Source organism: Sturnira hondurensis, unplaced genomic scaffold (assembly GCF_014824575.4).
Source record: "Sturnira hondurensis isolate 20B ecotype Veracruz unplaced genomic scaffold, ASM1482457v3 Scaffold0000880, whole genome shotgun sequence".
Classification (NCBI taxonomy): domain Eukaryota; kingdom Metazoa; phylum Chordata; class Mammalia; order Chiroptera; family Phyllostomidae; genus Sturnira; species Sturnira hondurensis.
In genome coordinates this window covers 9320096-9392184 of record NW_028073511.1, presented here as the reverse complement: position 1 = coordinate 9392184, position 72089 = coordinate 9320096, and the positions used below count along the sequence as shown (strand labels likewise).

General features: G+C 39.3%; 1 protein-coding gene across 1 annotated transcript; it reads right to left on the bottom strand.

Annotated features, from left to right (window-relative positions):
* Positions 1-13853: 13853 nt before the first annotated feature.
* On the bottom strand, positions 13854-70123 carry LOC118993994 (patched domain-containing protein 4-like). The gene is made up of 3 exons (XM_037056501.1): positions 69922-70123; positions 69186-69600; positions 13854-14357 (listed from the first exon to the last, which is right to left on the bottom strand). Exons 2-3 carry the CDS (start codon positions 69561-69563, stop codon positions 13854-13856), a joined length of 882 nt encoding a protein of 293 aa, XP_036912396.1. The 5' UTR covers positions 69564-69600; positions 69922-70123.
* Between the last annotated feature and the right edge of the window lie 1966 nt (positions 70124-72089).

Here is a 72089-nt window from a genome sequence, read left to right as displayed (position 1 = left end):
ACAGGTCACTTGCCAAGATATATTCTTATTCCCATTTAAGTCTAGCCAGTGTAGAGAATCAGAAGGAAAAAAATAGCATGATTTTTTTAATATTAAGATCAAATTCAGAGTTATAATTTCTCTAAGGGCACATAATACCTGTAAGTCAAGGTTTGAGTAATAGAGTTTCGCCACAGTCTGGACACACAACTATGACAGACAGTTATTTGATGCATATGGTACTTAAACCACAGTGTTGCAGGAAGGCAGATGGGAATCACTGCACAGGGATTCCTCAGTGTTTGAAAGCTGAAGGCTGGCCTCTCTGATCCTCAGATCAACATCGGGTTTATCTCATCTTTCTCTTCTAATTTTCTTCTTTGTTAAGTATCTGGGTATGAAAATGCCAGCTTGAAAAAAGAATTGAATCTAAGAAGTCTCCAGTTTTTTAATTATTTTTTATCAAGATGAGACTTTGCTTTTCCTCAAAAAAGCAATAGTGTAAGTCTCGATGCTTTGTTGCCCTTCAAGTTTCAAGAGTTTATTGAAATTGCAGCATTTACCTCAATGGAGTACTGCAGAAAATCTCATTCTGGATGGCAACTGCAGCTCTCCTACATCAGTAATATTTTTTCTTGGAATGTTCTGACATGATAGTCAAGTCAATATCAATTAATGGGGATAGTTAATGTTGCCTGTAATAGACATGTATTTGAGGAAGGCTTAGATGTCCATGCTGGAGAGGTGGAAGTGTCTGTCACAGTTCTACCATGTGCTGGATAAATTGATGTCTCTCATCTCCCTATCTGCTGAAATACTCAAGCCTGATTCACAGTCTGACTTAAGAGATAAAAAGTAAGGGCAGCACATATTAGGCAGCATATGGCTTTTTTATAAATCTTTCCATTTAAAAAATCTAAACTAGCATATCAGCTACTCCTGAGATAAAAAAATCACCAAAATGGGTCCATATGCTTCTCACCCTGATTACAACTGTATTATGTAACTGTTCTTTTCCTCATTCCTAAACTCCAACTACCACTAGAAGAAGCCTGTTCATAGTAAAAAAGTATAAAAACGAGAGTGGATTCCAAAGAAAATACAGAATCTTAAGAAGTCAATATATAATTATTATTAGCCCTGGCTGGTGTAGCTCAGTGGATTGAGCGCGGGCCTGCGAACCACACGATTGCGGTTCGATTCCCAGTCAGGGCACATGCCTGGGTTGCAGGCTAGTCCCCGGTGGGGGACACACCAGAGGCAATGATACATTGATATTTCTCTCTCTCTCCTTCCTTTCCCCTCTAAAAATAAATAAATAAATAAATATATATATAATTATTATTAATGGTGAACAGTGTAATATAATAAAAAGTACATACTATTTAATTCTACCTCAAATGCTTGGCATAAAACTCAACTTCTTATTTGTTAAGCCAAGATCAGTATTTTTCCTTTCTCCCTCAAAGTCTATAGAAACCTATTAGTGAGACAATGTCTTGACTAATTAAAAATGTCCTAGGAGGTCCTTTTCACATTTACAATACAAGAACAGATCAATACCAGGAAATTAAAACTAAAGAATAAGTGGAGACTTCCGCCAAGATGGAGGTATAGGTAGATACACTTTGCCTCCTCACACAACCTAAAGAACAACAACAAATTTAAAAATAAAAAATAACCAGAACTGCCAGAAATTCAAACTGTAGGGAAGTCTGAAAACCAACAAGTTAAAGAAGAAAGTTCATCCAGACCAGTAGGAGGAGCAGAGATGGGCAGCCAAGGTGGAGAGCACTTCTGGCAAGGTGGTGACTAGAGGGCAGGAGAGGCAGTGGCTGGCAGAGCTGGTGGTCCTACATTTGCATGGGGATAAACCAGGAGGAACAACTGAGGAGCAAGACAGGCCATGCAACCCAGGATTCCAGCTGGGGGAAATAAAGCCTCAAAACCCCTTACTGAAAAAAACCTGTGGAGGTTGAGGAGGCAGGAGAAATTCCCAGCCTCACAGGAAAGTTCTTTGGAGCAGCCCACAGGGTCCTAGAATGTACACAGAACCAGCCACTGGGAATCAGCACCAGACGGGCCTAATTTGCTTATGAGTGGGAAGTGACTGAAAGCTGCCAAGAGCAAACATTATTGTACCCTCTCCAACCCCTCTCCCACATGCAGTGCCACAGTGGGTTGCCCCACCCTGGTGAATTCCCAAGGCTCCATCCCTTACTATATAAAAGGTATGCCAAAACAAAAAAAAAATATGGCCCAAATGAAAGATCACATCAAAGCTCCAGAAAAAATACAAGTAAGTGATGAAGAGATAGCCAACCTATCAGATACATAGTTCAAAACACTAGTTATCAGAATGCTCACAAAAATGGTTGAGTATGGTCACAAAATAGAGGAAAAAGTGAAGGCTATGAAAAGGAAAATATACAGGGAACAAACAGTGATGGAAAGGAAACTGGGACTCAAATCAGTGGTTTGGACCAGAAGAAAGAAATAAACATTCAACCAGAACAGAATGAAGAAAAAAGAATAAAAAAATGAGGAAAGACTTAGGAACCTACAAGACAACTTTAAATGTTCCAACATCCAAATCATAGGGCTCATAAAAGAAAAAGAGGAAGACCAAGAAATGGAAAACTTACTTGAAAAAAATAATGAAGGAGAACTTCACTAATCTGGTGAAGAAAATAGACTATAAGGAAGCACAGGAAGTTCAGAGAGTCCCAAAGAAGTTGGACTTAAGGAAGCACACACCAAGGCACATCATATTTACAGATTAAAGATCATGAGAAAATCCTAAAAGCAGCAAGAGGAAAGGAGACAGTTACCTACAAAGGCGTGCCCATAAGACTTATTTCAGCTGATTTCTCAAAAGAAAATTTGCAGGCTAGAAGGGGCTGGAAAAAAGTATTCAGGGACATGAAAGGCAAGGACTTACATCCAAGATTACTCTATTAAGCAAAGCTATCATTTCGAATGGGAGGGCAGATAAAGTGTTTCCCAGATAAGGTCCAGTTAAAGATTTTCATCATCACCAAACCCTTATTATATGAAATGTTAAAGGGGCTTATTTAAGGAAAAGAAGAAGATCAAAAATATGAACAGTAAAATGACAATGAACTCACAACTATCAACAAACAAATCTAAAAACAAAAATAAGAACAAACTAAGCATATAACTAGAACAGAAACAGATTCACAGAAATAGAGATCACATGGAGGATTGTCAGCAGGGAGATTGTGAAGTAGGGAGAATGGGGGAAAAGGTACAGGGAATAAGAAGCATAAATGGTAGGTACAAAACAGACAGGGGGAGGTTAAGAATAGTATGGGAAATGGAGAAGCCAAAGAATGTATATATATGACCCATGGACATGAACTAAGTTAGGGGAATGATGGTGCGAAGGGCTGTACAGTGTAGAGAAGAATAAAGTGGAGAAAATAATGGGACAACTGTAATAGCATGATCAATAAAATATGTTTTAAAAAATAAAACTAAAGAATAACATACAAATAAGAACTTTAAGATATCCAAACTAAAAACAATCAAAAGTTTAGACTTTTCTTTCTATGAACTTTAACAGTCACAAAGCTATCAATAGGTCAATATTTTACAAACTGCAAATTATATACGCTTTGACTGGGCACTGGAAAAGATGCCTAACAGACCAAATTCCAGTCACCAGTGAGTCAAAAAATCTAGACTGAAGTCACATATAACCTAGGTGTCAAATAAACGATTCACTGATTGAACGGTAAAGGTGGAAGAGATGTTAAGAACCAATCAGTTCAATTTCCCCATCTTTTTTAAAATTTATTTATTTATTTATCTTTAGAGGGGAAGGGAAGGAGAGAGGGAGAGAAATATCAATGTATGGTTGCCTCTGGTGTGTCCCCTGCTGGGAACTGGCCTGCAACCCAGGCATGTGCCCTGACTGGGAATCGAACCACGATCGTGTGGTTCGCAGGCCCGCACTCAATCCACTGAGCTACACCAGCCAGGGCTATTTTCCCCATCTTATGAAAGAGAAAACATGGGAGACCCAGAAGTAGAAATCACCTAGTAGGTAAGAGGAAGAGACTGGAAGGGACTCCAACTCTTCTGAATCCAAGCTGCTAAGCACAGGAACTTTCACACTGGCGAACACTTTTCCAAAGAAAATAACTTTATCTCTAAAGGAAATCACTTTTCCCCAAAAGCAAGGTGGCTACAGTCAATGTGGCTGAGTAACAGCTCCAACTGAACATGCTTGATATCATAATAAGGTTCTTTCTGCCCCAGCAGTGGGGACAATTTAAGAAGGCTTTCGATGGGTTAATGACCCTAAGTAAAACAGACCCTGTGACAAAAACCAATTTATCCAAAACCAATTATTGGAAAAACAGTTCCAATAATCATTAAAAATTTTTAGCCAACCATCAAGACTTAAAGAGCTAAGTACAGTGCTGGTTTATGCCTCAGAAGTGCCCGAGAAGTAACCCCATATGTCCCTTGTTACCCGGCCCTTTTCTAAATTGAGGCACTGCCTCCAGCAGAACCAAGAGGAGCTGCTACTCATGCTTCTAATGAGTCCTCTCCATCAGTAAATCTCTATTAAGAGATTAATAGAGAATCTCTATTAAGAATCTCTATCTCAAAATCTCAAAATTTTGACTGTGACCTGCATTAGAGAATATATTTCTCATCATGATCTATTAAATACATGTATGTTAAACTGAAACAAATATTATGACACAATAATAATTAGTAGCAAAACATCTTTTGATATTTCATATCTTCTTATTCATTTTTCTTGAAGTGAAATACACATGTGGATTTTAATACATTAAATTGATCTAATCATTTTCTAATAGATCATAAACCACTTGAGAAACACTATGAGACCATTTATTCATTAATTTTGCATATATTTATTGCGTGCCTACACTAGGCCAAATATTGTTTGAAGTACTAGAAAACACTTTCCTTGAAGCTACCATATAAAAAATCTGACTACCCTGACAACACCATGCTGAAGAGGTCACATTCAAATGCAATGTTCCACAGTCCCAGCTGATTGTCCTTCAGAAATCCTAGATGTGATACCAGCTACAGGAGCAAAGAAACCATCTCAGAAGTGTTTGACCTGGCCAATTAATATAGCTTTCCAACATTCAAGTCATCTGTAGCTATTTGTCATTTCAGCTGAGCATTTAGACATCAGAGAGGTGGAGAGAGCTGACACCACTTGATCTTACCCAAATACCCACCCACAGAATGCATGAGCATAATGAAATGGTTATTGTTTTACACTACTAAGCTTCAGGATGTCTGTTTTACAGCAATAGGTAGTAACAGAGCAGACTCCAATTTAAAACAATTTTCTGACCCTACAGAGAATCATAATATTTTGATCCAATCAGCTTTTTACTATGATAATGTTCAAGAATGAAACTTCATTGCCTTTAATGTTTGGCTTAATTTATGTGGAAGAGGCAATTGATGCTCATAAAATAAGCTATTTGCTCTCAAAAAATTTTTGCACACTCTCGCCCTGGCTGGTGTAGCTCAGTGGATGGAGCATGGGCCTGAGAATCAGACAATTGTGGTCCAATTACCAGTCAGAGCACATTCCTGGGTTGCAGGCCAGTTCCTGGCAGGGGCCAGTTCCCCAGCAGGGGACACACAGGAGGCAATCATACATTGATATTTCTCTCCCTCTGTCCTTCCCTTCCTCTCTAAAATGAATAAAATCTTTTAAAAAATTTTGCACACTCTTGCAGTTAGCTGATGGCTGTTTGTCCACTTCTTGACAATAGAGTATGATGGGAGGTAACTGCATCACCTTGGCTATAGTTACAGGTAGGTGATTCCATTTTGGACTAGGAGCACAAACTGAAAAGACTGAATTGCAAGATGGAGGTATCGTGGATTCCTGACTTTCTGTTTGTGAAGAGGTACCAAGGAGATTTTCCTGACTCACACCAAACTCCAATATGAATAAGAAATAAATCTTTGTTGTGTTAGGCTAACTAAATTGAAGACCTTATTTACTATTGCAACATAGTCTAGCTGAGCCTAACTAGTATAATTTTCATGATCTGTTATTATAGTCACTCTGACTATACTATAGACCCTCTTCTTTTTTTTCCTGGGATTTTTTTCCCTCATCAAATTCATCTCAATGCCTACTCAACACTTCCCCGAACAGCTATAAAATAAAGCTGGGCAGGGATAGGTTGGAACTCAGCAACAATACTGACTGACTTTTTTTTTAAATTCATGTACACAGATTTCAAGTAGAACCTTATTGCTTCCTAGTTATTGTCTTAAATTTCCTTTAATTTATTCCCCAGTTTTCCAAAGTGACTCTTTCAAACTTTCTTCTCTTTTTTCAGCACCTCCTTCCCCAAATTTATTCTCAGCTGATGACTTGCTTCATATTTTACTGGCAAAGTTGAAGTCACAGAAAAGAATTTCCACATACTCCCACCCCGCCCCATGTGCCAATTTATTGGCTCTGTCCATATATGCGGCCTTCCTTTTTCTTAGCTATAGGTGAGTTGTCTATGCTCTTATATAAAGCCAGACTCTACCGAGCTCTGAATCTAGTACCATCTCTCCCAGTCAACAATATTGTTTCAGGAATTTCCCTCTTTCTCTGCTTTACCATGAAGCTTTATTTCTTTACTACACATCCCTATCATCACACAATCATCGGTATTTCCCTTTATCGCAGAACTCTGTGAAAAAATTCTTTTTACTCACTGTCTTCACTTGCTACCCTCCAAGTGCTCTTGAGTAGCACTTCCTGAAAGCAGATCTTGTCAAAGTCACCAATGACTTTCAAATTGCTAAATAAAAAACAACTCTCACTTCTCACTGTACACAATTTTGTAGCAGCTTTTGAAACAATTGATCCTTTGCTTCTCTGTGAAACACCTTCTATACTTGGGTGCTGGGGCACTACCGTGATCCTCACCTGTCATAGGAGCTACGTTCCAGAGACCCCTGTGACAGGTGAAAATCTGCAAAGTAGTGGTGTGATATTTATTTTATTATTTATATATATATATTTTGAGGCTTTATAAACCCGTCCCATACTCCTATAAACTTTTCCCACTCTCTTATTAACCTTTTCCACACTCTTATAAACACTTCATATGCTCTTAAACACTCTCTACATTCTTAAACCTACATAATTTTAACATAGAAAATTCTATATGGGTACAGTGTACTGCAAAATTCTGCAATATAGGGAAAACTCCACAATACAGAATTATATATATATATTAAAACCCATGATACAGTGAAGCCTCAATAAGTGAATGGTGATATAGTGAGGGATGACTGTATTATGGGTTTTTTTGCTAGCTCACAGCCTGATTGTTCTCAGTGTCTTTTCTGATTCATGCTCATTTTCCCAGTCTCTAAGCACTGGAATGGTCACAGGATCAGAATTCAGGCTTCTGTTTTCCACTTGCATTAATCTTCTAGTTGAGTTTATCAGATTTCAAGTATTTCATAAACTGAGCCATGATGAATCCAAAATTTATATTTTCAGCTTCAATGTACAGATTTTACTTCTGACCCTGATCTGCATACTGTCTTACAGAGCTAACCCCACACTTTCCCACTTGGATGCTTAATAGCCATCTCTACCTTAGCAGATACAAAACTAAACTCTTGATATTTTTTTCCTGAAATTTGTTTCTCCCACAATCTCCCTATGACAATAAACGGAAACTGATTTCTACTAGCTATTCAGCCCTCAAAGCTTGGGGTCATTCTCGACTCTTCTGAAGGACAATTTCCAGTCCTTCAGCCAGTCCTGCCAATTCTACTTTCAAATCTGTATCCTGAGTCTAATCTCTGAACAACTGTCACTGCTCCCATGCTATATCAAGTCACTATAATATCTCATGAAGATTTTGCAGTAACCTTTTACACAGTTTTCCTATAACCATTCTTGCTTTATTACAAACTAATGTCCACATTGCAGTGAGAGATGCTACAATATAATAGCTACAATGTAAACTCAGAGAAGTTTTACTGTATAAGTCAGTTTATACTCTCCATTCTCAAAATGCTTCAGGCAGCTTTCCATTTAAGTAATAGTTCTTAGTGCCCTACATTACCTGGGCTTATAGTGTCTCTCTAACTCCTTAAAACACACAGACATTGTCCACTGTGTATCAGCCATGCTTGCTTTCTTCCTCTTTCTTAACTTCACCAAGCAAGGTCCATCTCAAAGTCTTTGCATGCATAGTTCTCTTTGTCAGGCATACTCTTTTCTGATGTTTCCACATGCCCCTTCTTCATTTCATTTAGCTCTCTACTTCAATTTCATTTTTTACAAAAGCTTTTCTCTGACTACCTATGCTCTCTATCCATTTTCCTGTTTTATTTTATTTTATATCACTTATCAATTATATAAGATAGTGATGTAGATTTGCGTATTGTCTGATGTCACCCCTTTGCAGGCCTAGAATGTAAAATCTGTACAGGCCACAGCTTGACCAGTTCCATTTGATAACTTTTACTATAGAACTCAAAATACTTAGAACATAGTAGATACTTAATAAATATTTGCATAAATTAGTAAGCAAATGAATATGAAGCTCAGTTTAAGATGATAAATAAAAGTCTTATATCTGGAAACCCTGAGTTCATGTGAAAAAAACAAATCATCTGTATGTCTCCAGAGGCATCAAACTGACTACAGTAAGACTCAGGGATTATACAACAAATTCAGGATGGGCTGCAAAAGTAATAGTAAACCAAGGCTACTAATGTCCCTGGAAGCCAGCCACTGAAGACCAACAAGATACAGTAGGTGCCAGCTTGGCAACTGTGTACAACATTTGCCCATATTTCTCCCTGGCAGAAAGAGAAGATGCATTCACATAAAGTGTGTGCAGTTAAAAAAAAAAATCTGACAACCGGTTATAAATTGAATTAGTGGCATTCTCACTGGCTTATGCTTGTGCAGAGAAAGGGCATTAGGCTGGAATTAAATGGGGCCATTTTGGGTAGTTTTAAAAATGTACTATGTCTCTATTTCTCTTTCTGCTATCTTTTCTAGAGAAAATACATATGCCTAAAATCATCTTTTCTAAACCTAAAGCGATGATATACAATTAGACAAACATAATATTACATATGGGAGCACCAGCACAAAATATAAAAATTGGTACAGGCCTTAAAAATGCAGGAGGATACAGAGGTATAGTATATGTGACTCTGAAATTATATTGGGGCTATTAAGTGGATGAGCAGTCACAAAAAAGAACAAGCAGATACAATAGAGAAGAAAGTGAGGCAGTTGAAAATAAGATGATTGAACAATAACACCATAAGGAGCATACCCAGCTTCAGGGATACATTCTAATGGGGGTGAATGGGTTGAACCTTGGAGCTTAATAGAGTGAATGTTCACTGATTCAAAGAGATCCTTGTAAGAAGATGGGAATAGAAATAGAGGTTTACCAGAAGAGTTGGGCTTATTCTCTCTTTATACACAACTAAATTTGGATTATGCAGTTTTAATACCTTATTAACTGTAATTCTTTAAAGGACTGGCTTACCCAGTACTGTGTATACCACTAGAAGATCTATCTCAGCCAGACTTAACTTCCTGATGCTCAACATCATGATCAAAGTCTAACCTCAGTTGAAGAATGAAATGAATGATATTATAGGATCCTCAAAATTCAATATGAAAAGGTCCAAATATTTCATTTAATATATGAACTCACACAAAAGGACAAAAGTCTATACATAACTTTACCAATAAAACATACAGAGATAGTGGGAAAGCTGAGACAAAAACCCAGATTTCCTAACCCTGTAGAGTATTTTTCCTTTTATTTCACTAGTTCTCAGTCTTGATATCTTTACCTTAGAAAAAAAATAAAGCACAACAGAACAAACTCTTCCTTAACAGAGAAAATATTTTACTGTTATATTTCAGAACGTAGCAGAAGAGTTCCTTTTAGAATATTTTAAGGTTTTGAATTGCGGCAATGCTGAAGAGTAACTATTCACCAAGCTTCCTAATTTCTGCACCTATACCATCCAGCGTCAATTTACGATGTTGAAGGTCACTGAGAGAGGAGAGAGTGTGAAAATTGTGTCTTGCAGTATCTGGACTTTTTCATCATTGTGGCTTTTCATATTCTTATTTTTTAAGACATGAAATACCACTCTGTTTTTATAGAGCCTATGTTACAATTTAGCATCATTAGAAAAAAGTTTTCTCATTATTTTTATAAAATATAAAATTTGATATATTCTAAAGTTTCCCTGATAAACCCTTCAATTGACTAATTAGATTACCATCACTTACAGAAAATCCTCTGAAAAGGAACCTCTGGCCAAGATGGAAGTGTAGGTAAATATACTTTGCCTTCTAACACAACCAAACAAAGGAAAACAACAAACTGATAAACAAAAACAATCAGAATTAACAGAAAATTGAGCTGTATGAAAGTCTGACAACCAAGGAGTTAAAGAAGAAATGTTCATCCAGACTGGCAGGAGGAACAGAGATGGGAAGCTGGAACTGAGAGGACACACAGCAAGGCAGTGGCTGGTGGATCAGGTGGTCCCACACCCTCAAGTGGACAAACTGGGAGGAACAACTGGGGAGCAAGACAGACTGTGCAACCCAGGGTTCTAGTGCAGGGCAATGAAGCACCAAAACCTCTGGCTGTAAAACCCTGTGGGGATTGCAGCAGTGGGAGAAACTCCCAGTCTTCTGTGAGAGTCCATTGGAGGGCCCCACAAAATCCTAGAACATACACAAGAACATCCACACCAGTAATCAGCACCAAAAAGGCCCCATTCCCTTGCAAGAAGTGGGGGAAGTGACTGAAAGCAGGGTGAGAGCCGAGCAAGTGGCACCTCTCTGACCCCTTCTCCACATAGAACATTGCAACACAGTGAAGTGGGTTGCCCCACCCTGGTGGATACCTAAGGCTCCACCTGTTACAACAAAACATGCCAATGTTATGGCAAGACAAAGAAATGTGGCCCAAATGAAAGGACAGATCAAATCTCCAGAAAAAATATAACTAAGCACTGAAGAGATAGCCAACCAATCAAGACACAGAGTTCAAAATATTGGTAATCAGGATGTTCACAGAAATGATGGAGTGTGGATGCAAAATAAAGGAGGAAGTGAAGTCTATAAAAATTGAAATAAAGAAAAATATAAAGGAAACCAAGAGTGAAGGAAAGGAAACTGGGACTCAAATCAATGACTCAAAACAGAAGGAAGAAATAAATATTCAACTGGAACAGAATAAAGAAATAAGAAATAAAAAAATGAGGAGAGACTTAGGAACCTTCAAAACAAGTTTAAATGTTCCAACATCTAAATCATAGGGCTCACAAAAGGAAAAAAGAAAGAGCAAAAAATGGAAAACTTATTTGAAAAAGTAATAAAGGACAACTTCCCCATCTGGTGAAGGAAATAGACATGTACATCCGTGAAGCTCAGACAGTCCCAAGTTGGACCCAAGGAGGAACACACCAAAACACATCATAAGTTATCAAAGATTAAAGACAAGGAGACAATCTTAAAAGCAGCAAGAGAAAAGGAGACAGTTAACTAAAAAGGAGTTCCCATAAGACTATCAGATGATTTCTCAGGAGAAATCTTACAAGCAAAAAGAGCTGGAAAGAAGTATTTGAAGCCATGGCATGCCAGAATCTACATCCAAGATGACTCTATTCAGCAAAGCTCTAATTTAGAATGGAAGGGCAAATAAAGTGCTTCCCAGATAAGATCAAGTTAAAGGACTTGTTCATCACCAAGCCATGATTAACAAAATGTTAAAGGGACTTATCTAAGAAGTTGAAGAAGGTCAAAATATGAACAGTAAAATGACAATGAACTCACAACTATCAACAACTGAACCTAAAAAATAAAAACAAAAATTAAGCAAACAACTAGAAGAGGAACAGAATCACAGAAAGGAAAATGAAGGGTTATCAGCAGGAAGGCGGGGGCGGGGGGGGAAAAAATGGGGGGAAAGGTATAGGGAATAAGAAACATAAATGGTAGGTACAAAATACATAGGGGGAGGTTAAGAATAGTATAGGAAATGGAGAAGCCAAAAAACTTATATGTACTTCCCATGGACATGAACTAAAGGGAGGGAAAAGGCAGGAGGGTGGGGGAGTGCAGCATGGGGCAGATAAAGGGGAGAAAAATGGGACAGCTGTAATAGCATAATCAATAAAATATACTTTAAAAAAAGGAAATTCCCTAATAAGTTTTAAGGCATCTAATTTGTCAATCTTGAATGAGTCATGTTTCATTTGTGATTCATGCTCTATAATTTTTATGCATCTTATATTATTTCAAGTCAGGAGACTAAGCTTAAAAAACATTAAGTATAAATGGTTCCAATTTAGACTCATCCTTGTCACTGGTGAAATTTTTTTTTCATATAGTTCTTTGGGAAAAAGAAAGAGACTTTTTATTAACAAGATGAACATGCACTTTAAAATAATAGGCAAAATTCAGGAATATGTTCAATTTCTAAAACCCAAGGGCTATTTCCTATTCATTATTGAATGCATTACACATAGCACACCAGTCTAAGCACTAAAAACAATATTAATAATGAGTGATTACTATGTGTGCTATTAGCTTTAGGTATATTCTACTGAACTCAAAGACACAATTTTTTGAACATGGTACAGTCACTATCTGCATTTTATACAAGAAACTGAGGGTTAATGAGACGAACTAACTTAACAGGGCCACAGTGAAGCTGGGTTTCCAGATAAGGATGTTTGGTCCCAGGGCCTACAATATGAATCTGCCTTTCACCATTCTTCATGAAAACATTTGTTAAGATGAAAACAAAGAGGATCCGGGTCACCTAGAAGAATTTGTGACCACAGTCTTGTGTCTTTTTTCATCTAACAACAAAACTGTAATTCAGCGCTGATTTTTAACCTGGGAAGTGAAAAGCAATTACTTCACAGGTAATGTCAATTCTCTCGCTCATGTCAATTCACCACCTAGAGGCCATTTCTACAGCTCATCCTCCCAATTGCTACATGTAGAGAATTATATCAGAACTGAAAGAACTTTTGCAGTTCCACAATTATCCCCATTATCATCTCCTTTCTGATAAGCCCCATCAGTTACATTGCTGAGCCATCACTCCCTTTTCTCCCAAGACTTGATCTTTCCTTTTGCAAACACACACACACACACACACACACACACACACCACACACACACCATTTTCTAGACTACTTATGTATGTCTGGGAGAAAACTTACAAGCATGGGATAATCTGGACAGGATTCTCATGAACTTTTTTCATCTCTGATGAAATTTTTAAGTGGCAGCAGGAAAGTCTTAGTTTATATTCAGGTGGAAAAATGAAGTGTATTATTGGCAAAAACTTTGAAATGGCTTAATAAAGTTTAATGAAGAAGTTCTTTGAGATTGGAGCATGTGAGTGGTCCTCAGAATGTTCATCCTATGATAGTTACTCTTCATCATGAACAACTTAAAGGTGCCCACAAATACAAACTACAAAATTTTGTTTGAAAATCTTAAAGATTTTGCACCTCCTTAAATCTGTACTCCATAGTCCCTGAGCTATAATTTTTGATGAAGTGAAATAGAGAATTACAATATTGTGTAATTTAAAAATAATTTGACAGCATTCAATTCCCCAACCTAAATTGAAAAATTTCTTGGTTGGCCCATAATTTCCTGAAAGGCACACTAAGGTGAAAAGGTACCATCCCCAAGAAACTTTTCACAGAGTCACACAGACACACTAACACACAGTTAAAACAGATTTCCACCTGAGAATTCAAGAAATGTACTACCTTGCCCCAAACCGGTAAGAATCCGATTACCACAAGGATGGATAGTTACCCATGGCGAAGAACGGGATTCCCAGCAGCGTGGAGTTGTACTTCCCATCAGTGATGAAGAAGATCCCTGCCGCCGTGACAAGGGAGATGCACACTGTGAGCACCCCCAGGAGGCCCAGGAAGGGCTTGCTGCGCAAACAGTCCTTCATGGAGCTGGAGAGGGTGGCTGTGGTCAAGATCAGCACGAGGCTCACCAGGACCTTGCTCCTGGCCAGGATGCTGGTCTTATGGAAGTCTCTCCAGAGGCTAAAGGATGCTAAAGAGTAGAGCTGGAGGTCCTGGTGCTCCTCCTGGAGCTTCCTCATAAGTTTACAGAACTCATTCTCCCACTTCTCCCCTATGAGGTCCTGGGTGGCAGAGCCATAGGTCTGGAGGTAGTAGGTGATTTGAATGGCTCTGGCTGACTTCACCCGTTGGTCCTTGCTGTTTGGCACTTCCACTACCCCGCCCAGTTGATGTCCAATAAAACCGTTCCTCCCATCCTTGAAAACAGAAGAAAGGGAGACTTCAGTTACCAGAGAGATGTACATTCCAGAAAACAGATTCTCACTTTAAGTGAAAGAGCACAAGAAAGGCAGAGATAAGCTTTAGCAATTGTGAAACTGATGTGTGTGGAGTGACATGTTAGGGCTTTATATTCAACCTTCTGGAGCCCCATGGGATACCATGCAAGATGATCAGGATTAGAAAAGATGCAAAGAGTATTATGAAGCTGTGCAAGTCTTGCCACATGCATAGGAAATGTACATAAATATTATTTTGATCTCATCCATACCCTCATTCCCACCATTTCCTTCTGTAACAATCTATAACTCCTCAATGCAGGATCAAGTTTTATGATTGAGTTTCAGCCAAAAGTGAAGCATGGCATGAGTTCACACTTCAAAAGGTAAACTAGTTACTCCTTTAATAAATGTATGCTAAATTTTCCAGGGTTAACACATACACACATACACCAATACACACACAAACACACGCAAACATTACAAACATCCATACTCATCCTTTATATTTTGGGGATATGACTGTATGTTGCAGAACAAGTAGAAGAAAATATTGGTTTTTGTAACTAGTTGTATAGTGTTGAAATGCTTTTGAAATGTGATGTGAGCACCTATTCACTCATTATAATTTTCCTCCAAACACCTGCCTCAGTCAGGCTGATCTTTTACCCACAGAAGACAGTGGACAAACCCCCTAAATAAGACTGATAAGATTTCAGTTGGGATTGTCAAAAGTCATCTCAACTTAGAGTTCCACATAAGGTAGAGTAGACAAGACTATAAGAGTAAGATATTTATAAGAGAAATAATCCCTCCTGTTGAAGGCACTCCTGATACGGACATTGATTTGCCTAAACAGGTTCAGAGCAGTAATTCCCAACCGGTGAGCCTTAACACTTGGAACAAAATCCCTGATAGCCATCACCAAATCCTTTTTCCCACACTGTCACTTATTCCAGATGGCATATTGAACCCAACAGAGGATTCAAGATGGAGTATAGCATTGAAAATGTGCTGCAGGTAATGAGTGGGACACAGGCATGAAGGTATACATGCCATAAATGGACCATGTATTTGTTAGGTCAGGCAAGCCATTTATTTATCCTATGAGGATATAAAAGAGTAGAATCAGAGCAGAAAACAATTCTTTCTAGAAGGGTAGTATGGAAGGGCAACACACCAACAGTGAGATAACCATGGTTGTTTTCACAGAACTGTGGGATTTTATATGCTCAAGTAGAGATATATAACAATTACTGTGGACTTGTTTAGTCCACATGCCTATGTCTGAGGTTGTTGTTTGTATTTGTATTTTAACATGCATCAAAGCAACACTAATACTTGAGAGTGTGTGGCAAACACAAAAGTTTGAGACATTTACAGATAATATAAATGTTGTTAAGTAGGATCATGAAGAATTGAGAGAAAAAAATTTCATAGTCACTCCACATATCCATATTTTCCCTATATGTTCAACACAGCCTTTTTATTTAATTCAACCTGGCCAACTGGAAATGAACAATGTATTTCTAAATAAGAATTTGATTTGAGTTTACTTTTCTTTTGCTTGGTTTATCTTCCCCTTCCAAGTCATCTTTTTTCCTTATAAAAATCAAACTAAAATTCCAGTTGTAGGTTCAAAAGGCTCTCTCTTCACGAAACCCTGTGGGTTCTCTGATGAGTAAGTAAAAAGGTAGAAGAGCTGCCCCAGCTTCTGTGGCTCAGTGGACTGAATGCCAGCCTGTGACCCAAAGGTCACAGGTTCCATTCCCAGTCAGGGCACATCCCCAGGCCAGGTTGCAGGCCAGGTCCCCAGGAGGGCGCCTAGGAGAGGCAACCACACATTGATATTTCTCTCCCTCTTTCTCACTCCCTTCTTCTCTCCCTAAAAATAAATAAATAAAATCTTTTTTAAAAAAGTACAAGAACTTTAAGGAAAGATTGAGAATCCAGACTGGCACAGAGAGACTGTGAAATATGGTTTCCAGTCTTTCGGTCCAGGACACATTGTTCTTCAGTTAAGCTTGTTTATTTTTGTTTTAATCTTGGTGTAATTTTAACTTACACCTTTGTTTCTACTTCTTTGCAATCTTACCTGTTAACTTGTGCTTTTGATTATTTGAAAAAATGAGTATTTAAAAATCAATGGTCATTCACTTAAGAATATGCAGTTCTGTGTCTTTACTAATTTCCATAATCAAAAAGATTTCTTAGGGGTCTTTAGCAGTGGAACAAAGATGTATGCATCCCTCAAGCCTCATTTGGATATTACAGTGGATCAAAGAGGTGCTGATAATGTGTCTAGACAAAATTAAAAATTTTAAAGAAAGAGAATATAGATTATTAAATAACTGATCTTCAATGGATTTGGCAAACTGCTTATCGCCCTTTTGAGGTTGTCTAATTTTAATTTCTTACCAAAATTGCTATATAAAGATATGCCTTCATTCCATTATATTCAAATAAGTGTGACAAATAGACTGAGTTTCTCTCTCTTAATTTGCTTTACTTCATGAACCAGAACAAAATAAGCAAAGTCTTTGTATGTCCTTGAATTGAGAGCTTTATTGAATGGCCCTCGTGGGAGAGAAGCCATTGGTCCAATCACCCTACTCAGTACAGTCTTGAGAAACACACCTTTGTACATTATCTGTAAGGGGGAATTCTACTATTTTTTAAAAGATTTTATTTATTTATTTTTAGAGAGAAGGAAGGGAAGGAGAAAGAGAGGAAGAGAAACATTAATATGTGGTTGCATCTCACGCACCCTCATTTGGGAACTTGGTCTGCATCCCAGGCATGTGCTCTGAGTGGAAATCGAACTGGGGACCCTTTGGTTCACAACCTGTGCTCAATCCACTGAGCTACACCAACCAGGGTGAATTCTACTATTTTGTAAGGGGTGGTACAAGAGTTCTTCAGCTTCCCAAACTAGTAAATTCATAGGTGCTTCTATGTGGGAAAAACAAAGAAAGAGTATACCATATATTGTAATTATCCTCTGGACTTATAAAAACTTAGGTGAAATTAATGGAGAGAATATATATTATCAGGAGTCATGTGACCTGGGCTGATATGTGCATCTCATGCTAATTGGATAAGAAACCCTGTCTGGTTCATTTCCCCTTCTAGGACTCAGTTTTCTTATCCAAAAAATATGAGCAGATATGAGTATATAAATAAACATTTACATGAAATAAAAGAAAATTAGCTCTATTATTCTATGAAAATGCCATCTAAAAAGCTACTTTGAATACATCTACATGTCAGAATGATGTCATTATAACTAATAGAGTCATAAATTGATTATTTTAACATCTCCACTCACTGGGTAGAACTATTCTGTTCAATTAAATGAGCAAACCTAGAGACTCAGAGAAAGCAAATCTGCCAGTTGAAGGGATGAACACAAGGATCCAACTCAGTTTAGACAACCTTAATTCCAGTACTTTCTAGAATCATATGGGTGTGATGACAGGGAAGCCACAATGACTCTCATTCCCCATTAACTGCTCTTCATTACTAAAACTATTTTATGTGTAGATTCCCTTACCCCAATATTTTCCTCTCAATTAAACCAAGTGCCAACCATTTAACACGTGTTGATTCATGTTCCTCCCTTCCATAAAATCTCCTACACAAATTCTGAAATTCCTTTAAGTGCAGAAATCATTTTGATGCCTCAGTGAAGATAAATCTTAAAATAAAAATATGATAGGAATGTAACTTATTACTTTCAATGTTCTCCCATTTCAGTGATTCACTGAACTGAACTGTCATAATTAAGAGGAGATGGATTGAAGTCCCTAGCTCATATCCCCATGGTCCACCTCTACTTTTCCTCAGTGTGTTCTCCACATCGCCACCAGAACATATCTGCACAGCTCTAAATGAGATCATATCACTACTGCACTTAAAACCTTCTTCTACTGGTTTCCACTTGCACGAAGAACAAAAGTAGAAGTCCTCACCAGGCCCACATGGCCCTGCATGGCCCACTGCTGGCTGAGCCCTCAGACTACCTCTTCTACTGCTTTTCCCCTCCTGAGCTCTCTCCAGCTTTTCTGGCCTCTCTCCCTACTCCTTGAAGTTAATTTTCACCTCCTGGTCTTTGCACCAGCCACCCGCCTCTGCCTGGAATGCTTTTCTCTATTCTTAGGCTAGGGTTACTTCCTCATGGAGATCTCAGCTTCAAAGAGACTGTCTGACTCACACGCTCTAAACTAGACACCTCCTTCCCAGCGGTCCCTCTGTCACATGGCCTGTTTTATCTCCTTCCTACTAACCATTTCTATCTGAAGTGATATATCTCTTTGAATTAAGATTCATTCTTTTACACTGGGTCTTTAGGGTGGACTAATAACACACAAAGCTTTGAATACTGACTCCATAAATAAGAAGTGCCCTTTATTTATTTGTTTGTTTATTATTATTATTTAGTTTCAGTTGTCCCCAATTTTTTCCATGTGATCTCTCCTGCCCTGTTCCCCGACCCCATTGCCTGTGCCCCTGGGTCCTCTATTGAAGTGATTTCTGTAATCACTTAATTATTCCTTTTTTGTCTCCTCCATTGGAATGTGTGCTCATCGAAAGTGGCACCTTTGTTATATTGATCACTGATAATCTCCCTATGCCTAGAACAAAGCCTAGTATATAATAAATACTTTATAATATTGAACTCAGTGAGTTCACTCTGAGGTGTGGTAACTCATCATACATTATTTGTTAGAGGCTACATTGCCAAGAACAAAAGTAAGAGACAGCTCAAAGTATCTGAGGACAGCTCAAAGCAGGACCTCAGATGTAAAGAGGTGTATGAGAAATTAGAGGTCAAGACTTCTGCCAAGATGGAGGCATAGGTGGAAACACTGTGCCTTCCCCCCTCCAACCAAGTTTAAAGACAAAATTTTAGTAACAAAAACGCAGCCAAAACACAGAAAATTGAACTAAACGGAAGTCCGACAACAACGAACCATTCAACCGGACCGGTAAGAGGGGCGGAGCCAGCAACGAGCAGGGTCTAGTACGAAAGATCCCCCTACCCAGGATTGCAGGCAGCCATGGGCATATCCCAGGTGTGGGGTAGCAATGGGAGGACCCAGTGAGGGCACAAGGTGGCAGGTTGACCTCAGTCACACATTCGAGCACAGATAAACCAGCAAAGGAGTGAGCAGTGAGACGGACTGCACAGGCCCCAGCAGCAGGAAGCAGCAGAGGGGACCGCCATTGATTTCCTTTGACTCTGCCCCCACATACACCATCATAACTCAGTGACTGAGTTGCCCCTGGTGAACACCTAGGGCTCTGCTCCTCATACGTAACAGGCAGAAACAGTCCAAAATATGGCTCAAGAAGAACTCAAAGCCCCAGAGCCGATAACTCTAAGCGAAAAAGAAATAGCGACCCTCTCAGATGCACAATTCAAGACACTGGTGATCAGGATGCTCACAGAACTGATTGATTTTAGCCACAAATTAGAGGAACATATGAAGGCTAAACTGATTGAAATGAAGGGAAATGCACAGGAAACCAATAGTGATGGAAAGGAAACTGGGACTCAAATCAAGGGAGTAAACCAGAAGGAAGAAAAATATGACCAAACAGAAAAATATGAAGAAACATGAATTCAAAAAAATGAGGGGAGGCTTAGGAACCTCCAGGACATCTTTAAATGCTCCAACATCCGAATTATAGGGGTACCAGGAGGGGAAGAGGAACAGCCACGAGTGGAACACTTACTTGAACAAATAATAAAGGAGAACTTCCCCAGCCTGGCAAAGGAAATAGACTTCCAGGAAATCCAGGAAGCTCGGAGAGTCCCAAAGAAGTTGGACCCAAGAAGGAACACACCAAGGCACATCATAATTACATTAGCCAAGATTAAAATGAAGGAGAGAATCCTAGAAGCAGCAAGAGATAAGAGGACAGTCACCTACAAAGGAGTACCCATCAGATTGTCAGCAGATTTCTCAAAAGAGACCTTACAGGCAAGAAGGGGCTGGAAAGAAGTATTCCAAGTCATGAAATCCAAAGACCTACAACCAAGATTGCTCTATCCAGCAAAGCTTTCATTTAGAATGGAAGGACAGTTAAAGTGCTTCTCAGATAAGATCAAATTCAAGGAGTTTATCATCACCAAGCCCTTATTATACGAAATGTTAAAGGGACTTATCTAAGAAAAAGAAGATGAAAAATATGAACAGTGAAAGGCCAGCAAACTCACAGTTATTAACAACCACACCTAAAACAAAAGCAAACTAAGAAGACAGCTAGATCAGGAGCAGAGCCATAGAAATGGAGATCACATGGAGGGTTAGTAACAGGGGAGTGAGAGGAGGAGAAGGGGGGAGGAGATACAGAAAATAAGTAACATAGACAGTAGGTAGAAAATAGATAGGGGGGAGAGCAAGAATAGTAGGGGAAATATAGAATCTAAAGAACTTGAAACACATGGTCATAAACTAAAGGGGGGATGTGGGGGAGGGGTGTGCAGGGTAGAGGGGAATGAAGGAGGGTGAAATAGAACAACAGTAATGGCATAATCAATAAAATATATTTTAAAAAAGAAATTAGAGGTCAAGACAGGAGAAAACAAACTTTATCCTTTTTTTTCAATGTGCTTAGTCAAGTGAAATATTTGCCCCAGATATGTTTCCTCTCTATTTCTACTGCACACCAATAATGTGCAGTAAGCTATCCAATGGACAGGAGGACTTAGTGAGTAGCCAAAAAGGGGCTCGTATGCACCATGGTTGAGGCAAAGAACAGCACAAGATGTTCGAGGAACTGAAGGAAGTGATGGGATTTGGGATGAGAGAAGAAAGCAGTGCCTCTCTTATAAGGGCCATGGAAGCCTTACTGTGCTCAACTTAATTGTCATGTGGTAGGAAGTCACTGGTGAGTTTCAGGCAGAAGCACAATAGCATGTCTTTCATTTTGGAGTGCTCACTCTCCTTGCACTGTGGATTGTGATTTAGGAATTCGGGTGAATCTAAAGGAAAGAGCTTAGTTAGAAAGTCCCTGCAGTGTTCCTGGTTCTTCAGGCAGCATGTATATAATGTCAGCTGAGTCAGTCTCTGGTAGGTAAATTGTCCCAAGGTGAATCAGTGGAATTATATAGGTCACAATGCTATCTCATGGCCATGAAGCATCTCACAACATTTTCTCTCCAGCTGCAGTACTGCCAGAAAAAAATAAATTTTGCTTTAGGTTTTTTTTAGTTTATAGTTACTACTTTGTAGCTCTTAAAATTACTCCCACACAAATTATACCTCTAGAGTGGGAAAGAAAATTAAACTCTCAAGATATGATTAAGGAATAAATTCTTAAAGAGATACATGAGGGAAGAGATATGAATCTTGTCAACAATTGTGCAGAAAATAAATTATGTGATGATGCTTTGAAATCATAGGGGAGTGAGTACCTTATCTGTTCAATATGTGTGTGCTAGGTTGCCATTAAGATGCTTTCAGTGACTGCAGAAAAATTCAGACCTTAAGCCCCTGTCCAAGGTGGTTGTAATTCAAATTTCATTAAGTTTTCATGAGGTAAACCCTGCAAGGATGTTAGAATATTTTAAGTTAGTTGTCTTTTATTGTTGAAAAGAATATCTTCCTGTGTATGGTAGATAATGACATTTCTAAAGGAATTGAAAGGGGGGTTATGGTTTTGTTTTTCGTTTGCTTGTTGTTTAAACAAGATTTTTCTTCATATGTTTTTCCTAACTTGTTCCTCTGTTTTATTCTCAGTACCAAGTACACACACAAACTAGGATTAAGCAAAATCATCAATAATCTTGAATTTTCTTTCTAGAGCTTCATGATTAGTAGAAACAAGCAAATATTGAGACAGCAAGTTCCCAAAAGATATTTAGTTAAAAACAAAATCAAAAGTCATTTTTAAAATGAAGGTTTTAAAGCATTAAAATGTTCTAATAAAGAATAAATTAAATGTCTTATGCATATGACTAAACTGAGAGAGTGCAGTCATTTTTTATTATTTTGAAAGAGGAAGGTTAAAAATAAGGTTTCTGTGTTTTTGAAATGAAATAAGAACTTTAGCCCTCATTGATATGGCTCAGTGGATTCAGTCCCGGCCTGCAAACCAAAGGGCCACCGGTTCGATTCCCCGTCAGGGCACATGTCTGGGTTGTGGGCCAGGTCCTCAGTAGGGGGCATGTGAGAGGCAACCACATGTTGATATTTTTCTCCCTCTCTCCTTTCCCGTGTCTCTAAAATAAATAAATAAAATCGTCACAATACCAAATACATTTAACAAAGCACTCCAGCATATCAATTAACTGGGAGTCAGTTGGGAACTCTTAACCCATGTGGTGGATGCGGTTCCAGATTTAAGAACTTTATTTGCATCATGCTGGGACACTCCTCCAGTTACTACCTGCCAGAGAGCTAGACTGGAGTAGCGTCAAGTCCCCAATAAAAACACAGAGGGTGAAGAGGGGCAGAGTTAGCCACCCCGAATATGCCTCTTTGGGATCGTGATTATTTTATGGCTCAGGAGGCCCAGGAAGCACCTGTGAACTTCCCTCTAACTGCCTAAGAGGATTTAAGATGGAAGGCCCGCTCCAGAATGGAGCTAACCCCATAGATAACTAGTTTAATCTTGAAGGAACCTAGCAAGGGCCTTTGAATTAAAGTCCTTTTATGTCACATTTTCTGAAGACATCCCAGCAAACTTTTGCTTACTAAACATTAACCCTTTTTATTGCCCGGCAAATTGCCTTATTTCCCTAGGAAGTCCCAGACCCCTACCTCCTTCTTCTTAGTCCAGAATGTTATACATACACAGCAGGACCTCAAATAATGTCATTTTATCATAACATCGATGAAAAAAGTCAGTTCCCGGATGGACCACTCTCTGCGCGAACTTTGAACTTTGTCTCTATGTCTGTGTGGGTTTCCTCCAGGTACTTGGGTTCCCTTTCACATCCCGAAGATGGGCACGTGAGGTGAACTGACATGCCTAAATTGTCCCAGTGTAAGTGTGAGTGTTTGTGAGTGGCTCTGTGATGGAAGGGCATCTAGTTCAGGGTGGGTCCTGTCTTGCTCTGTCAGAGATGGTGTCCAGATGGTCACCCTCTTGCATCTGCTGGTCCTGTCTTGCATCTGCTGCCGAGATGGTGTCCAGCTACCCAGGACGCTGAACCAGGATAAGTGGGTGGGAAAATCATTATCTCGCTTATTTTTTATTAATTGTTTTTAGATGCATGCATTACTCACATTTAATTCAATGTTTAATATTAGAAGTGTTTGGGGTCTTAATTTAAAAGTTTAGTGATATTTTTGTGACAAGAAATATGCTGTAGGGACCTAATTCTTGTTTATATCAATTAACCTATAGTAAAATTGGTTTCATTATATGTCATTTCATTTAAAGTCTCAGTTCCCAAGAATCTATTAGGTTAAATGAAGACTTAATGTACCTCATTTTGCCTTATTGTCTATAGAATTCTTCATGCTTCTGTGAATTCTCCATGTGTATGTATTAAATTTTATTTTCTCCTGTTAATACGCCTTATGTCATTTTAATTATGTGGCCAGCCATAAGAACCAAGAGGGAAAAGGGGGAATTTGCCCCTCCCTCCCCCCACAAAGCCAAGTGAGAGGAGGCAATGTAAGGTTATGTTACAGGGTGCAGCCAAGGGGGCGGGGGGGGGGTGGCAAACAGGGATTTGGAATGGGGTCCAGAACTCAAGGTGTCTTGGAGATATTAGAAAGATTATAGGATGTCCTCACCCCTTCCCCTCACATGTGTGAGTTGGGGGAAGGGCCACATGGAGCAGGAACATGCAGAGCTGTTTTATATAGCAACAGCTTTGCAGCTAACCTCTGGCATGGTCATTTAATATATCTATAACCTTTAACTGGTTTCATAGATATGTTAAATAACTGTGGCCATGTTTTGAGTCAGGGGAATGGAAGTGACTTCCACCCAAGATGTAACTGGGGGCAGCCAGCCCTGGTTACAGTGCCTGCACGAGAGCTTGAAGAAGATTGGTTCTATGACATGAGACCACACCTGCCAAGACTCACAGTGGAAGCCCAGTAAACTTGGAATACAAGAATGCTGGCAGGTGTAACAGATTGTAGGAGGAGTCGGAAATGGGGGTACCGAGGAAGATTAGTATGGGGATTTAAACCCAGACTGCAGCCGCTGGGGGAGAACCATGTGGCTTTGGCCAGAGTAGGGACCCCAGCAACTTTGATAGGAGAGAATCCCCTCAGCTTTGGTGAGAGTGAGGACCACGTGGCTTTGGGGTGCTCCCTTTGTCCATGTGACTTAGGAAGCAGGAAAGACTTTGTCTGGAAGAAAAGGGGTGGGTGCAAGGCCTTTTGTTGGTGGGCCATGAGAAGGTACCACATGGGTTTGGATTAATTAAAGATCCTGGCAGTGACACAGCTGATGGTGCCAGGAGCCTGAATCACAGACCTCTACTTTTTCTGAGATAAGGTACCCCAGTTTAGGGCAGAGGGAGAAGGAAAGACTGTATGCATCCATGGGTATCTTAAAGAACTTTGATATTTTAATGAAGACATNTGGAGCAGGAACATGCAGAGCTGTTTTATATAGCAACAGCTTTGCAGCTAACCTCTGGCATGGTCATTTAATATATCTATAACCTTTAACTGGTTTCATAGATATGTTAAATAGCTGTGGCCATGTTTTGAGTCAGGGGAATGGAAGTGACTTCCACCCAAGATGTAACTGGGGGCAGCCAGCCCTGGTTACAGTGCCTGCACGAGAGCTTGAAGAAGATTGGTTCTATGACATGAGACCACACCTGCCAAGACTCACAGTGGAAGCCCAGTAAACTTGGAATACAAGAATGCTGGCAGGTGTAACAGATTGTAGGAGGAGTCGGAAATGGGGGTACCGAGGAAGATTAGTATGGGGATTTAAACCCAGACTGCAGCCACTGGGGGAGAACCATGTGGCTTTGGCCAGAGTAGGGACCCCAGCAACTTTGATAGGAGAGAATCCCCTCAGCTTTGGTGAGAGTGAGGACCACATGGCTTTGGGGTGCTCCCTTTGTCCATGTGACTTTGGAAGCAGGAAAGACTTTGTCTGGAAGAAAAGGGGTGCAAGGACTTTTGTTGGTGGGCCATGAGAAGGTACCACATGGGTTTGGATTAATTAAAGATCCTGGCGGTGACACAGCTGATGGTGCCAGGAGCCTGAATCACAGACCTCTACTTTTTCTGAGATACGGTACCCCAGTTTAGGGCAGAGGGAGAAGGAAGGACTGTATGCATCCATGGGTATCTTAAAGAACTTTGATATTTTAATGAAGACATTAGGTCACTACTTTAAGTCTGTATTGCTTTAAATAAACATTTCCTTTCCTTTTCATGAATCTCTGGCATTGAGAGATGTCTTTCCTCTGACGGCGGACAATGGGAGCCTAGTGGGGGGGTACTTTAGGTAATAGTATATCGTACCCTCCTTGGCCCTGTTCTGTAACAGTTATCCAGCCACTTAATTGGCATAGCTGGTCACCTGATTCCTGTTTCTCACCTCAATTAACACCACTGCCCATATGTCTGAATAATTTATAGGTGTACTTGAATAAAAGGACATATATAGCAGTTATGTACACACTCAAGAGTTCAACTGTCTCACTTAGAGTCCAAGCATCAACACTGACAACCTATGGAAGTCTCTTAAGCTATCTGGACTTCAGTTTTATTATTGGTTAAAATAAGAATCATTAGGCATTATGAGGATTAAGTGTGTTAATACATAGAAAATATTTAGAATACTGCTCAAAAAGTGTTGGATATTATTCTTATTGATATGTGGCATAAATTAAATATTTGAAAGAGGCTTTTTTTTTACTTAGCTATATGGGATTGCTCCACATCCTCTGAAATGTCTACAACAGGACCCCTGGCTGTAAGCGCCAGCTCTGCTCCTTTACCCCAGGGCAATGGGGGACACACTGCTCGACTTCTCTGAGTGCCAGCTCCCTCGTCTCCAAAATAAAAGTTTGGGCTTACATTATTCTGAAGGTTTCATTAACTCTGTATTTAATGATTCATCTGTAGGAAAGTCATTAGACACTAACAAGTAGACTGAAAAAATGTGTCCTAAGGGGGAAAAAAAAGAACTAAGAAGGAAGGAGAAACACAAGATGACCCATGTTCATTTCCATAGAAACAAAAAGATTTTTCTCATCTTTGAATCTGGACTCAATAGCTTTTTCTCCTCTTTCTTTGAGTAGTTTCCAGAGAGACTGCTTATCAAATGGAAAAAGATCAAGAATTTGCCCCATTTTACTTACATATAAATCACTTCTCAGTAGCCCAGAGGAATTAATTTATTTCTTAGTAAAGTTCATGTTTGCTTTATTTCTCTATTCATGAGTATTATCTCCACTGTATTGGTTTACTTAGGAGAAATATCTGTGTAAAAATATTTACACAAATTTATAAACAATATGTGAAAGTAAACTTAACATTTACATTAAAATGTGAAGCATATAACAATGAACAATCTGTCCTTAAAACTCATATTTGTGACCCTACCCCCAAAATTGCCAAAGGAAACAATATCACTATTTCATGTCTTTCACAAAGGAATTGCAATGACCGTTCATAAGCAAGTATTCCATATCCAAGAACATTTACCTCTGATGCTGTTTATACAAAGGAAGAATATACATAACCTCTGTGGGAGCATTTGAGGAATGTAGAAAGGTCCTAAGTAGAGGTATATAAAGTCTCCTTTCTTAGTACAGCCTTCCTTTTGGGTTGAGAAACTACAATAATGCTATATAAGGCATACAACTGCAGGGTCATTAGCACCTCTGAGTGGAAAAGTAGATCAGACTGACAACCTACAGAGGCAAATCTCACAACAGAACTCGAAACATCCCCACAGTAATGAGAAAGTTAGGGCAGATCAAAAGTACAGGTACTGCAGGTACCTACATAGGGCATAGTGTGGCAAGTTCCCGGAGTGCCCTAGGACATGACACACAGGTGGAAACAGGCAAGAAGAGCAAAGGTATTAACTTACTTAAGAAATATTCAGTGAATGCATCCTCTGGGTCTTCGTGTCACCTTGCTATTAGGAGGACAGAGTGGTGAGCACCTGCAGAACTACAGTTCTTATCTTCAAAGAGCCTATGACTCTGGGTGGAGTAGGGGATGGCAAAAGATAAGTCTGCAGACAGGCATTATATATATATACACACACACACACCCTAAAGTACTGGTTAACACAATACGTTAAAGAAGTACTAACAAAGAATCACCTAGCCTAGCAGGGACTAAGAAGACTTTCCAAAGAAGATGATATCTTAGCTGAGACCTGAATTGTGAATGACAATTATTCAAGCACAGTGCAGATAGGAAATTTGGTTGGTGGATATAAGGAGGAATGATCTTCTAGGCAGAAGGAAAGGCACACACCAAGGCCTAGAAATTAGAGTAAGCATGGTGTGTTCCAGGGACTCTGAGAATGACTGAAATATACAGTGGTGGTCAGGATGGGTGATGAAGAGATGGGTAGTGAGGCAGGGTAGTAAGAATCTAAGAAAATTCCTTGGCAAGTGGAATAGGGAATCTGAGATAGAGAGCTGAATAACCTGGCACAGCAATTTAAAGCCCAGTGCAGAAGGTCACCTCCCTAGAGAGAAGGTATAAGCCTCTATTGTATTTCAGATTCAGGTGCAGAAAACCAGCAAAACCAGATGGGTGACACCAGGACCACCTGCCATGACTAACCACCCCCTGCCTTGGCACTGACCAATCAGTAGAGACCACAACCCTGAAAGAGCACACCTGGAAAAGTGATGAAGGTTCTGCTGAAACCTTCCCCTAAGATCTTCTCTAAGATTCCCACCTGAAAGAGAAAGATTAATAACCCTCAAGACAAAGGGCCCAGAGTGCATGCTCTCCCTCTTGGGCAGCAGCCCATACCATCCCTTACTCCCTCGTCTTCCCTCTCTTCTTCCTCCACAGGCACACATCTCCTAAACTCTAAGGGATCTCATGACACTTGCAACCAGGAGAAAAATGGGCAGTAGAAACTTGTCCCAGGCCAGCCTTCTGAACCTGTCTCCAAAACCCCCTTTTGTCTGACTTCCCAGTGAGCTAAGACAGCCAAACCTGGGCTCTCCTGTTGTTTGCTCTATGCTGAGCACTTCACTGTTTTACTGTCCCAATCTTTAATAAATGCATCCTCATAGTCACCTGGATTCATATTGTGCAATCTTTCTTCCAGGGAGTCAAGAGCCCACACACTACCAGATGTTTCTAGGCAGACTCACTCAGGGCCAGGTCTCCTGTCTGGTGATAATATGAGTGTGAAGATTTGCTTATTAAAAAGCTCTGTTTGGCAGCAGTATTAATACAGGGTGCAGCCAAGAGGGGGGCCCAAAAAGGGATTTGAAATAGGGTCCAGAACTGAAGGTGTCTAGGAAATATTGGGGAGACATATAAGATGTCCTCACTCCTTCCCCCACCGGTGTGAGTTGCGGCAAGACACACATGGAGCAATAACATGCAGAGCTGTTTTGTACAGCCACAGCCTTGCAGCTAATCCAAGGCATGGCCATTGAATATATCTATAGCCTTTGATGGGTCACTTGGATATGTTAAAGAGCTGTGGCCAGGCTTAGAGCCAGGGGGTTGGAAGTCTCCCCCTAAGATGTAACTAGGGGGCAGGTCCCCTGAGTTAAAGCACCTGTGTGGGAGGTTGGGGAAGATCGGCTCCAGGATATGGGGCCATACCTGCCCAGACTCGCGATGGTAGCCCAGTAAACTTGGAATAACACAGGAATGCTGGCAGGTGTAACTGATTGTGGGAGGAGTCAGAAATGGAGATACAGAGGAAGATTGGCGTGGAAATTTAAACCCAGACATGGCCGCCTCTGGGCAGGGCCATGTGCTTTTGACAGAGTGAGGACCCCCTCTTGGCTCTGGAGGAAAAAGGGAGAACCACCAGACTTAGCCAGAGTGCAGACCCCCACAGCTCTGGCGGAAGAAAGAACCATGCAGTTTTGGCCAGAGTGCAGACCCCTGCAGTTATGGTAGAAGAGGCCCATGTGGTTTGGGGGTGCTCCCTTTGGCCATGCGGCCTGGGAAGCAGGAGAGACTTTGCTTGGAAAAATGGGTACAAAGAACTCTTGCCAGTAGACCATGAGAAGGTGCCACATGACTTTGGATTAATTGGAGATCCTGCCTGGATGGCAACACAGATAATGGCGCCAACAGCCTGGAAACACGGACTTATGCTCCTTTCCTGAGTTACGGTACCCAGAATTAGGGTAGGGGGAGAAGGGAGCACTATGTGCATAGGTGGCTATCTTAAAGGACTTTGATATTTTTAATGAAGACATTAGGTCACTACTTTAAATCTGTATAGCATTAAATAAACATTTGCTTTTCTTTTCACAAATCTCTGGCATTGAGAGATGTCTTTCGGATTGGCAGCAGACAATCAAGCCCAGTAGGTGGTCCAGATGGTATTAGTATACCGTCCTCCTGAGTCCGGGCCCTGTGTGTCTGTTCTGTAACAGTATAAAAAACATTTTAGTTGTGAACTGGGGATGAAAGTGGACACTAGAGAGGAGGTATGAGATCATTTTTAGACTCCCTCATCGTTTTGTCTAAGCCAAGGCTTACCTAGTTGATCGTATTAGCATAAAGAAAAGACTTTTAAGTTCTTATGGAATGCACACTATTCTGAAAATAAATTTTCCCCACACTCAGAGGAAACATGTCTTCTGAGGTTCGGAGGGATTCCTGGAGAAAAGCTTGCTTTCTAGAAGGGCAGGGGTAGTTGAAAGTGATCCACTTCTTCTAATAATTCTCATAAACTCAATAAATTAAAACAATATCTGTGTTGAGAACCTAGGAAGGAAAATTGTTAGTCTATAGTGTACAAAGCAAGATAAGGGCAAATAAATGCAAGATACAGTCTGTCCGGGAAGAGCTGATACTTTTGTTATAGAAACAAGTAGCAGCATAGAGCATTATAAAACAGAAGACATCTCTGAAGAATCAAGATAATTGCTGATAGCTGCAAAATTATTTACATATGGCATGATCTAAGCCATGTAAAAATAAAAATGCACATATAAACATTAAAAGGAAATCATCAAAATTATCACATTGGCTCTTATTTGGTATAAAATTATACGTTATGTCTGCTTTCTTGATTAGACTATTTTATCTTTTAGAAAACGTATTGACTCATCAACAAAAATAATAACATGTGTTAAGGGAACTGAATAAAGGGCAGATAGGAATGGAAGGGAAAAATTAGGTCCAACTTATAATCAAATTTCTCTTAGGCAGTTGGAAGAGGAAGGAGGGCCAAGAATCAGGACACCTGTATTTCCAGGCTTAAGTTCTAAGTAACCTGCTTTGTGGCATCTAAGTCAACTTAAGACATGACGGTTCATTTTTCATGAAGGACTGTGGTTTTATCCATTAAGATGTAATGAATGATAATGGTCTATTTAAAGTTACAGGTAAATAACAGCAGATTCCTGGGTTCCAGAGTAGGGTAAAATGCTCACACACACTGGAGCCTGGAGCTTATCTGGACCTTACCCTTTGGTATATGTTTTCTTATCAAAGAAAAGATTATGAAGACTCTGGTAGCTCAATATCACTTTTCTCAAATTTGAGTTCCAAACTGGCCCTTATGAGGTTCTTTATAATTGTTGTCTTTGTATATCTTTTTCTGTGATTTTTTTTCTTTTTAATTTGAAAACAAAGACCAAATTATTTGACCAATCCAGTTGCATAAAGCATGCATAAAGCATTCAGTATGCATAAAGCATCACTCTAAGCTAAAGTTGGTTTATTTCTTTCTTGAATTATCCATACAATTATAGTTTGAAGAGGTCTAGATTATGAGGAAATAGTTAACACTTCTAGGAAACATTCCCTAAAAGTTTTGCAGTTTGGAGATAGTGTTGCCATTTACAAAATCCATTTTTATAATTTCTATTTGTTTTGTTTTTTCAAGATTGTTTCAAGTTTTTCAAGTTTTCATTAAAAGGAGCCTCTTCTGATAATGAATACACATTGCTTTTACCATTACTACCTGTAGTATTGCTCCAACTAGATTTCCAGATTCATTGAAACTAGGAAGTGAAGTTTGAACGTTTTGCAAGTTAAATGAAACATTTTAGGGTATATAACTCAAGGAAATGTAGAAGAATGAATACTTGGTGAAAGAATGTGAAAACAACAGTGTAGCATTCACATGCATTTGTGGATAAAGTTAATGTCTTAATCCTTTAATAAAAGTGACACCCTTATATCTCTACTGAAGATGAAGCAGATAATATCTCATTGTCTTATATGAACATCCTCCCTATCTCTTCCTGGCTCCATCCCTTTTCTCCCCTACTCCTCCTAATTTCTCCTGCTCTTTCTCTTTGTTTCCTTCTTCTCCTCCTCCTCTGATCCTTCTCCAGTTATCTCTCCTTCCCCCTCCCATCTGTGTCCTGCCTTTATTTAAAAGACAACCATCTCGAAGCCACAGTGAGGTATAATTATTGAACTATGCCAGTAAAAATGCTAGATAAAGAATACAACGCATGCTTAAGTCCATTTTATCTTCACTAAATTACATTTTCTTTTTAATCCCTAGAAGGACAGATATGCTTTGAAAGTATTGTGTGTGATATACATTCTAATGAGATCCATGCAATTGTTCTTTACTACTACCAAGATATTCAGCCTCAATGATATTAAAATAACTGAAAGCCTTTTAATAAAGCCAAGAAAGTAACTACTATCTTGCAGCTCCCTGTGGTAGTTAAATATTCCTTCTCTCAGCACAAGAGATAAGGGTGTAAAGACTCACCTTTGCAAGTGTGTTAACATTTTCTGGGTTGACGTGACATGGTTCGGTCAAGTGCGTGAGCTCACCTTTTTATTAAACTATATATTCTTGTATGTCTAGCAAAGGAGCATCTGGATGCCTTTTGGAGGTAAAACTTTAAAAATTAATAGAACTTTTAAGATACGCTCAAAAGAAAAATTAACTCAAAAGCAAAGTACCTGTTTTTTCCTTGATAATTTAACTTACTGCAAAGGATTATCCATGAATCTTTAAAGGTTTAGAAAATAATTTTGTTGTTGTTTCTTAAGAGAAAAGAATGCCTATCTGGCTATCTTTTTTTAAGGCTAATATCTGAGTTGTTTTGCTTAAAGCTAATATAAAGTTAACTTGTTATTAAGTTATATATAATAACTGTGGACTTTAGCTTTAATAAGGCAGATTAATTTCATGCTTTTTTATCATTTAAGTAAGAACAGTTCATTGAATACTTATATATACATGTTCTTGCTTTATACCTATGTGAGGCTTTTTAATTGATAATATTCATTAGTAAAATCTTTCATTTGAGCATATATCCCTATTTTTGGTTCAGAACATATGGGAACCTGAATAAGTTAGGTGATAGGGAGTTACAGCCAATAAAAGCATACTTGGTGAACCATCCCAAAAGGCTTTGACAATTGATTTACTCAGGTTTTTATGCACTAGGAAAAATATTAAGGTAGACAGTCTCATTATAATGAAATTAATCAGCACTGTGAATTTACTATTCCAAATTAGGCCAATTTCAAGAGGGTCAGCCCGTATTCTAGCCTTTGGGAATTTAGTTGCCACCACCTCATACACACAACTGCTGCTGCTCAGAGCCACATATACGTAGAGCCACACATATGTAGAGCCACACATATGTAGAGCCACACATATGTACAGCCACTGCCCCCTCAGCTGTGTTAGTTCTGATATCGCTTAGTCCTATTTCATGGAGATTGGAGGTGATGCTGCTAACCAAAATTGCACTCCTGCTTTAGGTTGGTTTTAATTTACTTTGGAATATTTCAAAAGACTGTCAAATTTCAGCTGCTCAATTTCTCATAATTTTGACAGTCATTATACTTTTTTTCTTCCACGAGTCACTACCTTTCTTTTCCAAGGGCAAAACTTTAGCATATAGAGAATTTTCTCAAACCTGTTCTTAAAAAGGGTTAAGAAATGGAATGAGATCTCCTCCCAATTCTTCAGAGGAAAGAGGTACAGTGCTTAGTAGACGTCACATGACCTGGTTGCGATGGCAGTCATGGCAAAACGTTTTGGCATCACAGCATATGCCTGACAATAGCAGTTTGGCTTTAGAGTTCGGATAACTTGGGCTTGAGTGTTAATTTGACCAATTACTTCCAATGTGACTTTTGTAAAATTACTTGGATTTCTGAGCTTCTTTCTTTAATTATGAAATGGGACTCTACAGATCATAAGCTTTATTATAAGAAATAAGTTTGATGATATTTGAAAAGGGATGGTACCCTGTGTGTTGTTTTCTAAGGGCTCTATCAACAACTATTACCTAATTACAAAACAATGATTGAGTGGTTTAGTTATAGTCATCTTAAAATGAAATTAAAACAGGCAATGGCTCTTTGCACCAAAAATGCTCCATCTACTTTCAGCCTATACCACATCTACAAAAAGTGCCCAGGGCTTCTAGTTGGGACGTATTTAGCTCAAAGGGGAGACAAAAGATGCTAACTGTCAGCTCTCTATACTATCTAAATCTTGTTCCCTGCTCAATGTAGTTTTAGAAGACAGATTGCAACTGGTATATTTAGGCAAAATCTAAAATTGCTGATTCAAACTTCCCTTCGATATTCTCTAAATGACCATCTGGACATGGGTTTCCACTAAGCTGGAAAATAATGCATTGTCAGAGCAAATTTCTGGGACAGCTCAGCTCATGGGGTTTCCCCTCCTTCACCATAGGCTTCCCAGGATCCACTGGGTTCAAAAATTGAGTCAGGCCTGTATGTCATCAACACCACCTGCTTTTACTCTGGGCCTCATCAAACAAGGGTAACTTCTGGTTGTGACAAGTTTTGTGGTGGAAAGAGGACCTGTGGCTTTGAGGAATTCTCTGCAGCCAGGGAAATAATGAAAGTAAGAACCAAACCTGCCAATTCCACAATACAGACTCCCCTCCCCACCCCTGAAAAGCCTCATAACTAAAAGCACCTGATGAAATTAAGAGAGAGCCTCACATAGCTTCCCCATTGTCTCACCTGTTTTCAAATTTCATATATAAAATGTCAGCATGTGAAAGTAAGGAGAGGCGATTCTACACTCACATGGTTTCATTTTGCATTTTCTGATCCATCATCTGATCATCCTACTGGATTGTTCAAAGGAATATAATGTCATCAAAATTACAGAAAACTTTGATTTTAATGCATTTGTCTCATGCTTGCCATAGACACTAAATGTTCTCTTATTCTGTAACATGCTACAGACACCACTGATGTTTGCTAAAGAATGCCAAGAATACTTTTTCTAGTACAATGTTGAAGTAAATTCAATGTATTTTATCTTCCCCTTTGATACCTTCAATCGAATGACTTGATTAAAGTAAAAAGAAAAAAATCAGACTTAGAAATGGAAATACAAAACAAGTTACACATACATATTCCTTCCAACCTAACACACTCAACAAAGAACTAGGTTTTTAGAGCACTTGCTACACACAAAGCTATTTTACAGGCACAAAAATTTAAAAGGCTGGTCCACTGCCCTTAAGAACATTCACTGTCATTCTCTTACTGCAGCACAGATCAATTTTGCATAATTTTGCAATGGTCTGGGAGCTGGAGGTGACTATATCATGCTTATTCCTTATGAATAGGTGAGAGGTTCTCTTTTCCACAGAGCTTATGTAAAGAAAACAATCTAACGTCCTTCATTTTCAGGGAGGTACTTTGTGGAAGCATGATTAATTTGGTTAGTGGCTGTCTGCTTTGACTGAAAGATCGGGGCTATGGGAAGCCACTGCAATCAGTTATATAAGCAGGTATTTATGGGAGACTTTTCAAATGCATATTGCTATATCAGTGCACTGTTAAAAAACACCAATAGCAACCCAAACAACAGAGGACAGCACTCCCTCAGGATGGGTGGGCAGCACTGGAGCTGTGTGGACCACACTGACGCTGTTGACAAGAGGATACTGAGTGAGGATCTGAAGGGGTGGTCTGGCACTGCAGAACTGAACCAGCCGGTCTGGAGTAATAAAGGCCTCCTCCTGCTGTGAAAGGGTGGTGAGTCCCACCCACCTCATCCCCCCAACAGAAGTCTGAGCAATGGTGTTATTGCTCATCCAAAACAGAAAACAAAAGAAGGAGGAACCAAGAGAAACATCAGCCAAGAGGGACTTGTGTACCATCTGAGAGAAAGGGGGACAGGTGCCACTGAAAAATTTTAATACAAGAAGTAACCTGATGAGATATATGTGTTAGAAATTCCCTCTGGTAGCAATATGAAGAATGGTCTGAGACACATGTGTGCAAATATGTATGTGTGTGTTGAGATTTTAGGACAATATTGACAGGGCAATAGATGAGTAGGTGAGAGAGAATGGATTCCTAAGTTGAGCAAGTGGCAATAGAGAAAAGAGAAAATGTGTTAATACAGGGATGCACCTAATTCAAGAGTAAAATGAATAGCCCTGGCTGGTATGCCTCAGTCAGTTCAGCACATTGTCCCATAAAATGTCGTGGGTTTGATTCCTTGATCGGGGGACATGCCTAGGTTGTGGGTTCCATCCCTGGTCGGGGCATGTGTGAGAGGCAGCCAATGTTTCTCCCTCACACCAATATTTCTCTCCTGCGCTCTCTCCCTCCCTTCCTCTCTCTCTAAAATCAGTAAGAATGTCCTTAGGTGAGAATTTAAAAAAGTACAACAAATAGAACTTGGTGATTGACTGAATGTGAAAGATGAAGGCACAAAAGGACAAATAGATGATGACTCCGTAGTCATTGTTTAGAAACCTGGAGGACACTAGTGACACTCATCTAGCTTAAAACCAATTTTGTGTGGGATTAGGGGAACTGGAATTGGTCTCTATGTACTGAGTTTTAGGTACCTGAAAAACATCAGTGTGAAGATACTTGCAAATGAGTAAAATTATGAGTAGTTTGCTTAAGGCAGAAGCTGGAGATGATCTCTCAGGGGTATTACACAGCCAATGGACTGTGGCTAAGGCCACACTTGTCCAGAGAATGTGAATAATGTAAGAAGACAAGAAGCTGTGAGAAGAATCCAGAGGAATAAGGAAATTTGGTCAGGAAAATCCATACAAAGGTAACACAATGCAGAAAAATAGTAGCATTCTCTGTAGAGTATATATTGATGAAATATTTTATTATATCTGATGGGAAAAATATAGTAAACAAAAGAGGAATTATAATGGATGGCAACCCATTTGCTGACATTGTTTAATTGTTTCAGGATAAACTTTTGTGGGATATACACTTAAAATATACTCAAATGTTCCAATTCATTGAAATGAAAGTGGTTCAGATCCAAAGAATAGTCTTTAGTGGGAATAGTTTTTCATTGCCTTAACAGGAAATTAAGTCAAGTGTAGGTGCATCCTGTTCAACCTTTTGAGATGAAGGATTTGTCTTTTAATGAGACATTTGCATTTCATTATAATGATGTACCCTATGTCCTTGACTTGGTAATTCTCCTCAGAAGCGGGGATGTTTTTTGGGCCATAGGCTCAGCATATATTAATAACAGAACCAAGAAATTTATCTCAGACATTAAAAAGTAAGCATAGTTAACAGAAAGCAACTATGAATAAAACACACTCTCTTTTACTGTATACAATGTATAAAGAAAATCCTTAGAGGCGACCTCATGAATTTCACAGTCAAGCATTTGTACAGACAGAACTAGTCATAAAGAGTCGTGTTAGATTAGGTCATTGAATACGGGAAGAATTATTTGAAAAGGAAAGTTTGATCATTCAGGGACACATGAGTCAGCAGTATATTTAGAGCAGGAAATAGTTGTGTGGGGTACGAGGGGGGTGGGTAGGAGAGGAGGTCCAAAATCCTAATTTAATTTGGCACAGAAATGCCTTGAATTGACAGCAGTACATCAAATAATAAAGAATTAACAAAAATTATCTGTTTTTGAAGCTATAGAATATTGCATTAAAATAATTTTAACAACTTATTTCGTTTTCTAGTTCTAATGTAAAAAAACGACAGGTTTTCAAATTGAGTTAAAGGGACCATTAAATCTCAGTATTTTTCAGGAAATTTCAGAATTACCTGAGATAAGTCAACTTATTTGCCAGAGAAATTCTTATCTGTGGTAAACAAAAAGTTAAGACTGACAAAAATTTTTTCAAGAAACTCAACCTGGGAGAAAACTCTCGTGATATTTTCTGGATTACTCGTATGACTTTAAAATTATTGTATGGTATTTTCATTAAGTTTGTCCCCTTCTTTACTAGAAACTCCTTGAAGGGAGACTAAATGCTTTTGTTTGGTTGGTTGGTTGGTTTGATTTGTCTTGCAATTGTCTATATTATAGTTTCTTATCAAAATTATTTAACAAAAAGTGGTATGTTCGTCAGCTAAAAACTTTTTAATTTTGAAATGTGTGATACCACATATCACAATCCCAGGTCACAACAGTAGAGGAGGGCAAGACATTACAGTTTCAGGAAGATGGATGGACTCTAGGTAATTCACATTTTTCTCTGTATGTCAAAATGGTAGCTGGACCAGCACCAAGTGTACTTACATAGTTTCTTCATTCTCTTACTTAAATATCTTTCCCATGCCCCACCATAGCCTTGCCTTCACTTACTTGGGCCTGAAATCCTTACAACTCTAATGCGTTAGACAACAAAGGAAATGGTGACAACATCCCCCCTTTTGAATATAAACACAGATGGGAATGGCCAGCCCTGATGCTCTTCCTTTTTTACTAACAGATCAGCCCACAGTGAAAATCTATTACCTTGGAAAGCACAGAGCAAGGGCCTGAAAAAATGCTCCATTAAATAAATAGTCTTTGAAGAGTCAAACCTGAGGCAGCCCTTGAGGAAGTGTGGGCCCTCAGAGACATTACATTTTGTAGAAAATCCCAGGCTACTGGATGTTGGAGAAAATGTGGTACCTTGAGCATATTGTATAGTTTTGAATAAAATTAGCTGGAGAATTTCTTGTGTGTGATAGATGTAATAGTTGTTGTTACCTTATAAAAAACAAAACAAGCAAACAACTCCACAGGCACATATGCCCTAGCATGGCAAGTTTTGAGTAAGAAGGTTTAGACCTCAATGACAGATGGCACATGTGAATAAGGAGAGAAGCCTAAGTCATCGTTAGGTGACTGGGTGTGGCTGAAAAGGCAGGACCTGGTAGATAGGCTTCTGGAGGTGGGACTCACAAAAAGGGGTTCAAATTAGGGCTTGAAGCTGAGATGAGCAGTTGACTTCTGCACTCTTAATTTCCGCAGAAAAAGTGAAAATTATGAAGACTGCCCCATGACCCTTTGGTAAACACCTTATAGAACAAAGCAAGGCTGAGGATGGGGAAGCATTTACAAATTCATGATTTCAGGTGACTATAGTATTGAATAGAGGTTTGAAATATTAAAAATACTTGGAAAGGACAACACAGAGAGTGTTGGGGTGGGCAAAGCGTGTCCTCAGACTGTTTTCTGTTCCTTTGCTGCTTCCCCCACTCTGAGCCTGGCATACTGTGCATTTCTCCAGATCCATCAGCAAGTTCATCACTCGAGACCTAATTACTGAGGACACCATCTCTTATCAAAATAAACTCCCTTTGTAGCCAATGAAAAGTTTGCTTTTCACTCTTTAATCTTCTCATGTCCCAAGCAATGATTAGAAGATAAAATGTCTTGAATTATTGAGTAACGACAAAGTGCCAATTAAAGGTATCGGGGCACTGCGCTATTTTATCAGGGACAGTGACGTATCTCCCTCCCCAGAATAGCTGTTACACACATTCTGCATTCCCTTCCACCCCTAAACAACGGGAAGACATGATCCTCAAAAAGCTGAACTTCTTCATGATGTTCTACTATTCTTTTATACTAAAATGTACATGAAATGCAAAATGTAACCACTTCTTCTTTACTTTTCTTTTTAAAAATTACCTCTTTTAATTACTGTCTGTGTGGGAGATAAATGATGATCTCTTCATTTTGCAGAGATCAAATCATTGAAACATCATGATTTTTTCCTAATGCATATAGTATACCATTGAAACCCTTATTTGGAAGATGGCAATGCATGAATCCACACTAACAACTCAAACTCTATCATTTATACAGTAACAAAGTATGAGGTGGAGCTGGGTTACTGCGAATTAGAAAAACAAGTTCTTCAGAAAATTCTCATATGTCACTCTACTGCAGTGGTTTTTAAAGTGTGTCCCCTGCACCAGCAACATTAAGATCACCTGGGAACTTGGTTGAAATGCAACTTGTCTGAATTTTGACTCTTTACATTGAAGACTCAGAGAGTGGGGCCCAGCAATGTCTATTTCAATAAGCCCTCGGGTGAGTCTGAGGCAAGCTCGAGTCTGAGAGCCACGGCCCTCAAAGAACTTTTTTCTCCTGTGCTTGTAATATCAGCTGCGTGGGGATGAGCCATATTTCACACCAGAAGCATGGTAAGAAGTCTAATTTTTTTTTGGTTCCCCCCAAATTAAGTACATACATGTTAGCAGAGGGATAGTTAGAAGAAGGAAACCAAGAGAGATGCGATTTAGGGGGAACAGTTTTGCAACCAAGACAGACTGAGGCTCCTGGGCAGCCAGGAGAAAAAGTGAAAGCAGAAGGAGGAGAAGCGGGAGGGAACTTAAGGACGGCATGCTATACTGAAGAAATGGAGAGCCCCACCAGCTTCAAGAAGTCTAGAAGTTCTTTGTCAGAAAGGAAGTACACACAAATTTGTGTCTTTTTCATTTCTTCTTTTTTCAAAAACAACTCATTCTGATCAAGCGTGGGCTTTGTCAGACATGCACTGCAAACTTCAGAAAGGAAGACTTCAAGGGTTTAAAAGAAAAAGTTGACAGAATCTGTGACATGCAACTCCATAACAGAGAAAGAAAGCTCAAAGGCTGGTAAAGTCTTTAAAATGTCATTCATACTATGCAAATAGAAGTCATTTCAGTGAGGAAGGAGAATGGGAGAAACCTACAGAAAATGAGGTGGCACAGAATGTGCTGCGATGACTTTAAATTTTTAAAGGGGATGTCCACATGATAAAAAATGAAGACAATTTAAAATAATGTCGTGGATCTCTAAGAAGAGCGTTCAGAAGGCTAGATTTAAAATAAGCCAACAAATGCTAAGGGTAAGAAATAAGCTATTTTTGTTTGCTGCTGTTATGTTTCACTTAACTGTTTTTCTTCATTTGGAACAAGAAGGTCAAAGAAGAAATAAGCCTACTGTTTTGGGTTTATAATGTTGCTGACCAATAAGAAGAAATGAAGAATACAGCTACTATGTTGTTTCTGTCTTCTCTTTCCATGAGAATAAAAGGGTGGAAAGAATATGAGGGAAAGGAACTGATGCAGAGGAAAGGAATAGCGAGCGGATGACAAAAACATCGCTGAATGATGCCTTTAAGTTATGTCTCTGGACCTGGGTTAACAACCAGCCACACTCTAGAAGAACATAAAAAGAAGCCTGAGCAGCCAACAGTGATGCTGCTGGTGCAGCCCCGGGAACCAGGGGGATCAGAAGCCTGGGCATGGGTAAATGCAATCTGGGTTTAAGAACTGAACGTGGTTTTCTCATGTGCAGTGCATCTGTAAGGAGTGATATTGATATGAGAAGTGATATTTCAGGTAGTGGTGAGTGAGCAATTAAGATAAGAAGGAGATACTGGTTTGAGCTATTTTTTGTTGTTGTTTTTTGTTTGTTTGTTTTTAATAGGGGATACGGACCGCTATGTTAAAGAACTGCAGAGGACCTAGTGTACCTGGACTCCACCAAAGCAGCATCTGAAAAAGTCTCTTTTGCAAAGTGACAGGATTCTCCCTTATGCTCCTGGTCAGAAAGTAAACTGATAGGACCATTTGGAAAACCTTTGGCATTATCAAATATAGCTGAAGATGCAAAGACTCTTGGATTTTTTCTTAGATAAGTAGCCTGGACGGATTCTGCATCCACACACTAGGAGACAGGTACACAGATATTCATGGCAGTGTTGTTTATAATGGCCCCAACAAAAAAACCACATATATGCTCATAGACATTAGGATAAATTGTGAAAGTAGTGCTCAATGAAATATTATAATAGAAATGAAAAGAGCTAACTAAAGTTAACTAATCAACTGATCACATCAATATAGAGTGAGGTCACCATGTAACACATAGCATAGAACTCCATTAATATAATGCTCAAAAAACAGGTAAGAAAGAATTATATTATTTAAGAATATATATTAGATAGAAAACTATAAAGAAATGGAAGTGGAAGTACTTATCCTAACAGTCATAGCTTTGGTGGCTCTTATCACGAGAGAGGAGAACAAAGGGCAGGACTGGGGACAGCTGCCGCAGGAGTGCTGAACTGCTGAGTGACTTACATTTTAATCCTGCTGGTGCTTACATGGTATTTGCTTGTTAACTATCTTTAAACTATACTTATATATTCTTATTTCTGTACGATATATTGCACAATTAAAATGCTAGAGAACATGTCTCTCATGATACGCTCGTGAAAAAGAAAAAACAAAAATATTATGGGTGATGATATTTAATTAGGTGCATCTGCAGTGCTGAGCAAGATGCTGATTTAATCACTAATTTCAGTCTGGGTTTGGGAGAGTTTTTCAGAGGTGTGTTGAAGGGTTCTGTCTTCAACCTTGTTCATTTCTTCCATGAACACTTTTCATCACATATTCAGATGGAGGTATAAGATATACATGTGAGATTTAAAATGTACATGTAAGTGGAATGAGTACGGACCTGGACGGTGGATCCCATACTTTTATGTGAATGGAAGCCATGTGTGGATCTTGTAGAAATGTAGATTTTGATTAAGAATGTCTAATGGTATCTGAGATTCTACATTTCTCACTTGTTCCAGGCGATGAAGATGCTGTGGATTACTGGATTTCACTCTGAGTAACAAGAAAGTAGGCAATTTTTAAAATCCTTCTCGATCCTAAAATTTAATGATGCTATGATTCCAATTCTTAGTTTAAGTACAAGCATGAGTAACATCTCATGTTACTGAGGCCAAGTCACTCACAGGAGGAGGAGGACAGTTTGTCACTCCAGGCAGTCTGATTCACCTTCTTTTCTATAATCGGTGACATTTTTATTTATATTTTCCATCTTTGTTTACAAATTTCCATTTTCAGCTGTTCTGAAATGTAACAATGGGTGGCTGGTAAGTATTCATCCGAACTGTCCCTTAACTCTCTCCTCCCATGGAAGTGCAGAAAGCCTAGCCACTGTGGTCCCTTCCTCAGAGGTACCATAGTGTAAGTTAGCCTTTGTCTCAGAGGAGTCACTAAGGAAGGAAAAACATCAGGTATGTCTTGCTTTCTGGTTCTCCTAATGAGTGAGTTATAATGATCAGTTATAAATTTGAAGGCCAAGAAGATGGTTCTAAGTTATGAACAATGAGTGTTTTATGAACAAATTTATAGCATGGAAAGAGTGAGTTTAGAGTATGGAAGAAAAAAACCTATTTACTAAGTTTGTACTATATAGCAGATATCTTGGTAGGTGCTTTCCTATGCTTGAATTCCTTCTGCAACTCTGTGGAATGGGTGTTATTACTACTCATATTTAACAGAGAAATCAAGTAGTTTGTCTAAAGCAACAATCTCATAATAGATGAAATCAAGATTAAAATCCAAGAGAGTGCCCCTTTGGGCTGATTTCATTGCCTTACTTGCAACTCCTAGAAAAAGGCATTTTGGTGAAGCATGGTTGAAAAGCACCCATGCATTTTGGGTTATTTAGAAATATCTTGAAATTGCATCTTTGTTATATACAGAAATCCATGTTAATGATTATGGCAAATATATATTCAAATATCAACCCATCACATGTAAATTACCCATTTCTTTGGATTACAAGGAGATGAACTTTGTTTTTAAGCCTGCCTCCTAGGGAAGTTAGCAGTAACAAGTTCATTTAATAAGTTGATTGACACAAGACAGAGGAGAAGCAGGCCTCTCTCTAGATGAGAACTTAATTAGACTCTTGATTTTCATAATAGAATATCATTCCTGCTTCTACCTTGTCTGGTGTCCAAAACTGTTCACTCTCCCAAACTTGTAATGTAGGAGGACATCAGCTCTTCAGTTCCCTATCAAGGCCTGCAACTTCAAACATTCTTACCAAACCCAACTCTTACCAACTCTTAGCTAAATAAAGTAACATTTGGTAGAGACTGTCCAAGGGACACAGTGCCCACTGATTCTGTCATATTGGTTAAAATCTCTCCCTGGTACCCATTAGAACATGAGAGGTCTACAGATTAAGTTCTCTTGGTTTGGTCCTCTCACAGAACTTCTATCATTAGAATGCTTTCACATTATGCTCTTAATTTTTACTATAGGCTACTGAAAGCCACAGCTACATAAAATTGCCCTCTATGCTTACCAGAAATGTCACTGAGATTTTTGTTCTAGTATATCAATACCTTAAGATTCAGTGATAGAAAAGACTGGTAGAATCATATCCTTCTTACTGAGAATCATATCCTTCTATAATCTCCTAGCATCCAGAAAACTGATGAGAATTTGAACTTGGGCCTTAGGACCCATTTGACCATAATAGCTAACATAAACATAGGAACGTCTTTATTCTCTTCTTTTATTCTGTTTTTCTTGTCTTTTTGAAAAGCCATCTGAAATTATTTGTGAATATTTTAAGTAGTAAAATATTTCAAAATGTTTAGATTGCTGAAAGAATAGGCAACACACTGTAAAGTTCTTTTGCTGACTGGCACAGTTTAAGACATGCACAGGAGCATATTGAGGGACTGATTAGAATATTGGTTCTCAAGGTCAGAATTCTAGGAACCAAACTGACTGGTCCACTCTTAAAGTTCACAATCTGTGAATGGTATGTATACTACTAACAAGAGACCAATGGTATGTGGTTGGGTACAAACACTTTATTCTCATTAATTAAATACATGAGAAAGAACATTTATCATGTTTCACTATTTATTCTTTTTATTTACTATCACCACCCAAGTTGAGCAATTTTTAACTTAAATCCAGGACCATAAACAAGGTCTTCCTACTTGGGAGTAAGAATGGCTCCACATAGCTTTCTATCAGGCACTATGCAAATAGGCAAATTCCATGAACTTGGAGTCAGAAGATTTGTGTTTGAGTTCATTCTCTCTTAGCTTTGTGTCTTTGGAGAAATCACTTCATTTCCAGGAATCTGTTATTTGATCTTGAAATGAGGATACAAATGCAATGCAGTTCAATACAATAGAAATACAAGTTCCCACCTGTATTTGGGCTAGAGGGAACCCTGCCCCTTAAAAAACAAGCCCTTCAGAGAGGCTGAAAGGTAGGATAGAAACATCAGCTCAGTACTCTGATGGAGAAATGGAAATTGACTGGGGTGAAAACCCCCGTTTCCCACCAACTCACTGATCCAGTCTCATTTTTCTGGCTGCTTTTCGGGACTGCCCTTTCAGAAACTTGCCCCAGGCCACTGCATTGCAGTTTCTTCCTTTCTATTTTTCTACCCTGCAGTTCTATTTTGTAGTTTCTTAGTCAAAACACTAGGCAGACATCTGACACTGTGAAAACCTTAATAAATATTACATCAATCAATTAATCAGAAACAACTGCCAACAAAATTCAGCACCACAAACATTTGCCTGTACTTTCTCATTTGCTTTATTTTTACCCAAGGAATCGTGGCCAGGAAGAAAGACTGCCAAGCTGCTGTCTACTCCGATTTTTGGTGAACTGTAGTGGTGTTGGGTCTAGTTCCTTAGCTAATGCATCAAACAGGTTTGTTGATTTTTCTACTGTGTGCTTTACTACAGGAGAGTCAGTATTCACTGACTGGCTTGAAAATCAGTGACTAGGTTGAAAATATCAGGGAACAGATATCAGAGTTGGAGCAAGTTAGAGAAACACAAGGACATTTTTTAAAAGGCCTCAATGTATAAGCAAACACACATATTAAAAGTATTCACTACTAGGGAGGTGTATACATGCCTTTAATATAGATAAAAACGCACAAGCACTTTTTGTCTTTAAATTTTCTGTCTTTTCAATAAATTGCCATTACTAATCCCAAACCTTCCCTGAATGGTTGTCCGATCATTATAATTCTGTGACCCAAACTGTTCTTTCCAATATCTATAACAATAATAGTAATTCCCAGATGCTTAGCTGAAGCATACACCTTACATAATTGCTGGGGAATATCATTTATTCCCTATTAAAGGATTTAATTATTTTCTTCAAGCTAAGAAGCAGCATTTTCTGCTGTTTGAAGTCAAAGCACTACAAACAAGAATGCCACAGTTCTATTTCCTCATTTTTTTTCACCTGAGTCTCAAAATTTTGTCTCAAATATATTTGCACTTTCTGCACATTTCTTCATTCTTAGATTAAGTCATTAACGTGATAACTTACACTGCAGGTTTGTTATAAAGCGTGCTATATAATGACAAGGCATGGATATGATCTCAAACTCAAAATCTTATCACTTCTTACATTCAAATGCCTGTGCTTGCAGTTCTCACTACATACAATGCCTCTAAGAATGCCACCAAAAATAGGTGCCAAGCTCATAACAATATTCAGAAATGAATATTGTGCTTCCAGATGCCAAGATTTACAAAAGTGAGTCTGTCTGCCTCCTCCAGGGGAGACAGCAGATCCGCTGCACTGTTAACAGCTCTATGGAACTAGTGTGGATCTAAAGAAGAGAAGCTATTTAACCTGGAGGCACAAACAGCGCTAGTTTTCAAGCTTAGAACCTTGATCCAAAATTTAAAGTAAAATCGTCTCCAATGCATGAGAATTAGATGCAAAAACTCAGGGGGGTTGCAGGGAAGAAGAAGGGAAAGAAAAGAGAGATCCTCATTATTCTTGATTGAACCTGATTGCTGGGCTCAGTGTGTCTTATTTTATGACACTTTTCCCGAGGAGAGTTTAATGCTGCCGTATTATGTGCTTTCATTAATATTTTAATTTTGGTACTTGCATCCCAAGGCATTTTTATGCAGGATCAATTTTATACATGGAAGTAGAAGAATATGACATTTTCTTCTCTCTGCTGCCAGAAAGTTTAACCCACCACAGAAATATTCTCATGTCATCAGGAAATATATCCTTTCCACCCAGTCTTTCAGTGTCCACAAATTATTTGTAAATTGAGTGCAAGTTCATGTTATAAACTTGCAATACATCTGTCTAGTTTTCTTTGTATATTAGAGTTTTCCTAGTCTAAGTGAAGTTATAGGTGTTCCGTTTTACGGATGAGGGAAAAACATAGATATACAACCCAAATTCGATGTGGGAGTGTGTGATACTCAGCAGGGGAAAATGTTATTAATCAGTTAAAAAATGGCTTGAAAAACTATTAAACTGGGGGTTGGCAAACCACACAGCCCACCAACCAAATTTGACCCTTGCCCATTTTTTGTGAATAAAGTTTTATTTATACTCAGCCACACTCATTGGTTTTCACATTGTTGGGTACTTTACAGAAACTTTTACTGACACCTGGTATAGAGCATGCAAAACAGCTATCTATCTGTATGTTATGATTTCACTTTCTCCCATGTTTTATTATGCTTAGAATCTCTTTCGATTGAAATGAGTAATGTAAACTTTGAAAATGAAGAAACATAGGACTTTTGAGGTTTAGATTCTCAAATATCTTTGACATGTGTTCCAAATGACAACGTCCTCAAAATCCTGTCAGACAGCACCTTATTAACAGACGCTGTCGGGTTTCAGTGCCACAGCATAATGTCTGCAGGCTGCAACTCCAAGCAGAATTTGCAAACGGAATTTTTATGTTGGTGCTTCCGCATTAAATTTTTAAAAGACAATGCAATTCTACACATTACAGAATATGTCCCATTTTTCATTAAAAATGGACCTGCCAACCATTTCTCCTGACCTTTTACTACAGCATGTCTATCTCTGCCACGATAGTTTATTTTCCATTGTCAGCTTGGCACATCAGCCCTTCATCAATCATGGGAGGAGAGAAGAAATCCTAAAGATTTCCTCTCTGGCTCCAGTCAGCCCTGCATGCAAATCACACAGGGGAGACAGCTGCATGTCTTATTTCTAAAAATACATTTTTGAGGGTGATAAATTTCACTAACAACCTTTGGAATCAGAAGGTTTTCCTTAGCCCTGATCTTTCACTGTAGTTTAATTCTAGTTCCTCTTCTAACTCAGCAGAGAGGAGAACTAGAGCAATTCCTTGATCTCATTTTAAAACATCTCCGTTGCAACATTTCAAAATTTGTGATTTTAATTATTCCAGCAATGCTTCCACCCACATAGAATGGTTCATTTCCATTTCCCTTATTCTTGAGATGCCAAGAGATCCTTGGTGTTTCCATTTTAGAGAGATAGAATGTAATTGTGCTTATTTTTTTAATGTATTACTTCCCTTTAGGGCATAAACACTCACATTTACTCATTGCTTATTTTGGTTTAGTCATTGAAAAGTGTTCCTCATTTCAATCCTTCCAGTGACCTATAAGATAGTTTCTGTCATTATCCCATTTTAAATTCCAGAAGCCAAGGCTCAGGGAAATAGTCGTTTATCAAATATCACACAGCCAGTAAGTGACAAGGTCACGATGCAATCACAGATTTGGCTGATTGCTGGGACAGGGCTTTTGCCCACTGAGCTCTGCCACTTGGAGAGCAGGGATTGGATCTACTGCCTTTTGTTACTCCGGGGTCCATCACATGTTTTTCCATGTAGGTGAGTCTCACTAAAATGCACGTTGAATGAATAAATGGTTAAACAAATTTTAAGCAAGGGATTTAAAGCCTATGTAAAAATGTTCGCTATATACTTAGCAGTCGATGTCTTGCTTTAGATGTGACTGAACCAGCCTGACTACTTCACAATTTGTTTGAAGAACTCATTTCGATATGGAGAGAAAATGAAATAAGTAGAAATCAAATACTCATACTGATAAATTAAACAGTACCAGGGAACAAATAAATAAAGGTTATCTGGGAGAACAAATGAGAAAATGACTCTAAAACTTGCCATCTCGGAACTAATTTAATTAATTCCCAAATGCTTTCCCTCATGATTAAGGCCTTTTCATTCCATATCGTTGAGTCATTGATTCCAGATACGTGTCCATGTTTAAGTTTGTTTATGTCATCCACTCCCATTGGAGTTGTTCCTTTCCAGAAATGCAAGAATTCAAGAGGCAAGTAGCTCTGTTAGGAAGCCCTTGGCCCGCAAGCATTGTGAGTGAACTCTCCCAGTCTCCTCTGACTGGAATTCAGATTAAAAGTGTTAGTTTTAGTCCCAGCACCATGATTTTTTCCAAATCAAGCAAATATATATATATATTGAATATATATAGCTATATATATATATATATATATATATATATATATATATATAGCAATTGAATATATATATATCCAATTGCTAGAAAGGGTTGATTCTGTTCTACCATTTAATTTAGTTATAAACTAGTAGTTTAACTGTGTTAAACTATAGTATCTTATAGTTAACACAGTTAAGCTTTCTCCATTGTTCTGATTTTAAAGGTATTTACATAAGGTATTTCTATACCTTATTTAATAAATATCATATCATGCAGCATAATATCCAATTTATGATACACTTTTATTTCAATTTTCAAATAAAATAAAATGAAGTTTTCCCAAGGAAGACATCTTCCAAACATAATAAAATGGAGCCCTGCTTGAATTAAATGCCCCTCTTTTGAGTAGTGAAGTAAGTCGTTACTAAGAAGTTAGAGTAGCTCAGGTTAGGGTACTAACTTCCAAAGAAAACATGATGGAAGTAGAGAAAGTGTGGGTGCCCAAAACCACTCCTCTGGCGCCACCGTCCATCGACTGAATGTCACCTGGGATGCTTGGACCCATTGCCAGAGCCTGAATGCTGGGTTGCCTGGCCCACGTGTCCTGTCTCCCGAACATTTTTTTCCTCCTTTCTTCTTATGAGATGATGAAAACCTTAATAAATGAACCCCAAATGAGATTTTGCTTATTAGAACTTTCAAGCTCTTCCCTTATGTCTTGCTCTAAGGACTATGTCTTTATCAACAGAACAGGCCCTCATGAGCAGGCCAGTCTACACTCAGGAAATTCAATTTTTGTCTATCCATGTACCCTGAGAAAATCCTCTGGGATTTACAAATTCACATTGCCTGGTAACGGCAAGGGTTGCACGCAGGCTTCTTCTACTACTTTTAACCTTTGTTTACAATTACTGTCAGTGGAGCTAAACTCAAAACAGAGCCTGACTGAAGGAAAAATTTGATTGTTTATATGACATGGAGTCAACCACTCAAGCAGCACAGACTAAAATATAAAGCTCTCTGCAATCACTGGGCTTTATAAATTCCCACGAGAGTCCAACGATCGATGAAACTTGGTTGCACCGAGCATACAGTACAGTAGCACAAATATGGAATCGGCCATATACGAAGGATATTGTTCTGTTAAGATAAAAAGCAGGCAACCTGGTAAGGAAGTTACCTCTCTGAGGGCACAGAAATAGAAGTTCTAAGACCATTGCTACTGGAAAAAGTATTAATGAACTACTTTGTACTGTGGTGGGAGCCGTGCTTTCCAGAGGATTTAATGCCACTTCAAAAGTAATGGGAAAATCCAAGATGAATTTGAGACAGGCACTAGGACAATGCGGACTAACACTGATTATGCAACAAATTGGCAACTGTGAGAATAGAACCATTATAGTGAGAAATATTTTTCATCAAGCAGTTACCCAAATGCCATCTGTTTTCTATAAACTGCAATTGAGAAGGTGTTTCTCCACGTCCACGACTACCTTCTGATACCTGGAGAGAGTGTGATTTAGAAGGGGCACAATATTTCACATGGCAAATGAACCATCTGCACGAGTGACGTAGGCATGACAATATATTACATGTAGAAAGGCTGATTTTGCTGAACAGAGTTTCCCATTCTCTGGGACAGCCTATCCTCTCCATGTTGGCAGAGTGAGGAATAATCAAGTTAGCAAATAGTATTCTCTCTACAGCTTTTCCTAAAGCCGCGGAGTGAGGCTTCTGCGATTTGGTAGGCCTATTCTCTCCTTAGTTGCAAGGACTAGGTTTTGCAATATTACCTTGAGGATTTAGCATCTTAGCTTGCCTGTTTCTCATTCCCCAAAATGAGGAAGATGAATTATTTAACATCCAGGAAGCACCAGCTGCGCTCTCTCCTAAATGCCGTGCTTTCCCTACCAATGGGATTTACAATTAAAATAGGTTTCTAATCTAAAAAGGTCTACAATTTTGACAAGCAAACGAGACTAGACAGTTTTTCCTCAATAGAGAAGAAAGACTAGTGAGCATGCCTTAATGGCTATCACTATGCATCCTAGAAATTCTCCATAGATAGCAGCTCAGAGTCCTGCCAAGTGGCCTGACATGAAAGACACAGACCCCAAGTCTACGACACGCAATACGAGGGATTTAGGTTAGGTACAAAGATGATTATCCTCAAAGGGCAGGATGCTGCTAAACGTCCAACAGCGCACAGGACAGCTCCTCACAACAAAAAACTATCAGGCCCAAAATGTCAATGGTGCTAGGTTTAGAAACCTTGACCTTGAGAACTTCTAAATACTTTGCATTCTCTTAAATGGTGGCATACTTGGGGGTCCTATAATTAACTGCTTTAAGAGGGATTTCTATGACTTTAATTAGCCGACCCAGGCAAGCTCTAGGAAATAAAATCATTTTCCCCGTGTGTTTAATGAGAATAAAAATACTGACTTACCACTCAAGTAGGCAGACTCTAAAGACTGATTCTTCTTTCATCTCAAATGTTCTCCCTATAGCTTTCCGGCTCATTCCAACCCTTGTTTTGGGAACTACCTCAAATCCTATTTCATCCCAAAAGCCTTAGGGAAAGGTAAAGTGTGCTCCGTTGTTCCTCTGAACACCTTTCTGCACCAAGCTGTGTCCACATTCCTCACTGGGCACTTACTTACTGCCTCATAGACTCACTATGTATGTGACATGTCAACTGAGTGGCAAATTCCTCGCTGGTAGGGATAATATTTCATGCTGGTTTAGAAACACACAATCAATTAGTATCTTGCACATAATGATAACTCTATACATGTGTATTCATCATACCTTGATATATTGTGGGTCCTCTCGGAATAATGGTTATTCAATAAAATTAGAAGGGCTTTGGCTGCCAGTTTCCCTATATCTAAATTTGGGGCAGGAAGAGGTCATTTTAAAATGATATCAAATATGTCACTATTTATAATAGTTCCTAATCTACAGAGTCTGTATGTGATCTTGGATTTCAGGCTTTCATAAAAACTAGGTGTCAGCATGATGTATTAGAAAAAGAAAAATTATTTAGGGTCATTATATGTTGTTAATATAAAAACGAATAATGGGATAGCATAACAAAGAGAAATAGTTTTATAATAGAGAAGTGTCATTATATTAGGTTCATTAAGACTTTTGGAGGAGTGTTCCAAGAAAAGAGGCAGAAATTCGATCAATTAAATGAGCTGCACATGAATTGTACTTTAAAAATTGCATAAATTGCTTTTGGAAAAAAATCTATAAGGAGTATAGTTATTATTAATTCTGAGTAAGGATGAATTTGATGATACAGTGAATCCTTTTCTACTGTTAATCTTGAGTTTCCTCTGAAAACCATCAGGAATAACTTTTTGTGCAACCAAACCAAAGATTGAAGGACCGATGTGGTCAGTGATTCACCAGTAAGATGTAGGCGCTGCAAAAAAGAACAGTGCTTTCGTCACAGTTGAAGGGGGCTGTGACCAGGTTCTTAACCATCTGTGCCTCAGTTTCCTCATTGCAAAAGCAAAGATAATATAAGGTAGTGCCTCGCTAGCTTATTGGTGAGGACCAGATGAGTTCCTGTATCCTAATCATGCAGAGGACTCGGCCTGTGTCTGTGCACATCACCACAGGTGGCAGGACTTCTCTCACGGTCCCACGTCAGACGTGGCATCGTCTGTCCTTGCCTCCAAAAACTGAGAAGAAAGAGACTCCTACCTAGCTGTCTTACAATGTTTAAATTTAAACAAACAAACAAACAACAAAAACAACATCCAAGAAAACCGAAATAATTACTAAGATAAGTAAAGCAAAATAAAAGTTGATGTAAGACAGATAACAATCACTAGATTTTCTATTCATGATATTCATGATGATTGAATGCACTATGTAATTATTTAATACTGCACTTCACTTTGTTAATACAGATTACCTTTATGTTAAAAGAAAAAGACACATTTCTATTTTATGTTTCTTAACACAGAAACTTAGAGTCTTACAGTTTGTACTTAAACGTTAATGCTCAGAAGCATACATCAAACATCCTTTAGATCAGTAAAGATATGAGATGTTTTTTGTTGATTATATTTACACACCATGTTCTAGACAGATTTATCATGACTGTTTGTTCAAAATATAAGTAAATCTGTTTCATGGGAATAAAAATGCTGACTTATCACCCAAGTGGGCACTAAATCAGAGATGTTTATTAAACCAGATAACAAAAGCAGAAAGTAACTTTTTATTTTTTGTTCTTATTAAAAATGCTCAGTCTTATAGCTGCAGTTGCTTCACAATTTATTAAGCATAGACTGCAGATGAATGTGTACCTTGTTTTTGCTGGTTAGGTAACCCCACAATTATCCTAGTACTTACTACACACTAGGGAGGAAAGACCTGAGAACAGGATGTTTTTGGGGTCATGGAAAGTTCCACTACCCAACGATTTTCTGGCCAGGTCTTGTGCATGATTTATAACCCTCATGTTTTTTCATCTTGATATTTCTTGGTCCATACCCATAAAATTTTCCTGCTTTGTGTTCATTTTGTAAGTTTAGAGCATTATTGGGATTTTATGCTGAGTTCATAACCTTCAGGGTAACTGATCATACCAAACTATTTCTCTGCTTATGAAGAGCAGTTCTCCACAGACCTCTACTTTAATGAGTGCATTGTGAAAAAGAAAACATTTATTACCAATTAAAATCAATGTCTCTGAAAGATTTCTCCCACCAATAGAGAGCATTTGTTTTTATTACAGCCCCTGAGGAGGCTGAATCTGATGTAGCACCAACTCTGGGTTATTCAGAGATCTAAATCATTTTGGACTAACCTTTAAGATTTACCTTACCATGCAGAACTGATTTTTCATTTTCTTGTCTCCCTCACTAGACTGTAGGTTTCTGAAAAAGAGGACCTGTAACTTATCTCTGCAACCCCAGTTCCTAATGTAAACTCAGTGTCTGAAACGGTGTAAGCATGGAATCCATCTCTATTTAGAAAAGCTATTCACTTAAGATAAGGCAAATACACGGAGGGGAGGGTTTGAAGCAGGGAAGATTATTATATATCTTTATAAAGAACACAATATGTGGGTTTAAGATTCAGGAGACCTAGCAATTTCCCAAACTCACAAGTTTGCTAAAACCACAAAGGCTGTGAGGTGGGGATGAAGCCTATGTATGAGAGATTACTCGGTTGGCGATGAGAAGACCAAGAAAACATCACGACCATTTCCATAGTCACAGGTGGGAGATGTTCAAAAATGACTGTAATGATCAAGGTTTCCTCCACCGAAAGAAGAACAAGTAAGATTCCTGTTTTAAATAGATTTCGCAAGTAATTTTCTTCTGGGTAGGCACTAATTAGTGAATAGGTTGCTGAAGCAATTCATATATAACAGGGCTTTCTGAAGTGTGTAGATCAGACAGCCTTCCAAAATCCTTCAATGGAGTCTTGTGAAAATATATGCACATAATATAATGCTTATGCCAAACTCATTTAGGGTATGCCACAATTTCTTAATAGTTTTTTAAACCAGTAAACAAGAGGATTCAACTTCCTATTTTTATATGGCTCCACCAAAGATAAAGCGAGCATGGATCCAGCTTCATAAAATGCTTTAGCTTTTTGCCAAAGATAAAACATTTAATGTAAAGGAGGTAAATGGGAACCAAATAAGTGGCTTTCTTCCTGGTACATACAATTTCCAGCTACCAGTGGCCAGCGGTGCAGATCCCAGCCTCTCCTACTGACTGGGAGCACACCCCTTCACCTCACTGCACCAAGTGATTTACAATCGCCATTTAGAAATAATAAGAGAGTATGAGATTTGTGGACCCACTGGGATGCTAATGGAAAAGCTTTCTACTGACCCAAGAAGGGCACTTGGATGGTTATGGCTCCTATGCAGCTGAAATTACTTTAAACAGTCGTTGCAGTTTAATAAACATACCTTTCCTTTAATTAAACATTGTATCAATACTGATTTAATAGGGACTGACTTGCCACACTGATCTGGGGAAGCCAGGACTCCTATGTGAATGAATTAAAAGTCACAAGCTTCTTAAAATTAGTACTTAACTTCCTCAGAACTCATATGTCTAGAAAATAAGTTTAATATTATTTTCACAGGAGAAAAGACAGAAGAGGTGGGAGTTGGCTGAAGAGTAAGTAAATTTTGGCTACGCTAAGACTGGGAGTATTTTTGAATTCTTTAATGTCATGCTTTTCCTACTCAAAATGTGACAGTTAAAAAGCCATTCATTCAACACAAATTTCTTTAGCCCCTATGTACTTAACAAAAGGATGGGCTAAGAAAGGATAGCATTAATAAATTGGTTGCAAATCAGCAAACACTGAGCACCTCAGTATATCAAGGAATTTAAATGATGTTGATGGAACTCAAAGACCTAATAAAAATTTAGTCTATTTCAAGTCCTACTATTATACTTCTTGGAGTTGTCAAGATTTATTACCTTTGGCTCTATCACCAAAATAATAAATATTTACTGTATGCCTACAGTTATCTTTATTAATCTCCTTGCAGTAATGTATTAAGTAAGGATACCTTTTAAAGTGTCCAGGGATATATCTTCCCAGTGACTAGCAATCTGGGATACCTTTAAAGCATAGCAAATTGATGAAGACATGATACTTCTGCCCAGTCGGTGCCATATCAGGAACTGCAGACGAGGATGAAATTGTTCATTTTAGCCACAGGGTTCCCATGGTGATGGTTGGTGTCAGCGCCAGTGCTCACTGGGCCCGAAGCTGTGGCTCAGGGAAAGCACCTTATTTCCTTATCCTCTCAGCCTACACACTGCAAAGGAGCCGGGCAGGAGCCCGGGTCCCTTTCTGGTCTAAGGTCCTTCATTGTTTCTCAATCAGGTTATCCACTGGAACCATACAAAAAGCTTTAAAAATACCTATTCTCAGGTCCTTTCCCCAGAGATAACATTTCAATTGGTCTGGGGAGGGGCCCCAGGCATCGCATAATTGCAATGTTCTTAAAATGATTCTCGTGAGAATCATTGAGCTATAGAGCAAGAGAAAAACAGAAAAAAATGACTTGGTCATAGAATAAGCCACAAGGTACTCTTAGAAGCTTAATCTCGGGTGTGGTCTTTAATAAAGCAATGCAAAACATTTTGGAGTGGGTCTATAAATAAATCAGGTCCTTTTAATTTCTAACCAAGCTTCTTCTTGGGACACCTACTCCCTTGGAACTTGGTGACCTATATTTGTATCTTGCTTTCATAAGTGCACATACTTAAGAAAATGGTATTTTAAATCGTGTACAAAAATGTTTGCTTACGGCTTCTGTTGACAAGCCAGAATATTTTGCTTTCTTCCTTATGTCTGTTAAAGACTGTGAAAACCAGCTCCAAGAACACTGTGCCAGAAATACTCCAAAGATAACATTGAATGAGCAGTTAAGTAAATAATGTCACAATCACTTGCCAGAATTCTGAACAAGAAATAAAACCATAATTATGGAAATACTTCTGAAAAAAATGAAAACAAACAGAATAAAAAAATACATACACTGTGTGTTCTGCAGTGAAAGATAAAATAAATTATTTATAGACTCAGTGGTAGGATTATAAGTGATTTTTTGCTTGACTTTCTAATCTTCCACTGATGTTGTTTTAATGTTAGACTTACATAAAAATAGCTATAATTTATTGAGAAGCTACAGAGTACCAGAAATTTAACAAATCGGCAGACTGGATATTAATAATATAATACTATTTTTAACATATACAAACAGGGACAGGGCATTAAGTAACATGTCTTAAGTCACACAGCTAGTAAATGAAGAAATTAAATTCAAACATAGAGTTGTCTGTTTCTTTTTCAGCACCTTATTCCTCATTATTTACAAGTTTTAAAAGAGAGACTCGGTCAATAAGCAGTTCTCTTATTTTAATCCATTAAGAAATACGACCCACCACAATGAAGACATTTGTTGCTTTAGGCTAAATGGGCCAGATTGTCAATGCTTATAGTTTCAACACCATCAATAAAGTTTCAGGATACTGAACAGAAGGAAAGATGAGAAATGAGAATTCCCTTATGAATTTAGTTATCGATCCCCAAAATATTCTTCTGTCAGGAAGAAGACAAACAGAATCATCAGTTTACAAACAATTTTTGAGATATTGATGAGTTGACTAAATTGTAAACGTGTGCACTGTTGAGTAAGAAACATGCTGACAAAGTGTGGTTAGTTTTTTTAAAAAAAGTGTCTTAAATTTCTCAGTCTAGAAAAAATCCACTTCTTTAAAGGCAATCCCCAAGGTAAAAATAGTTGAAAAGAATGAAATAAAAATAAAAGTCAAGTGGCCAATGCCAGTTTTGTGTGCTAGTCCCTTGGAGACGCATGCTCTATCTATGAAAAGGGGTCATAAACTAGTTCAGACCCTGAGCTGCTTGCCCCTCTGGGAGCTGAAGCAGGGTGCATGTCTGTCTCCAGGGGCACTTACAGGTGCACCTCGATTCCTGTCCTCATGCTCCGTCACTCAGCCTCTGCCTCCCTGGCCCAGGGATTGGCCTTACAGAAGTCAGCACCCAACTTTGCTTCTGCAGGAAGCCCCCATTCCTGGGAAGGGAGAAATGACAAGCTGGACTTTTCCCACATTTCTCTGAAGCTAGAAATGTGAAGAAGATATGATCCTCAGCCTTAAAACCTTTATAATCTTTAAGGAAAATAAGATGCGTTGTAGATAGGACATGTACTGTACTTCATTAATGCTGCTGAACAAGTATTTAATAGCATACTGCATTTCTGTTTTTAATGCAACATTTCATACAGGGAAAGTGTAACCTAGACTGTCCACTGGTTCAGATTTGGGCTTGCCACTCTTCCCAGCCTACGAATTCCCACTAATCAGCACCCATCATCTCCTTCCTTCCTTCCTTCCTTCCTTCCTTCCTTCCTTCCTTCCCTCCTTCCTTCCTTCCTTCCTTCCTTCCTTTTTAAAAGCAGAACAGGAGTTCTCTCCTTCTTTACCCAATTCCCTATGTCTTAAGAAATTAAATTCAGGTTCTCCCATTGCATGGATAAAACTTATAAAAATAATTCTCTTCACATTTCATGACCTCTAGCAGTTTTGCTTATAAAATTCTCAGCCCTACTATATTCAAATGGCCAGCATGGGCAGTTAAATAAATAATCCTCTCTACAGCCTAATGATTTTTAAATCTGAATAGTGATCGATACTTTACTACAAAAGAAAAACAACTCCTGGACACACAGTGTCAACCTAAATTATTTTATTTATAATAAATGGTTGACATGGTTCTGGCTAATATAGGCAGTTTCTTTTCAAAAATTTTAATTAATATTTAATTAACATGTAACACTGTTTTGGGTGTGCAATGTAATGATTTGATATATGTATACACTGCAAAGTGATCACCACACTAAGTTCAGTTAACATCCCTCTTAACTTTAAAATATACAACACAGGATTGTTAACTATAGTCACCATGCTGTACGTTACATTCCTCATGGCTTATTTATCTTATGATTTAATTTCTTTAATTAAATTTTTGCATATAAATATTTTTCATCTGCTCATAGATAAGATATTAAATAAAAGACATTTCCACTAAATGGAATCTTTATGCAGGGTAGTCTTTGAATGCATTTTTCCACTTATTCATTCAATTTTCATTTTGTTAGCAAATAAACACTTGGGATTATTAAAACCATAAATGTAACTTGGGTTTCCTAAGGTCAGAATATACAAATGAGGACATATTAAAAGGAACTTAAGTTTTACTTGCTTAGAGACAGGAGCTCTGGCCCCTGCAAACTCTCACCCCTGCATTTCTGGGAGTCCTCAGAATATCTTTATTATTTCCCAGCCAGACCTTTCATAGCCTTCCTCGCCAGTCCCCTGTCTTATGGCCACTACTCGGAGTCACAGCTGGAGCAGATCCCCGCGACACTCTGGCGTTGGTGCTGGGGTCTTCTGAGGCTCTGAACTCCCAGGGGGCTCAGCTGCCACATAAAATACAGGACACCAAGTTGAATCTGAGTGTTGGACAAATTATCCATAATGTAAAACATACTTATACTAAAAATGTACTCTTTGTTACCCCCAAATTCAAATTTAATTGGGTATCTTGTATTTTTATTTGCTATATCTGGAAGCCCTACCAAATGCCCAAGCCATGTCAAGTTCCCTACAGACTCACTGAGCTTAAGTCACACGTGTGCTGTGTCCAGGCAGGAAAAGATTCTCTCTCTCCCTCTTCTGGTGGCCCTTTGTCTCCTGAGCCCAAAGCTATGTTGCTTGTGCCTTGGATATCTCAGGACCACTCATGAAAACAGTTGCTAATGTACTTCTGTGGCTGTCTCTTTGTCAGGGTTAGGCACAGACTGAGAATGTCAGACTGAGACTGGGATGGGCTTTTTCTTGGTTCCCCTACAGCTTCCCCAAGGCCGTGCCCCACAAACTGTCTTTTTACTGGATAGCTTCTTCCAGTCAAATCAATGTATGTAAGGCAGGCTAACCAGCCTACTGCTTTGACAGGCACATCCAGTTATATTTTAGCAAAGACTTGTGACAAATGTACACTACAAATTATACCATGATTAAGGGAACTTCCTTCAAAGCACATCCAAAGTACATTAAAGTATTTTCTACTTTTGGAAGCAGTTAGGGGAGCTTCATGGAAAAGTAGCTTTGGGGACTCAGCTTTTATGAGATGTGTATGCATTTGATGGTGTAAAAAAAAATTCCAAGCAAAACGAAAGTGTAAAGGAAGGTAAGAAAACAGGAAAGTTTAGGGTGGCTTTACTTTGGTTTGGTTGCAGCAGACGTTTCATTGCAACCTGAAACTACAAGTAAAATTGGGGACCTGGCAAAGGAAAGTTCTCAATGGCCATTGTCAATTTCCTTTCCAGGCAATAGAAGCCCTTGCAAGATTTGGTTAATAGAAAATAGAACCAAGAAATGCAGGTGATCTTGCTACATAGGTTAGGTTCCAAGTGTGAGAAATTATATGAGAGAGGTTAGATTTTCCTATAAATAAAGTAGGTAAAGAAGGTCCAAAGGAAAGATAATGAGAAAGAAAAAGAAATTTTAAAAGACAACCTTGGTCCCCCACCTGGGTAGCCCATTATAATCAAAAGATCCTCACGCCCATGCCACTTCCAGACTAATTAAATCAGAATCTCTAGAGGTGACACCCATGACGTCAGTATTCTTAAAGCTCCCTCCTACCTCGGCCAAGATGAAGTACTAATGCTGTATAACTATGGTTCTTACACTTTAGCAGGAATCAGAAATTGAAAGGACTGCTGGGCCCCAACCTCTGAGATTCAATAGACCTGGAAGGAGGTCTAAGAATTTACTTGTCTAAAAGTTCCTAGGTGATGGGGATGTTGTTGGTGCAAGGATCACACTTTGAGGAAGGTCTGTTGCAGAATGATCAGGACCTGGTAGTTAATTAGATATTACTGCGTGTGTGCATCTTGGCTGGGTTAGGAAGGAAGGAGGAGTTAATCACAAGTGACTGAGATTCTGAGCCTGATTAAGTAACAGAATAGAGATGTCATTAATAGAGTTATAAGCATGGAAGAAAATAGATGTTTGGCTTGAGGAAGAATATTGAGAGAACAGACAATGTTTCATGGGAACAATTATAAATATAAGTATAGTAAGGGCAGAGAGCCAGAGCGAAGTAGAGAACCATCCGAGACACACAGGGAAAACCAAATGTCCTAGAAGCCAAGAGGGGAGAAAGTGGTCAAGACCAGCTCTGTTGAGGCTATCACAAAAAATGCAACCTCCACGATACTCCCAAACACAGTGAACATCAAAACCAAGGCCCCACACTTTCCTTACCTGCCCTTTACTGTCCTTAGCAAAGAGACAGCACAGTCATCAGGGTAAACCTACAGGCAGCTCAAGCTTTTTAGTGCAAAACACAGAGGGATCTACATCCCTCATATTGCACTTACTAAAGAAATAGCAACAACTACCAGCTCTGAGGGTGGAAACAAAAGGGTTTTTCATCTAATTATGAGTTCACAAGAAAGTCAACTAACCAGTTCTGAGTAAGGGTAAGGTATCAGTGCTTAAGGAGTTCAACCACTAGTATTTAAGAATTTACAACGATGCAGGTGCTGTTCGAAGTGCTGCATACCCTTCCTACTCAGAGGGTGGTTCATGAACCAGTGGCTTCAGAATCACTTGCTGACAATTAGAGTTTGAGAATCACTGCTTTAGGTATCGTGAACTCATTTAATTCGCTCAGTGCTAAGTGGTATGGGCTAAGACGAAAGAACAAAATTACAAAGTTAAAGTATGTGGTCAAAATCAGAGAGGTAATGGAGCAGAGAAAAAAATATAAACCTAGAGCCCTGGCTGGCGTAGCTCAGTGGATTGAGTGCGAGCCTGCGAACCACATGATCGCAGTTTGATTCCCAGTCAGGGCACATGCCTGGGTTGCAGGCCAGTTCCCAGCAGGGGACTCACGAGAGGCAACCATACATTGATATTTCTCTCCTTCTCTCCTTCCCTTCCCCTCTAAAGATAAATAAATAAAATCTTTTAAAAAATAAATAAACCTAGAAAATCTAGATTCATAGACTCTGTCCAAGCTTGTGTTACACCAGCTCTCCTATCACGGCTCTTGGCAACCTCACCATCATCACTCTTTAGCATCCATCCAAAGTGACTTTCATTCAATGCATCAAAGGGACTGTGTCCTTCCTATTGCATCCTCGCTTCTACCGTCTAACCCACACTTGAGGAGTGTTAGCTCCCTTCTTACTCACTCAAGTCATTTCGAACACCTCAGTCCACCCTCACAGCACTGTGCATTTTTCCTTCATGATAACCTGTAATTATGGATTTACCTATGTGATTTTTGTCTTTTTCATTAGACTCAAGCTCCTGGATGGCAATCACCACATCTGCTGTTTTGTTCCCTGCTGAATCTCCAGGACACTTAAAATAGTTACCCAAGTAAACGTTACATGAATGGCTGTTGAATCTCATGTGTCTCTTGCCCACATTAGGACGATCTGCAGTGACAATCACAACTGAATGTTCTCTCCCTCCATGTAATCAAGAGACCTGCTGAGGTGAGGGAACAGGCTGAACATTCAAAGGGAAGTGTAATCTTTGAGGCTGAACCCTAAATAAGCAGTCAAGACTCCATCTGCCACAACCCCTGAAGCTGCTTTCAGACCTCCTGAAGCTCTGAGAACCCTTTAAACATGCTTATGCTTTCCCCAAACCAGGGAAAAGGCCAGTCTTTGAGACAGCAAAGTCAGAGTGGTGTAGGTGTGTTCTCTCCACAATGGAAGGGTAGCTCTGGAGAAAAAACATGGGCTGTTCTGACACAAATCCTGTAACTAAACAGAGTCCATTCATTCCGTGTGCTGCTCATCAGGTAGCTTTCAGAGGCCCCAAATTTCCCTGAATGACAGAGAATAAGCCTTGATTTCAATGAATGGCTCTGCTATAATAATCCTGTCTGAAGAAAGCATGGATTACAAGGCCACTTTCAAAATATACACACCACTGTAATTGTGTTCCATTTTCCCCAAATACTCTTGCTCCTATGTATAGTTCCTATACCTTGCATTCTCATAATACTAACATAATTAGTCTAACTCAGGTTTAATGATGCTACTATTGTGAAATAACTGCAAAGAGCCTTGAGAAAAACACTGCTGATTTTTTTCTTAAAGAGACAGATTTAATTTCAACATTTTCGGAAAATATTGAACAACAATAATATCTTTAATTCTAACCAGGTGACAGGCCCAATTACAGATGATAAGGATGAAAGTTTCTGGCTGTGGAACAGCTGCTAAAAAATTCTTCAGGCACTTCTTCAATGTTTCTACCATGTGACTAAATGATGCGGCTATGAGTTCAGTTACTCAATTTTCTTACGGCGTTTTGATTTTGAATCAACTCATGTTACTTTAAATTCAAGCCATGACTAGTAAGGCCAAGCTCCCTTTTAGACCTGAGCTTCTCAGACTCACTTTCAAGTGCATATGAATCACCTGCAGAGCTTGTTAAAATGCAGATTATGGTCAGCAGATCTGTGCTGAAACCCGGGAAATTTTCATTTCTCACAAACTCCAGATGCTGTTGCTGGTGGTGGTCCTCACATAACACTTTGAAAGGCAAGGTCTTAGAAAATGCTACAAAATTGGTTTTGTGGCCTACAATGCAACTTGACATGCTTTGAAGTCAGAAATATTCCTAAATGTTTCTGTGGGCCAGGGCTGTGATTAATGTAATTCTGTCCACCTCACACTGGCAGAAATAATCAGAGAAATGAATCACTCCCATGACTCCTCTCTGAGGGCTTGGGGGGTAAGTTTGGGAAGAAATCGACCTGCAGTCCAAACTAAAGCTGTCTTATGCAAATCTAGAATCTTAGCACTTCCAGATAGCCTCTTTGACAATAATTATATTGAAGGTACACAAATATGTTGAGATGTATCTGGAATAGGTCTGAACAGATACTGATCAACTCTAAAACTGAATTAAAAGAAATGTAGTCTAATCATGGTATAATAACTAATGGGTTAAACTAAAGAATATTATCCAAACACACTATATTTTGAAAAGCACATCCTAGCTTATTTCAGTTATAATAATGTTCGAAGCAGAACAGATTAAGAAAAAACTGTTTGAGTTCATTATTGCTTAACATAGCAGAAAAAGCAAATGAGTGTTTTTTGTTTGTTGGTTTGTTTTGGTTTTTGTTGGAGGGGACATGGAGGAGTGGCCTTTGCCCCTTCCACACTTTCATCACACTGCACGTGTGTTTTGCATCCCACTCCCAAGTCCTCGTCAGCCTGAGCCACTGAGGAAACCACCATGGGCTCAACTCATGATAAGAATGTGGGAACAATAGAGAGAATTATTTATGTTCCATTTTTCAAAATCTTCCCTTAATTCTTGAATTTCAAAAATGGAAACAAACATAAATACCTATAAAATTATTTAACTTAGTTGAAAGCAAGTTTTTGTAGAAATCAGGAAGCAGAACCTAGGCCCTGATACCAAACAAGGTTTTTGCCCACTTGGGTGCACTGAAAAAAATCAGTAAACAAACTTAGCCTGTTATAGTTGTTCAGAAATATACGTGCAGCAATTTAGTTAGGAAATGAACATCATTCACTAGTATGGTTAAAATTGGATCAAGCCAATCTTTACCACCAGAGGAAAAATATTTTAGAATATATCCCCATATATACTGTAATGATATTTATTAGTACATGGTGGAATGTTACAGAAGAATCCTAGAACTTGAAGCTCAGATTGGTGATGGGGCTGGTCCATTGTCACACAACTACTTTTTAAAGATGTGTGGTTAGAACTTAGGTGTCCTGAGTATTTCTCAGTTTAGTACTCATTGTACTATTGTATTATCCCATATTATCTCATCAATTTTTTCCCGGATGCCCATTTAAGATAGAAATACTCAAGGCTGTCTGGCACACAAGCCCCTGGCTCCGAACCTTGGGGCATATTACTTGATTCCTACTTTCAGTTGTCCTGAAATCTTACTCTAGTTTGTTCTGAATTGATGTGCTATTATATTAAAGATGAAATTATGTGTCAGTGAGGAATTTGCTAAGCTCTTTGTGGCAGGTTCTATTGTAGACGCGTAGCAAGAGCTTGCCCAACTGCAGGTGTTTGCCCTTTAGGGGTATATGAGGACCGGCGTATTCGTCTTCTTCAGGGCTGGTCTGTCTGATTGAGCGTGGGAGCTGGCTTGAAAGAGCATTAGTGGTCTTTCAAAGACCACATAAGATGAATCTAACATGGCTTGGAATTTACAACCCTATTGCTTTCTTAGTACAAAGAGCTGTTGTTAGTGAGAATAGTGCAGGATATACTAGGCCCGAACATAGTACTGTGGTTGAGAATATGAAGTTCATTTTCAGAACCAGACAGGCCTGGATTTAAATACCAGCTTCAAAATGTACTACCCACGATACCTCATAGAAGTCATTTAACCACCGGGTCTTCAATTTCCCTACCTCTAAAATGAAAATAAAGACCCACTCTGGCTCAGACTTGTAAACATGACATGCTGTGTACAAAACACCAACATCACTTAGGACACAAGCTGAACATTCAGTAGGTTAACCATGTTTTCCTCTATCAAGAGGTAGAAATGAAAGTATAAGCTTAAACGTAAATCTAAATCTAAATATCAGAGATGATCCTGACATGGATGTTGGAAAATTTTAGAATGGATTAAGGAAAGAAGTCTATGGAATAGCTTTTCTTGGAAATCTCTAGTAATAATTTTGCGTTTCCATTTCCAAGTCAGAGTAGGTTGCCCTTCCAATGAGATGGGGACTAAGCAACTAATGGCAACATCTTCCAAATCTGGAAGATATATTCCACAAGTACCCAAAGAAACACTATATTTTCTTAAAAAGCAGAAAGTGTTTCTAGGTTTCTCTTCTTAAATGTGGCACATTGCAGCAAATACACTCCACTTAAACATGTGTCCAGAATAACGGGTTGGAATTGAATGGGAAGAACAGCCTGCAGGAGAATCAAATCTGTGTCATTCCCATCTCATCATTTGCCACAGACCACATTTGTCTGCTTCTTATGTCTTTTATTGTGGCCAAAATAAAGAACTGGGGACATATGGATATAGTTTTTTTCTTGTAACTACCCAGACGGAAAAGTGCAGCCATGATGGCCTTCCTATAAGGCTACAAAATATTCCCTGCAACCACCTGAGCCACTTGAATGATAATGAAAATATTTCTTGGAGTCCAGAGTAGCCCCTGGTTAACAATTTTGAGTGCCTGTCTCATTTTAATCAGGAGACTCTGTTCAACAATATGTTATGTATTTAACTGAAAAAATTCAGCCAGGCCACATTGTATTAACTTATACAAAATGGATGTTTTAATAGGTGAAAAAAGATCCAAAGTTATAGGAATCAGAATATTTTATAGAAATCAAGAAAATGTAGAGAATACCTTTAAAATAAAAGTATTCCACAGAGGTTTGAAAAGTGATTAACAGACTAATCAATGATGTGTATATTATCTACATAGAACTAGACAAGGTTGGGCTGGAGGAATGTGAATAGTACAGTGAAAATACGATATGAACTTTATGTCTAATCAGAGATATAATAACATATAGATTATAATAACAGGCACAATTATAGAGTTCATATCAGGTAGGTGTAGGGATTTCAAATACTGGCCTCCTTTTCGAAAATGTCTGTATGCTTTATTCTATATTATTATTCTAAGGTGACTACTGCTTTTTCCATACCAGCTTTACCTGAGCCTCAGTTTGGAATTCTGTACTAGAAACTTCTGTGCCCCTGCTTGTCTGGATCACCTTATCGAGATAATCATGTTTATCTGAAGTCCTAAACCTTTCTGTGCTCAGGACTCGTTCGTTGTTTTAATTATATCTGGGAGATTTCCTTATGATGGTCTTAACTATGGTTTTTGACTACTCCTTTCTGCCCATCAGTGTTTCTACATCTTCAGATTGTTTCTAAGCACTGACCTCCTAGCTTCCTTCATTTATTTTGCATTTTCTTCGATTTCTTCGATCCCCTGCCCATCAACAGCATCTTCCAGCACTAAAATGTTTCATATTGTCCAGAGTTGAGAAGATTGGTGATCTAAGTATGACAGAGGACAGCAAATTAAACTATAGGGCCAGGAAATGTACCTATAAAAATTACCCTCAAATCTCATATGCCATAACTTCTCCAACTCAAGCTTCCATCAGCATCATGAGGACACTCTTTGAATATTACTGGCACATATGAGTTAAAATCACTTTCAAATAACATGTAATCAAAACAAAGGTCATGTCACTTTGCTCTGTGCCAGGGAGTTCTTAACCTGAAAGTCATCAGAGACCCTCTGATAGGATTTTAAGTACCCATGGTACTCACAAAGTATGTTTTGTATTATGTTAGTCTGTGTGTGATTACATCTGGATGCTTGAGAGGGCCCATTGTTCTCAGAAGAGTCTTAAAGGTTTCATTTGCCCAAACATGGCTTAAGGATATCACTGATGTCATGTAGAGGGAGGAAAGCCAATGTGTTTGAGAAGACATTGAAATTGGAATGTAGCAGAATAGGGGCTTTACACTTTATAAAGCCAACATAAAATTCTGTTATTTTTATGGTAAGCAGAATAATTCTACTTTTACTATATTGACCTTCATCATCAATTACTCCATTCTTTTATGATTGTCCATTGACCACTACCGAGATGTGGACTGACCCACCAATCAGTCAAAACGTTTAGGTGGAGCATCCAACCTAGGCCTAGCATGGTGTCGGCTCCATGGTGGGCCCAAAGATGGCAGTCTCTGTCTACAGGTAACTCTGGAAGAGAACAGTGACATCTACTCTTTTTAGCCTCAAGAGGGTAAGAATCTTGATTTTGTGCCTCAACATTTGACTCAGGTGTTTAGAAGAACATCTGGTCAATCATAAGAGCACAACCAAAGATTAGTAAAGGAGTGAACCGAAGGCCTCAGGGGTCTGTGCCATAAATGCCATAATGATATTGACAGATAACCAAAATGTCCACAGTCGCTGAATGACAAAACTCTTACACCTAGAGAGTACTGCTGAATAATGGAGATTATTCAGAATAAAGGGACCCAACTAATACTGCACACCAATAACCTGCAAACTAGCCTCAACAGGGAAAAGAAACTGAGGTTAAACACAACACAGCTCGAAACCTTTCTTCACACAAAATGCTTGACATAGGGGCAAACTCAGGGAAGAGGCTATTGGCAGGGAACATCGCTCTCCTCCTCCTCCTTTTTCTTGTCAGAGGATTCAGGAAACGAAAAGCATGCTGTCCAGCAACATATATTCATCACAGTCTCTTCAACAACTGTTAAGCAGACTAACCCTTACCTAGATGTCAGGCTGATGAACCGTCTGTCCAGCTTCACTAAACCTCAAGGGGCAGTTCAAGCAAACAAAGGGCTGAAACCCTGTCGGCCTCCAGATGCATTTAAATAAGGACAACATGTTAAGAGGAAGCAGGTGATGAGGTTTCCCGAGGAATCCCTAGTTCTTAGGTGCGTTAAATCATTCTTCAGTTCAGGAAAAAGAGCCTTTTGATCTCAAAAGCCCCAAGAAAATAAATTTTTGTGTATAGATGCTTGACTACATCAGATAAATAGAAATATTAGTGATTTCCTATATTGAGTCCATCCAGTTATTCAAACTGGGGTTCCTCCTATTCCATGACCCCCATGGAAGCACACAGGGTTGAGCATACAAATGGTGCAGTGACTCTTTTCCAAGTCACATCTGTCCCTGAAACTTCAGTCACCTGGACACCGCATGCTTCATTCCCTGCTGCAGTTCAGTCCTGCCAGTCCTGTAGGATGAGTTTGGAATTCTCCCCTGAGCAACAAAATTTGAATTGAGTGTTTAAAGAGCAAAATACATTCAGTGCTGAGACAATCATCCTCTGCAATTTTTGCTTCCTGTGGACTTTTTTTCTTTTCTTTTGTCATTATAAATAATCTTGCTTTCGTTTGGATTATTATGGGAAGAAGATCACAGGACTCTCAGCAAATTAGCACATCAGTTAGCTGCACATCCCCATTTTCACACACACACACACACAAAATTCTGTTTCTTTCGCTATGCAACCACACATGCACATAATTCCTGGAATCCCAAATACATTCACACTCACTGCTTGCAGACACACACACTCACGGGGCACTGAGACACAAACTCCCTACATGTCAGAATCAAGCCAGGCTGAAGATGCAGATGGGTGGGCATGGCACCAGGTGGACGTGTAATCAGTAATAAGAAATACATCGAGCCCCATAATGAAAAGAAATCCCCCAAATTGTTCAGGATTCCCCCACCCCCTTCCATTCACTGATTTATTAACCCTGAACAAAGATGTAATTGCAGGGTCTCAGAAAAAAAAAAAACTTTTTTTTTCCTTTTTTTCATTTTTGGCATTTTTTTTGTTTGGCTTTCAATTTCTTAATATCTAGTCGTACCATTCATTGCCTGTTTTCTTCACTCAGTTGCCCATCTTTTCCCCCCAAAATGAAAGAAGCATCAGCTTCTGAGTCTTTAAGGATGAGACCTCTGCATTTTCTTTGCTTGTTTAGGGCAAGAAATGAAGTGCTGCCTCTTTAATTGGCAGAAGCATGCAGGAGGAGCATACCTTTAATTTAGTGTTGGGATACCTCACTTGCACCCTGGCTGTTGTCTTATTGGAGACGGCAGCCTGCCTGAGATCCTCTAGCACTGAAATAATATCATCCAGCACGCATTTCTTATCCTGATTTCTCAACACACACAGATGGGAAAAAGTATAATTATAGCCCTTGTGGTTCACCTTCATTTCCAGCACGGCTCGGTGGGTCTGCAGGATCCCCTCAGCCTGGAGCAAAATATTGTCCCCGGGTGGGGAGAGGAGGATCACCCTGCCATACCTCCCAGGGGTGTGTAAGTCCGAATAGAGCTGGCTTTTGGACTGGTCCAGGGGGAAAAGGCTGCTGGCCAGACTGCGCTCGATCTTGGCCAGGCTGTGGCTGGGAGCGACTAGGCGCTCCAGGTCGCCCTCGGGCTGGAAGCGGTTGAGCGCGCTGAGGCCGAAGGTGATGGTCAGGACTGCGGGCACGGTGAGGAAAAAGACCGGGTGCCGGCTCACGCACAAGCCCAGCCTGTGGCAGAACGACTGGAGCCCTCTGCGAAGCACCTGCCGCAGCAGCATCCTCCACCAGATCCAGCTTGCAGGCGCTCCCGGCCGTCTTAAAAAGCACATGTGACACGTGTAAGCGCCAGGCTATCCCCCTCTCCTTCATCCCACCCTCTCCCCGCCAGCCCCCATTCCCGCCGCCGCCGCCTCCCCACCCCCTCCGCGCTCACCCCCGACCACTCCGCCTGGTCTTTCCCGGGCCCCACCTCCATGCGCTCCTACTACTCTTTCAAACACTGCAGCAAGTTGCAGTAAGGCGGGCAAATATCGACAGCGCTCGTGGGGGCAAGCGGCGGGAGCTGCGGGGACACCGCGGGGCTCACCTCCTCCCCGGCCTCCCTGCGCCCTCGCCGCCTCCCGAGCCCCCTCTCACCGCAAGAGCAGCGATCCCACGGTCTAGCCCTTCATTTCGCTGCTGCAGTCCCCCGGCCTCCCTCGCTGGAGGTGGTTCCGTGCGGAGCGTCCCACAGATGTGGATTTCCTCTCAGTCCTGGTGGGGTTCGGGGCCGAACTGGAACCATGTGCCTCCGTGTTGTGAGAAGCAGACATGTGCCCCATAGGCGTTGGGGGGCGGGGGCAGGAGTAGGAGGGGGCGGCTAGCTTTTCTTTTTTTTAAGATGCTGACAGTTATTTTTAGAGTTTTGTTTTCCCTCTTTCCTCCTCGCTGGAGTGAATGGAAGAGGAAAGGGGTGAAGGTGCTGCTGGACCATTGGAGCGGAGGCAATTAGAGCCCAAGAAAGGCGGGGTGGACGTGGAGGGAGGGAGCTCCTGGAGGCAAGCAGCCAGTTTTTCCCCTCCAGATACCCTGTGCCCTCGAATTGTGCTTTCCAGCTGAAAAAAAGGGAACAGAGAGGATGATGCTGCATTTTCAACACACTACAGAGCATGCGAGGGATTTCCTTTCAACACCTTCCACGCAGTCATTTCGTAGATTATCGGCTGCAGCGAGGGCTTCCAGAGACCCCATACTACCCGCGGCGCGTTGGGCTCAAGGGATCCATCCCTTCCTCGCTCTGATGATTGGAGAGGAGGGACTTGCCAACCACGGTCGCCTGTGGCTTAGGGTGTGTGTGTGTGTGTGTGTGTGTGTGTGTGTGTGTGTGTGTGTTGAAGCTCTACAGGAAATATGTGATTTCTCATAAAATATTGCATTCACATTCTGTACTTTTGAAGTTTAGGACAAAAAGTTCTTAAAAGCTGGTTTCAGCCCTCTTCCCCCATTTTTTCTTCCACTCTGAACCCCTGGATACGGTTTCTCGCCATCTGACTGATTCGGAGGTGAAGAGAACTGAAAGGCTAAGTAAATTTCTTCTGTGAATAGAATTCCAGAAAAAAAAAGTTTGGGGACACTCATCGCATAGATTTTGCCTAAATAAAGAGGGTTAGATCGGTAAGGGTAAGCCCATGGGAGCCCCTCGGTGCGTAAAAGAGTGAGCCCCCTTCACCATTTAGGAAAGAAAGTTCTCACCAGGTACAATTCCTCCCTCCTTATACAAAAGTGTGAGGGTGAGAAATTCTCACTTGCATCGGATCAACTTCAAAAACTTGACTATTAATAAATGTGTGTGTGTGTGTGTGTGTGTGTGTGTGTGTGTGTGTGTGCCATTTCTCACCCATTAAATCTTTCACCATTTCACATTCTGGAAAGAATAGGGAGAAATCTTGAGGACAAATTCTCAAGTTTGATGGTGAACTGCAGACTTCCTTTCCAAATTTCTGTTCTTTTTTCATTGACTTAATAGAGAAGATTGAGTTTTAAGAGATGATTTATTCACCTCTTCTTCATGACAGTGGAAAGACTTGTTCTTCATTATATACTTAGAGATGTATCCATTCATGCATACAAAGAAACCAAAAAAATCCCCTTGATAAATAGATGCTTTTTATTTTTGCTAGTAGAATCTGTTCTTCAGTTATCTGAAGAACAGTAGGACAGCAGAGAGCACAGAAATAAGGGCAATGCTTTCAGACAACAGTCTAAAGAAAAAGTCCAGCCTTTTAAAATTGAAAGTGAACTTAGTGACCATCAGTTTGAATTCCTACGAAGGACAGGGATTGCTTCCAAATATGCTTGATGATTCTCCATCCAGCCCATGCTGCAAATCTCCACATTGTAAGAACCCACTCATTTTCCTAGGAAGCCCATGTTATTTTTAGACAGCCTCTTCCTGTTTTTCTAAACTCAATCTCCATGCAACACTCATGGGCTAGCCTTCCCTCTCCTTCAGTGCTTGAAGAGTCCCTTTTGCATAACCATCAGATGTTGATGTTATTTCATTTAATGTGTTCCATTAGCACAACGTGCCGGGCCATTGTTTTTGGCTACATAGCAAAGAGGAAATGTATCTATCTCCCATTTTTATGCCCTTTTATTACATCAAGTATTCTTGGTCATAGCCTACATGTTATTTTTTCTAAAAATATGGTCCTTTTACAAAATATATACTAATAGATTTTAGGAACGGACTGTTGAATAATTACATAGTTCATTTTAGGGATAAGGACACTAGGAACTGTAGAGGATAAATTAGATTAAAACCG

Coding starts and splice junctions, on each gene's coding strand:
- LOC118993994 (XM_037056501.1), bottom strand. CDS start 69,563: ATGCTGCTGCGGCAGGTGCTTCGCAGAGGGCTCCAGTCGTTCTGCCAC. Junction 14,358..69,185: donor GAGCCGTGCTGGAAATGAAG/GTGAACCACAAG, acceptor TCTGTTTTCAAG/GATGGGAGGAACGGTTTTAT.